This window comes from Abrus precatorius, unplaced genomic scaffold (genome assembly GCF_003935025.1).
Source record: "Abrus precatorius isolate BTA unplaced genomic scaffold, Abrus_2018 Scaffold7, whole genome shotgun sequence".
NCBI lineage: Eukaryota > Viridiplantae > Streptophyta > Magnoliopsida > Fabales > Fabaceae > Abrus > Abrus precatorius.
The window spans coordinates 16972231-17044319 of record NW_020874417.1 but is presented as its reverse complement, the minus strand read 5'-3'; the positions used below and the strand labels follow the sequence as shown (position 1 = coordinate 17044319).

Sequence of the window (72089 nt, the reverse complement as noted above, 5' to 3'; positions counted from 1 at the left end):
GAAAAATTGAAAACAATAAACGTATTTAAATTAAACATATAAACATAATTAAAAAGTATTAAAATGATAGGCAATATGTTGCATCAATTGAAATATATGCAATAACAACGGCAGCAGAAAATTTTTCAACGTGAATTTGAATTCATTCATTTAGAGGCGATAACAATTCTTAGAATCAACATTACAATTCAATATCTATTAACGACGCAAATAGGTAATAATTCAATAGATAAACAATTAAAACATAATTGAACACAAGCATCGTTGATATGTCAAACACAAATAGGTAATATATTAACAACGCAAATAATATTAAATATCGTTGATTGTGTGTGGACTTACATGGGATGCGATTCCTTTCTAGCGAGAAGCCAATAACTTCCTTTGCCTAGTATCTCAATTTTCAATCTAATTTCCAAGTTAAATTCAGTGGAGAATGAAGATTTGCTATTTTCTCCATTGGAATCAATTATTTCTTTGAGATTATCTAACCATTCACCATTAAAATCGGACTTCCTTACATTCTTTATCATTGCTATAACTTCATCCAAGCTGTGATCAATTATATCCAACAACATATTGTTTTGAACAAAGTTGAGTAAATCCACTAGAGAAGTGTATGTCGTTGATAACATGTCATTAGATAAATCATGGCGTTGTATGCAGCGGCTATGATCCTCTGACATGAATGCTAATATCATGTTAGCTTCTCTCGGTGGAATAAGCATATCTTCCTGGAGCTGGTGAGCAGTAGGCATGTTAGAGAAACTTAAGTTAGAAGAATTAGAACTTGCCATAGAAAGAAAGAGAAAAAAAACTTGACAAAGTTGTATAACAACCAACGATTTTGATAGAGTTGTATAGGGAAAAGCAAGACCAACGAGTTGTATGGAGAAAAGAAATGCCAATGAGTTTTATAGAGAAGAAGGAGAACATTCGTATGAGGCGCGGAGAAATGGTCAAAGATATTATCTACTGACTAACAGAATAAAGTGATATGAATGATTGTAACAGTCACACACACATTGTGATTTGAATTATATCACTTTTATTTTAGACGGGATGGGTCGTTAGGTTTTTATTTTATTTTTTTAGAAAAAATAAATAAAAAATAATATATAATAAGTAAGGAAAAATTAATTGAAAATATCATAATGTTTATCTCATAAATTAATCAAATCTTATAAATTTAAAATTGAATATACCTTACCCAAACAAAAATAAATAAACGTCGCATGCAATTAATAATTTTTTAAAAGTCACACTACATTTAAAAAAAATCACAAAACTCTTTTAAAAAGAGAAATCAAATATATCCTAACTTTTTTATTTTGTTTTGATTTGCTATGTGACTTTTGTTAAGAAGATCTTATTTTATATCTTATACTTATTTATTTGTTTATTTTTTCATATAAAACACAATAGTTAGATTATAGGTAAATATACAATAAAAAAACAAATTTAATATTAATTTGAAACTAATAAAAATATTAAAATAATAAGATCAAAATTTAAATATCAGATAATTAATTTAAAAAATAAACTGATATGTTTTTTTTTATAATTAGTTATTATATAAATATGAAGAATATGATAAGTCTATAGATAAAATTATGTTAGTAAAACCTCGATTTAATTTAAATTGATCTAACTTTTAAAATTGAATTTAAAAAGTAAGCAAATATAGTAAAAAAATTTAATTTCTTATGAAATTTTTGAAGATTTCATGAAATTAAGACATTTAATTGAATGGTCAATCCCTGTCTAGTGATGTATATGATATAATCGATCGAAAGGTTTGTTAGATGAAGGCGAGGACACGGTGGACTAATCTGAGTTCATAAAAGTAAGTATACATCAGTTTCTTAAATCTCTATCCCAAATTTTCTGCTCTTTTCAATGGCTGAAATCAAAGTTAATCATGCAAAAATAAAGGAAATCGATAAGACACCTAATTATTTGCATATATATAGATAGACAGATATTATTTTCAGCTATGGCTGCTCCAGCTTGCTACAGGTACTGGTGTCTACACAAATGAAAGAATGGCCTCAACGAATAAAGAAGGGAGATAAAGCAGCAAATTAAGAACTATATCTCTGGAAGCGTGTGCATTAGTTGTTTCAGATCCAGAAACGGGGTTGCATTAGATATTCTTCTTGGTTGGCCAGCCAAAATATTGAACCTGATTGGCTAATTTCTCACTAATCGACACGTCTTTGTGATCCTTGAATTTGTGGATTTCTTTCGAACTAGTGTGCATGAGGTCAACCGTTCAATATTTTGAAAAAAAAAAAAAAACCAAAAAGAACACAATTTTTATCTAATTTCATACTCCCATTGGCTTACATATAGTATACTAAAGTTTTAATTTTTGTCCCATAAAAACTAAAACCTAACTATTAAAACAAGACATTTATAATTAATTAATGCATATTTTGTTAAATTATTTATCTAGAAGAACTCATTCAAACAAGCACTTAGCATTCATTTTTTTTAAAGGCAAGCACTTGGTGTACATTACATAATCTTAATTTGTAGTATTTAAACAAATCCTAAACCGAACGCAAGAGCTACAATACAACCACCAAATTAAAGGAAGTAACTATAACAACATGTAGACTGGCATGACTACAGTGGAGTGCCACAAACAAGTTAGGTCATGGAGGCTGCTACGTTCCCCCATGCAACTACTAATCCCCACGTGCAACTGCGCCACCATTATAGAAAACCAAGATGAAATACAAAAGGAGTGCCTCCAAAACACCACTATGTGCTCATCACCCATTATAACAGGCACAATATTCGGGTACCAAAGAGGAAACGTGAGTTTCTACATTCAATCAAACGCCAACTCCTCCAACCCCTCCTAGAACTAGCAGTTCCGACAACCATCTTAGCAAAGGAAATGAGAGAAGGAACGCTTAGAATCGCGTTAGAGAGTAATAGTGGTTGTGGCAACACTCTTTTGTCCACGCCTTTGTGGACTATGTATTGCAATGGGAAGAGAGTGGGGTATGCTCTGAAGCGAAGGCCATCGAATACCGATTTTGAAGCGCTGAGGTTGATGGGTTCGGTTGTTGTGGGAACTGGTGTAATGAACTTGAAGGATTTCGTGAATAAATATGATCAACTTATGTACCTTAGAGCCCACTTTAAGAGGATTCGTGCCTCATCTAACTGTGAATCTTTCCATTTGATTGATCCAGATGTAGACAGAGATTATTATTTTTTTATTTGTTTCTTTTTTCATCACTTCCCTTAGCTTTCTGATCTGTGCTTAATCATTATGGTCAACCAGACCAGAGCTAGCATATTAGCTAGCATGGCTTTATCCTCCGAACTCTTTCGTTTTTGTTTTTTTATTTTTATTTTTCTCTCACAAAACTGCTTAGTAGGATCTCATGGACAGATTGTCATAATTTCCGAGGAGAACGTTAAGTTGGTAAGATTTTATTTTTCGGAGCCGTTCTCTGTTGAAATTATTAACTACTTTGTTATACTTTGGTTTATTTGGATCCGTTTTGCAGAATAAAATGAATGAACATAGTGTTTGATTGAAATGCGAACATATTGTTTGTTTGTTTATTCTTTTTAAATAGAATTTTTATTTTTAAAGTTTAAAAACAAAAAAACTTGTTTGTTAATATAAATTTTAAAAATAATTTTTTAAAAATAATTTTTATTTTTAATTTTTAAAATTAAAAAACAGAATTACTACAGAGTATGTTTGATTTCTCCTTTAAGAAGAGTTTTTTATTTTTTTTAAATGTAGTATGAATTTATACTATATTTAAAAAAATTCTTTTTAAAAAAGAAATCAAACATATTCATTTTTTATTTTTATTTTTCTATTTTTATTTCTAAAACAAACAAAAATTTAACTAAAAACAGTTTTAAAAATTAATTTATCAAACAAACTTTATTTTATCTTTTTTCTTAAATTTTTTTTATAAAATTATTTTAAAATATAATTTTTAAAAATTAAAAATTAAAACTAAATCAAAACAAACCCAATATTTTTTTTCTTGTTCTTTCAGTTATAAGCATCTCACGGGCATCATTTTGATATTTTGTTCGTCATATTGTACACTTAAGAACCTCCGTTGATGATATCTCGCCATAAAATCGACACAATAGTCACATTACGTTGTCTTATTATTATTATTGCATGTGAAAGAAGGACGCGCAATTATGAATAATTACTTTTTTTTGCTTGGTCAACTAGATTCGAATTAATAAACACACTTTTGTACATATATGAATTTATATTTTAAATTTAAGTTAATCACACTTTTTTATGCTAACAAGTAAAATACACTTTATATAGACGGACATTGAATGCATAGATTGTAAATCAAATTTGTTAGCAAATGGGGATGTAGTTCAGATGGTAGAGCGCTCGCTTAGCATGCGAGAGGTATGGGGATCGATGCCCCGCATCTCCATTTATTAAGGTTTTCTGTTTTTGGGTTGTGTCATTCAAGGGTATAATAATAGTCATCCACACCCACACTAAAAAGCAAACAAATTGATTGGTTATGATATTATTTTATAAGCGAGAGGATACACTGGTCTTCTATTATTTTTGGTAAAGTCATAGGTCGTTATAGGTAATAAATATTATATTCTATTTAAAAGTCAACACTTTATCTATACTTTTTTTTTTATAGGCAATATTTTTGGGCTAATGGATCCCATGACTTAGTCATGTATTAAATCTTTTTGTTTAGGTAATTAATTAATGATTATTTATCTTGACCTTGTTCAAATATCATTAATTTATTTTAGTCTGATATAGAAGGGGTATTTTTATATTTCTTATTTCATCATAATGACCGAGTAGTGTCTGTCATATCCAGTACACTACCCCTCAAGTCCGAGGAGGTATGACTTAAAGGCTTTAAATTTGTGAGACTTAGATCTTGTCACTTCACATAGGTCGAGGGGTATGAACTGATAAGGTACATGATTAAGCTTTGCTTTCGCCAGATTAAAGGGGTGTTCGGACAACTGAATACGTATGAAGGGTTGAATTAGTTATTGTAATTGATGAGGCTAGATTTTTTAGGGTTTACAAAGATTAGGGTATCTTCGTGATTCATGCTTTTGAAACAAAAGGGTGCACACTCTGAACTGTTAATCTGAAAGAGATCTGACGGTTAAGAAAGGAGTGACCTTTCATCTATCGAAGGCATGTGGCTTATAAATAGGTGGTGGTGGTCCAGGTATTATGTACACTTTCTTGTCTACAGTGAAGAGTATATCTTTGCTTATTTGCTTAAGTGTTCTCTCTCTTTTAGAGTTAAAGGTACACTTGCTTCTCTTTTGTCCTCTTCTTTTTGAATGGATTACTCAATGGAGTGGGAAGATTCTCTATCTGAGGGTTTAGGGCTGAGTAGTTCTAAGCATGCATTTAATCGTGCCGAGGTGACTGAAAGGATGGAGGAAACGTCGACACAGTTAGATATCGAAACATCCGGTGCATTCGACATTTCAAAGGACTTGGGTAATGAGGCGCAAGAACCAATTGCAAAAAATGCAGACCCCGACTCAGATGAACCTCTTCCTAATTCAAGTCCTATTAAGGAGAGACCCACCTTCCCTCTTTGTACAATTCCAGGATACGAGTGGGTAGATGGGGAGGTCTCGACCTATTTTTCTTGTTTTAGTTATAAGGAACGCCTCCAAAATTTTGTAGATTTATATAAGATAGGTTTGTGGGGGACGAGGACCCCTACCCTATTCACATTAAGGTTTGACAAAGAGATAGGTCGGGAAATCCAGAACTTGTATTTTTAGTGAAGATGTTGGGCTAGCCGGAACCTTCTTTGTATATGAATATTTGTTTAGAGAATTAGGTGTAGTTTTGCCCTTTGATGATTCAAATGGGAGTACTCCGCTTGTTAAAAGTGGCGTCGACTCAGTTGCACCCGAATGGGTGGGCGGCAATGTAAGCATTTCGTATATTATGTAGATTTCATTATATAGAACCTAATGTAGGTCTTTTCCTCCATTTCTTTTGTACCCGTCCTTCAGATAAGGCTAGGTGGGTTTCGTTAATAAGGCAAGCCGAATTGCCATTATTCAAACTTTATACTTCATCACTCAAGGGTTTCAAGACTGGATACTTCAAGGTAAAGGTAAACCCTCGTGTAGGAAAGAAATATTTTTATGACAATGAAGGTAAGTCCCTCTTCCCTTTCTATTAGACCCGAGTACCTCGTCGGTATGACGTATATCTTGAAGAGATGTTATCTGCCGAAGAGGTATTAGCCTTAAATTACTTAAAATTTTTGCCTCAAGAGCTTTCTGCTCGAGCTATTATACTCCTGCTTAAGTCTCCTCAGCCTCAGTTTGATATGAGGGTATGTTTCATTTCTGTGATAGTGATTTTATTGATCATGTTATATTGATTTGACTTCTTGTTCTCGATGAAGACATAATGGCGCAAAGGGAGCAGGCGTGACCTATCGACAAGCCCTTAAAGAGGTTATCCCAGAGGGTACAACGGTTAAGGATCATCGTCATCCTCAAGTGGACTGAGTCCCTGATCTTGATAGCGCTCACCCACTTCCTAGCATTCTCTCATTCCCTGAAGGTTCCAAAAAGAAGAGAAAAGACAAGGGCAAGGAAAAAGAAGTAGACCGAAAGAAGAAACAACTGCGCATCGAAAACCTTAAAAAAACTACTCCCATGCCAGTAGGTCTTCCAAATTTGTTGCTCCTCCATTGTCGATGACCAAAAATTTTTTTGGAAAGGGTGTTCGGCGAACATGGTTGGTCTCTCCTGATCTGCTATCAGAAGAATGTAGAGCCCTCCTTGATGGCCATGATAAGAGATCGAAGTGAGCATGATTTTGTGAGTACCAAACCTGAGCCATGGTTATGGCTCGAAATTTGGCTTTGGAGCCCATTGTTGATTTCGAGAAGACTCAACAGCAATTGGCCATCACCGAAAGGCTTTGGAGCAGAGTGGAGAAGTTCGATCTAAATTGACCGATACTAATCAAGCTTTGGAGCATGAGGTGGTCAATTGAAGGAGCATCTCAAAATCATGGATGATCGAGTCTGGGCTACCAAAGATTAGGTTCAGGTTGCGAAAGATCGTGCTCAATCCGCGGAGGATAGCGCTTGGAGTACTGAGAAGGCTACCAAGGCCAAAGGCTTAGAGTTGGCCAACGCCTTGGTAATGGAAAGGCGTAACAAAGAGAAGGTTGATGTGCACATGAAGGTTTTTGTAGCTGATGTCACCGTAACATTATTGCTGAGCATGAGGTCAATTTTCAACATGTTGTCTGGCAGTTGGTACAGTTTTGTCAATTGCCTCCTACCTTTCATTTTGATGTGACAAGGGATTTCTTTTAGGAAAATTTTCTTTGTTACGACGAAGTGGCCGACGATGTTAAGGCTAATGCTTTTGCCCCTTGCCAGAATCAGTCGGTTAGGGTAAGCGAACAAGGTAGAGTTGAAGAGGTTGCTGAGGACGTCACCACTCAAGATGCAGTCATAGGGGATCAATGATTTTTTCTTTTTTGTAATTGAAGGCCGATAGCGCCTTATTTGTAAATGTTTTTTGACCATTTTAGTGCCTTGTAAATATATATTTTTTTGCCTCTTAAATCATATTCGTCTTTATTTTATTGCTCATTAATTCATTTCCTTATAGTTGTTAAGTAAAAACCATGACGAGTGTATTCATCATATAATTAAGTTATATCCGAGTGGAACTCATAGCATATATGAAATAATGTCTTTAGCCGAGTGGGGTGCTTGGGAGATAATTTGAATCTTATAACCAAATGTTTAGGATGCATTTCATTTTAACTGAGGATGCTTGCAAGTTTGATTCATCCTTAACCGAGTATGAGGAACATATTTTTCAACTCTAACTGAGTAAGGGTACTTAGAAAGGAATGTTGATCATCCTTAACCGAGTAGGGGTACTTGGGAGGGAATGTTGTTCATTCTTTAACCAAGGAGGGGTACTCGGGAGGGAACATTATAAGTAGACAAACCATATGTAAGAATTGAAATTTAATTTTTGAGTGCCTCATTAAAAACTTTCTCAAAAAGACCTCTTTTCACGTTTTTTTCAAAGGATAAAACTTGAGCGAAGAAAAGAGTGCACAAAGTTTACACATGACACTAACTAAAATAATGCTTTAGATGCAACACATTCTAAGTTTTTGATATAGGCTTCCCTTCAAGTGTTTCGAGCTTGTATGATCCGTTGTCTAGGCAGGCTATTACCTAAAAGGGTCCATCCCAGTTAGTAGCGAGCTTTCCCTCCCGTTGGTCTCGTCGTGCTTCCCTCGTGACTCCCCATACTAAGTCCCCAACCTAAAATCTCCTTAGTTTAAGTTTTGAATTAAATTTTCTTGTCATTACCCTTCTGCTAGCTTCGGTCATGATTGCTGCCCGATCAAGTATTTTCTGTAATATATCTAAGTTAACAGCCAATGATTCAGCGTTAGATTGCTCATCAAAGCATTGCCTCCGAAAAGATGGTTCACTAACTTTAATTGGAATCATGGCGTCAATATCATAAGTTAACCAAAAATGTGTTTCTTTTGTGCTTGTTTGGGGAGTACATCGATACGCCCATAGGATCTTCAGTAGTTTCTCTACCCATTGTCCCTTTGCTAATCCTAGGCATCTCTTGAGTTCATGCAAAATGACCTTATTTGCTGCCTCTGCTTGCCCATTACTTTGATGATGCTCGACTGAAGTGACTTGATTCTTTATATGCAAACCTCCTAAAAACTCACTAAAGTGCCAATTTATAAACTATAATCCGTTGTCTGTAATTAAAGCAAGTGGTATCCCAAAGCATGTGATGATGTTTTTTCAAGTGAATTTTTGAATATTATTTGTTGTGATGGTAGCAACTGGTTCAGCTTCAATCCATTTGGTGAAATAATCCACAACGACTATCAGAAATTTGCATTGTCCTTAGCTAAAGGAAATGGTCTTAGCAAGTCCATTCCCCAAATTACGAAGGGCCAAGGTGAAGTGATCGGGTGAAGGTTGTCGACATGCGGGTGTATATTTCGATCATGCTGTTGACAAGGGATACATTTTTTGATGAAAAACTCATAATCTTTGGACAAGGTCAGCCAATAGTATCCGACTCTCAGTACTTTTGTTGCCATCGTTCGGTCCCCGAGTGGGTACCGCAAATACCTTCATGTATCTCCTCCATCACATAATTGGCCTAGTCTTCACCAAGGCATTTCAACATGGGGGTTGAAACCCCTCTCTTATATAGTTCATTGTCGAGGAGGGTATATTTGACTGCTTGCATTCTTATCTTTTTAACCTGGGTTAGGTCATCGAGAAGTTTACTGTTAGCGATATATTGATTGTTGCTGTCATCCAATATTGAGACATATCTTCAATTTCCATGCATTCTTGTCCTGAAATGCTCGAGTTATGTCCTCTGACTGGCCAACTTAGCGAGCCTATTAGCTTGTTCATTCTAGGCTCTCGGTGTATACCAAATACATATTTCGTCAAACTCGCCCTTTATCCGTTTAAATTCCTGATAGTATCGTAACATGATCGGGTCTTTTATTTGATATGTACCGTTAATTTGTTCTGTCATAACTTGGGAGTCACTCCAACATGTGATGCGTCTAACCCCAATTTCTTTTGCTAGTCTAAGGCCGACAAGCAACGCTTCATACTCAAACTAATTATTAGATGCCTTAAATTTGAACCGTATAGACTGTTCAAGTACTACTGCGTTCGACCCTTTTAGGATAACTCCAGCTCCACAACCATGAAGGTTTGATGACCCATCTACGTGTAACTTCCACATATTGGTAGTAGCTTGCACATGGTTGGTAAATTCGTTGACAAAGTTTACAAGTACATGAGCCTTAAAGGGTTTTCGGGTCTCAAAGCGGATGTCATACTGAGATAATTCGACCGTCCATACTATTAGTTGTCATACTAATTCTGGTTTTCGTAAAATTTTTGCAACTGGACAGTCAATACGTACCACCATCTTATGACTTTGAAAATAATGCTTTAACCCTCGTGCTGTGTGCATTAATGCCAATACTGCTTTCTCTTTTATTTGATATTGAGTTTCGGCATCTTGTAATGTTCAGCTAATAAAATACACCAGGACCTGTTCGGGTTGTTCATGTAATAAGAACAAACTGATTGCTTTGTCTGATCATTGTCTCGGCTTTGTTAAGATGGGATTGGGTTGCCAACATATTTTTGTACTAGATGAAGGCTGCTTCACACTTGTCCATCTAGGTGAATTTTTGGGATTTGTTGAGAAGATCAATGAAAGGCCAAATTTTTTTTGTCATTTCAGGCAAGAACCGAGATAATGCAGCTATTCAGCTAGCTAATTGTTATACCTCTTTTATATTATGAGGACTAGTCATATTAATGATAGCTTGGCATTTATCTCTGTTTGCCTCAATGCCTCTTTCTGACAGCATGAATCCTTAGAATTTTTCTCTGACTATCCCAAATGTACATTTTTAAGGATTAAACTGCAATCCATGTCATCTTGCTTCATTGAATACTTCACTTAAATGGGCGACATGACCATCAAAAGAGATAGATTTAACTATCATATCATCAACATATACTTCCATACACCTTATTTATTTTGCAAAGATTTTATCCATCAGCCTTTGATATGTCGCCTTTGCGTTTTTAAGGCCGAAGGGCATAACCTTATAACAAAAATTGGCCGAATCCATTATAAACGCTATCTTTTCCTCATTTGGAAGTACATCTAAATTTAATTATATCTCGAGTATACATCCAAGAAACTAAGCACTTTATGACCTGCTACCTCATTAACTAGGATGTCGATATTAGGGAGGGGATAAGCATCCTTGGGATATGCTTTATTTATATCAATAAAATCAGTGCACACTCTCTACTTCCCATTTTCCTTTTTTACCATCACCACATTGGCCAGCCAAGTGGAATAAAGCCGGCTTGTAATAGCTTGCAAGTCTCTTCTCGGACTGCTCATGCTCTATCACCTCATATCTTCTTCTTTTTTTTTTGGACTACCGGTTTAGCCCCTTTATAAATCGATAAACGATGACACAGGATATCAAGGTTTATTCCCGACATATCCAAGGCCGACCATGCAAACAAGTCAACATTGCTTAACAGTACTTCTTGGAGGACCTGTTGTTCGTCCGAGGACAGGCCAGTTCCGAGATATGTGACTTGTTTGGATGTTTTCCCTAGTTGAAAATATTTTTTGTCTTCATTGGGTTCAACCCGAAGTTCTTCATATATCCTTGGGTCTAGTTCTACATCCAACTCTACTTTTGACCGAAATGATACGATGTTGACATCTCGTCTATGCATGGAGAGAGATTTTAGGCCCAAGCTTGGAAAATAACATTCTCTGGCCATCTTTTGGTCTGCATGTACCATTACAACTCGACCTCTATCCGAGAAAAATTTCATAGCCAAGAGAGGAGTAGACACTATGGCATTCAACTTATTGAGGGATGGTTGATTGAGCAATATATTGTATGAGGTGCTTGCGTGTAGCACTAGGTAAGTTACCTTGATACATTTTCCTTCCTATTATGATCTGAACAGGGTGTATAAATCAATACTGCCTCGAGTTTTCAGTCGCTCTCTGGAAAAGCTGACAAGTGGTTCATTATACTCCTTCAATTCTTCTTCTGGTATCCCTAACTGTTTAAAAGTATTCTAGTAAAAGATGTCAACGAGCTTCCTTGATCGATTAGGCTCTTCCGGACTGTACAGTTAAGAATATCAACGCTTATGACCATGGGGTCATCTTCTATTAGGTCCACTCCTTGGAAGTCCTTGTCAGTAAACATGATCGAAGGAATTCAGATTCCGCTTCCTAATGATATATGATTCACTGACCGAACATGTCTCAGATGTCTTTTCCGAGCAGAGTTGATAGATCCTCCTCTAGCAAATCCTCCTGCTATAGTATTAATTATTTTGCAAGGATACTTCTCACGCTCATCATAACGCTTGACAGGTGGCTCTCTTGATCTACTACGTTGTTGTTCATTTCTCCTCTCTTCAAATCTTCTAGAAGGCTCAGATTGGTAATTCCTGCCCCTCTCAATTTGTATAAATCCCTGCAGATGGCCAGCTTTAATCAAATCCTCGATGCGGTCTTTAAGGGCTGTATATTCCTCGGTGGTATGGCCCCTATGTCCGAGGGGGTATTCGCATGCCTAGAAATGGCCAGTATCTTAGTTGCTAATGCATGTTTGAGTACTCTTGACCAATTAGTATTTAAAGTAGTGTAAGAGGTATACTTTGGTCCTCTTAGGGGTTGCTCAACTCTACCTCTTCTATCTTTGTTTTCCTGTCTATTTTTGAATAGTTCACTTCTGTCACCCTTTTTTTGGTTTGACCCCATTTCCATTCGGACTTGGCCTTGGTATTTGGCCAGTTCCTCCATCTACATGTACTTTGCTACCCGACTTCTCAGTTCATCTAAATCAACGGGTGATTTCTCGTATATGTTGTTGACAAAAGGTCCCGACTTTAAAGCCATTGTAAGGTGATGCATGACAACTACCAGCTCTAGGTTGTAGATTGAGAGGACTACTTTGCTGAAGCGTTCCATGAATGCTCTAAGTGTCTCTTTTTTCTCTTAACAGATATTAACTAACGCCAATGATGTCGATGGATGAGGACGACTTGTGGCAAACTAAAAATTGAAGCGTGTGCGGAGTGTCTCAAAGGAATCAATTGACGAGGGGATAATCTGATGAACCAGTTGAGAGCTGGTCCACAAAGTGATGTGGGGGAATATCTGACATAATAAAATATTGTTGTCTGTATATAGGCTGACCTGAGTTGAAAAGATATCTAAATGCTCTTCAGAGTTGGATGTTCCATCATACTTTTCCAATGTTATACCCCTTCAGTTTTTTGGTAATTGGCTTCAAAGATAGGCCGAGTAAAAGAGTTTTGACCTGTTGTCCTATCTCGTTCCATAAGAGAAGTAGTTTGTTAGTATGTTTTTTGACTTTTCCTACAAAGCCGAAAACTCACCTTGCTCCTGGACAAAAAGAATATTTTGAGAAGGAATGTAAGTTTTGATTTCATCCCTCAAACTGGTGTTATCCTTCTTTAAAGCCGACTACTCAAGAGCGTCTTTTTCTCTCAACCTTTGTATATCCATCATTTCAGCCCTCAACTGTTTTACTACCAAAAAGAGGTTTTCATCTCCTCCCCGTTGGCCAAAACTTCAAGTATCGGTGGGTTAGGTATAGTATCCTCCTACTGATGAGAGGCTCCCCATTACTGACTCTGTCCTTCATGCGAACTCTTTGTTAGTACCATGATTGATCTAAAATTGAGGCAAATTGAGTCCCACGGTATGCGTCAAAATGTTTCTGTATGAAAGGATACACTGGTCTTCTACTATACTTTTGACTTCCTGTAAGATAATATCCTTGCAAGTACCTTTGACTCTTCTCTATCTGATGACGTAGGGGGGTGTACCTACAAAAGACACTCCGATGGTAAAGTCAGACGTCGATATAAGCAATAAATATAATATTCTATTCCAAAGTCAACCATCTACCTATACCTCTTACTTTTCTTTATAGACAATATTTTTGGGCTAATGGGCCTCATGACTCAGCCTTGTATTAAGCCTTTTTGTTTAGGTAATTAATTAATGATTATTTATCTTGATCTTGTTCAAATATTCCTAATTTATTTTAGTCTAACATAGTGTTCTTCTTTATGCCGAAACGATATTCAAATTCCTTACACTTCTTACACATCCTAAATTTGTGTGAATTTATAAGACTCACTTGTCCTAATGGTCATGGCCTTCCCCAGAAAATCCAAAAAACATTCATTCTCATTACAGTGTAATTTGGATCTTTTGTTCCACTCTGAACTCTAGATTCCAATTAAAGCTTAAACAATGATGATAATCTCTATTGCTTATTGTTGTTGGTGATAAGCTTTATTAAAAATAAATTCTTATAATTTTTGCTACCAAATTTGGAGTCTTTTAAGTTTTATTTGTAATTTTGTATAAATGTATTTTGAAATGATACTTAAAAATTTATTCAATTGAAGTTATATAAAATTATAAAATTTCATGTAATTAAAAGTATCAATAACTATTATAATAAATTTTTAAACTCACAACATATTTCTTAAGATAAAATTTGTCATATTCAAATCTTAAATTTTATAATAAATGATAATTGTAAAGTAACATTTAAATTTTTTTAATAAATTACCCTCTTAAAGCATAATTTCTGATAAAAATAAGTTGTAAAGGAATTTATGTAATTACATAATTGTCAGTAATTACTAACAAAATTTAGTTAAACATATAAAATATTAACTTTAATTTTTTTCTATCATAAACTTTTGAATTAAAACTTACTTATGCAATTTATATGTATCATAAATTGGTTCATTTTTATTAAAAATAAAATAAAAATTAGTTATAATTCATAAAAAAGTATTAGATGATTTTAGCATTACAAAATAATAAAAAATAAAATAAAACAATAAATAGTGAAAATTAATTTTAAAAAATTCTCTCTAATTTTGTTGAAAAATTTATGATAGCTAGACTTTTACTCATTTATCATGCAAGAAGTGAATTTAGTCATTCAACCTATAAGTTACTTATTTAATATTAATATTTTTAAAGTAAAACATCAATTAATAACATTATTTTTAAAAGTATCTGTTTCTTCTCTTAATTATATATCTTTTGTCACCTTTCATATAAGATTTTGTTATTTAAACATTATGATTAATTGTTTAAACAGTAAAAAGTATTTCACATAAAAATCATTTAAAGAAAGTGATAATAAATATTTTAGAGTGGCATACGCATTTATTTTTTTCATTAATTCTAATAAATTAATTATTTATTTCTTATAAAATTATCGAGAGAGTGTTTTGAAAAGGGAGAAACATACAAGACCATTGATGAGAAATATAAAATTGACAATAGAGAAAAAACAAAAAAAGGAAAGGTGGAGTAAAAGGAGTTCAAAAAGCTTCAGTTCCACCCCCTAAATCAATTGTTACACTGTTTACATTTAATTTGTCACAAAACCACTCTTTGAGCTCTGGACTAAAAAAGTAATGAATTTAGACCAAACTGGGCCAACAACTATGATATAAGTATTGGGCCAGTTAGTGGTTGTTTGGGTAATCTAAATGCTTACAGCGCCTGCATGAAGGATCAAATCAAAATATAAAATATAGTTAAAGAACTGATTTTTCCTATTTAAGTTGAAAGAATGTAGTTTACTTTATTGTCCTTTAAAAAAAATTTGTGAGTTGTTTTTTTTTTTCTCACTAGATATCGAGTGTCTGAAAGCAAAGATTTTGTTCTGAGTGTTAGCTAAAAGCAAAGCCGATCGACATATAGATAGCTAAAAAAATTTGACAAGTTAACCTAGCAAAGAAGAAGAATCTAAGCTTTGCAACATTTATTTCATATTTGGGGCAGTATTTTACTAATTTAAGGTAAAGCAAAGAAGCAAAAGTTGCAGCATCATTCATTGAATTACTAACAGGGACAGTGAACTTTGTAAGCAGTGTACAACGACATTTTTTGCCTTTATTTTTCAAGTACAGGCTATATATATATCAGTAGTAGGTTTATCTTAATTTTGTAAATTACACTTGCAATTTGAATTGACATCGAAAATAAAAAATACCCATTACTCTCTTAGAGCTTAGGGACAACTAATTAAGGCTAACATAATTGTTTTGAATCATCCACTTGAGGCTCCAGTAGTTAGAGTCACATACGTACGCCCAATAAGCCCATCCAAATGTGGCACCAGAATATACATCCACTTGCACCTTCGCAAATTTTTGGTAATCTTCCTTTGATGCTTTCTGAACTTTCCAGTCACCACTCCACTCCCCTGCCAGAATAAATTTAAAGGAAGAAAGATAAACTTTATGCTACTTGATTTGCATCTTCTTATATTATTAAATACATGTTTAGATTTACATTTATTTTGATGTTACGGTTATAATTTTTGTGCTACACTCATACTTACAATTTTTTTAACACACTATACATAAGGAGTCATTATTCGACCACTATACGTGGAATTAGAAAGCTTACCAACAAATATGAGGGGTCCATTAGACGAGGTGAGAGAATTAAGATCAGAAGCTCTTTGTCTTTTAATATAATCGATGTTCTGCTGAACATTCATGTTGGAGAACTTATCCGAAAAGAGATTGTAGTAATGCACGTCAATGACTACTCCACTGAACGCTCCGGCAAAGGACAGAAGCACTTTTGAATCTCTATCAAGAGGGTTAGACATGATCACATAGGCGCTCGACGTGTGTTTCCGTACCGCATCATAACCTGCTTGATAGTAGCTTTTAAGGCTTTCTAGATTGACCCCTTGAGGCTCATTCATCAGCTCTATTGCAACTAGATTTTCTCTGTCAGCATATCTGGAAAGCAATTTTGGAGCTACGCATATGAGAGTTAAAGGGGTTCGAAGCACCCTTTAAAGGATAAATTATTCATGGTCTAGATCACTTAAATATGATTTTTCTTAATTAATTTTAATTCATTATATGTAATTAAAATGTATCTAAATTAATCTTAATTATAAATTTATGATAAAATATGTATTATATTGAAAATTATAAAATTAAAAATCTATCACTATAACAAACAGCCACGTATGATACACATAATGCATTTATAAATAGAAAACGACAAAGATGATAATGACACGTATTTTCAGAATATTAAAAGGTACGTTCATCACTCTAAATTAAATTCAAACCTTTTAGCTAGGAAGTCTATGGTTGCCACACTATCAGGTATGTATGAATCTCCCCATTCTCGATATCCATCTCTTGAGGCACTGTGAGGTCTTCCATTTTGTGAACCTGGAAGAGCATGCAGGTCCACAATTACCTTAATTCCATACTTCCTACAATGACATTAAAGGACATTTATTATGACCATTGATAGCAAAATTGTATGTTCAATTTTGATGGTAGTATATAATAAATAAAAATAGACAGGGTACCAGCCCTTAATTAGTCTTACTGTGCCCATGTGAAGGCATTGTCTAGTTTTTCTAATGACCCTCCAACAAATGGTTTTGGTGGTGTTGGGTCTTGAGCTATCCACCACCCAACCGGAATTCTGACAGCATTTAACCCATTTTCTGACATGAATTTGAAATCTTCTTCAGTGATATACGAATTCCAGTGTTCCTGCATGCCCAGTAACCAGCCATACCTTTATTAATCAATTAAAATCTGATACAAATTGTTTGTCCGTGTCGATCTCTTCAAAGAAGATATTTTTTACCCGCATGATTTTGGGAGCTCTATCGGGGCCATAACCATTTGTAATTTGGTATTCTCCTCTTAAAACATTGTCAGTCAAAACATTCATTTTGAAGACAGAAGGGTCACTATCCTCCCAACTTGACCCTTCATAATTTGCAAGCACTACAGTCTCCGATATGGCCTGATGAACAATATTAATAATATAGAAACATTATTTCTAGCTACACAATCTAGAACAATAATCACTGATTAAAATGGTCATCTATTGTTAGTTAAGAGTTGGCTAAACATTAGATTGTGAAGGTTTAGCCTCATCACCATCATGTGGTCAATAAGTACCTGTAGAAGCTGACCATTAGGTGCTCTGATACGAACCCTGTTTGGGCTGTCATCATTCCTCACTATCTGAAAAGTTTCCATGTCACTTGGTGAATCTGAATCAGCCACTAATTTATTTCCTCCATCTTGATTTAAGCTCACAAATTGCTTATTAGAAACTCTAAAATTGAAGGCCGTTTCATTGACCCTCCACAACTGCATGTTGATGGTCACAAAATAAATAAATATGTACCAAGTAAATTAAATAAACAAAACTCTTCAAAATATGTCATTCATTCTACATATTGAGGAACCAACCCTGAAAGTTTCCCAACCCGAAGCCTTGGTGCGGTTGGCAACAACAATACTTCCACCCCCATTTTCTGCACAGAGATACTTCTGCAACTTGGTAGACATGAACTGCACTTGAGTTCCATCCTGAAATGACAAATTAATGTCACAATCTAGGTACTAGAATGTTCAACTACAAACAAACAACCAAGTCCTGAACTAATAACATAATTTTCAATGGTAAGGAACAGACGGCATTGCCAAAAGATTAAAAAAATGATTAATTTATAACAAGGTGCGGATTGAGATCATCAACAAACCAAAAGATCTTTGTTGGGTATTCCATCAAAGAGAGAAGGTTTCATCCACCCTTCAATAACGAGCCAATTTCCAAGATTCACAGCTTTGAGTGGCAGACCGGAATTTTCAGTCTGAGCAACAGCAACATAGTGACATGAGAGATAGAAAGCGCATAGAAGGTTGGCGTAGAATAATTGGTTTCTCATCTTAGTACACTTTGGGTGAGTGGAGTGAGTGCTACTCATGAGGATGTGTCTATAAAATATATAGAGTTCACAGTCTACAAATATCAAATACGGTTCAAATTGAGCACTGAGTTATTATCTTCGCCTTGATTTTACTTAAACATTAAGTCCTTTCTATTCATCTAATTAAACATTAATGTTATGTTATGCATGTTGTCATGTTGATCGTCTTCTAGTAATATACTCTTGCGGGTGTTTTGAAAATTGCCCATCACCGTAAATCATTTTCTGTCTCCATCGGAAGAGACGACCCCGAAGGTTTGGATTTAACCACCCTGAAAATTAGGCAAAAAGTATATAGAAAAAAGGTTAATTCATATACCTTTAAAGATCACGTATGAGAAGTGTTATTATGTGTCACCAAAGTGTTTACATAAATTGACTCAGCAGTTGCGTATATAACAACTACGCTGACAAATATCATCTAATGTCATTCATGGTTATGAAGCATTTGTTATTTCTTTAATTAAAAATTGCCACTTTAATGAAAACTATTTTTAATGCTAATGATTTTGCTCTTAGTTTTTCTTGTTTTTTCGTTAAGGTATCGTTTTTTTATCAAAAATGAAAAACAGGCAATTTAATTCCGTTGTTCGTACAGCACTTTCGTAGGAATAAAATTACTTTCAATTTGTAGCTTTTAAAATGCTTGTTTATCACGAAAGGAATTTCATTTTTTTTTCTGAGTATCAAAGGAAACTGTATTGGTTTAAAAACATTGATTAGGGAAATAAATAAAAATAAAATAAAAATCATGATAGAATTATAATAATAAACAAAGTAAGAGTGTGTTGATCATATTTTAATGAAAAAATATATTGAATTTCTTAACGAATGTATTGATAACAATTTCGATTTTATTCCTTATCTTAGTTTTTTTAAGGTGATAATGCAGGTATGTTTGTTTATAGAAACACGTTGTTTAAGTTTAAAAAAGAAATTGGCCATAATATTTTTATTTATTTTAACGTATTAAAAATAATTTTATTCTAAAGTCACTATTAATACTTTAAAAAAAAAAATTGAGAGAGGGATCTAATTGAGTTTTGACTCTTGAATGAGATGTAACTCCGTATCTTAAAATATTGACAAAAGGTTATTTAACTGTACTAAGATGATAATAAAATATCAATAAATATTATTATTAATAAATTTTACCAATTAAAAATATGAATACAAATAAAGTGATTTATAAATATTTTATTATATTTAATGTTAATTAAAGTTAATTAGACACTAATAAACAATGTTTATACAAAAAGTTTATTTAAATTTAATAGATAAACTTTAAAATATTCACAAGATAAACGTCAGTGTGTGATAAAGAAAATACAGGAAATTGTTTTTTAGAATAAAATATGTAAAATGTATTCATGATATTTATAGAGGATAAAATACAACAATAATAATTGTTTAGCAAAAATTTAATAATTAGAATTGTGATAAAATATAAATTATAAAATCGTTAAAATAATAACCATCGATAATGAACTATTATTAATATGTATTTTATCTTTAAAAACATATTATGACATATTTTGAGTAAGTTCCTGCAAAAGTGCAAAAATACTTATAAAAAAATAAATAAGAAAATAAAATAAATAAACGCCTTTTCATAAGTTAAAATATTTTATATATAATATATTATAGAAAAATTAAACAAAAGAACTTTTAAAATAAAATAATATAAATTAATTTTAACTTGAAAAGTTTGATTTTATAAGTATTTATTGAGAAATTAATCTAAAATAAGTTGGAGTCAAATATTTGTATTTAATTTTTTTATTTAGGATATATTTAGCTAACACTTAGAAATTAATTCCTTCATGGAGTTTTGTCTCTTTTTCAATTTAAACACTTTTCATACATATTATCATGAATTAAACTCTAGTTAAACATGTTTAAAAGACCAACCTATGCATATCTTGAGACACCCCATAGTATTATTGTTTGTAATTGAAAAGGTGTGTGTTCCTTTTATTCTTGTAGGAAAAGTAGGGTATTTTGGAAGTGGGGGAAATGTGCAGTAGGTATTGGCAATTTATTACATATGAAAGTAAGGGCAGGACCAAAGAACAAAGAACAAAGAACAGAAACATTCAACCACTGCTTCCCTTGCAACTTGCAACCCTAAAAAGTAGGGCATTGATTCTAGAAACCACTTTTCTTTTTCAAGACAAAATTAAGTACCTCTCACCCTCTCCCACTTTATCCTTTCCCCATTTCAAGTGATGCATTATGAAGGTCTTGTTGGCTAAATTATCTGAAAAAACACAACATATATAATATTTATTTAATACAAAATTAAATTAACAATACAATATATTTAGTTTTTGTTCTAAAAAATATTTTTATTTAATAATACTTGTGCACGACAAACGAAAATTTCTAATTAATTTAATATTTATCAATGAGTGATTAATTCAAACAATACATGTTTAAAATTTTAGAATAAAATTTCCAATTTAAGTTTTTATAAGTGAAATGAAAAATCATTAACTCAAACAGAACCATCGATTATCAAGAGCCTACATAGCCTTTTAAAAAGAAGTCTATTATATAATTTCACTTGATTAAACCTTTGAAAGCTTAATATTTCTATTTCAGCAAGTCCCACTCTTTAATACATCTTTGTCACTTTCCCCTTCAATTATCCACTGCCTTTATTCTCACTCCTTTGTTACCAGTCAAAATAGATAACAACGAAGATATTTTTCTAAATCACAGCAAACAATATCTCACTTTTAACTGTGAGGTAAATAGGTAAAAGGATTTCACAACAATAATAATATTTATATTTACATAATTATTTTTTATTTTATCACTTATTCAAAAAGCTAAATACAATTATATTAAATATTTGGAAGAAAAATTATACTCTCTATAGTATTTAAATATAATCAACTCCTCTAAAAGATACCTATGATTTAACCAATAAAATTAGAATATTGTTTACTTTCCACGAACTACAATTGATGGACGGTCGTAATTTAATTTTCGTGAAAAGTAAAGGATGTTGAAGAAAGTGATAAATCTACCAAAGTTTTGATTGTATTACAAGCAGGGCCATATATAACGCTATTGCAGATCTAAGAATTAGTATTGATTAATTGCAATCTGCTGTGGAATCTATTATGCAACAAATTGTTAGGCGCGGATAACCACTGCTTACCGAAGTGGATATCATTTTCAATCTATCTCACCGACAATTTACGTCATACAAAGCTGTTAAAAGGTTGTGAAAGAGTCCACATGCTTGATGTACAATTTCAACAAATGAAAGTTACTAATCACTCTTTTATTTGAGTGACATGCTCGAGAGACACTAAAACTAAATAAAAGACATGTTATATAGATCCAGACCCTCATACAATAATTTACCATATCCATTAGGTGGAAGATCCGATACTAAGGAAGAGTGTGAGACAAATTAACTCACCAAATTTTCAATTTACTTGTCATACTACTTGTAAATTTTAGAGAATTTTTTTATATTTTTTTAAATTAATAATTATAATTTCTTTAATATTTTAAAATTAAAAATATTTATAATTTTCTAAATATATCACTAATCATCACTTTATATTATTTATATTTAATATAAAATCCATGATAATAATTATTTTATATGTAAGAGGACATAAAATATTCTCTTAATTTACAAAGTACCAAAAAAATTATAGTACATCAATTTTTTCTTGCTAGTTTATATTTAGACAGGAATGTATGGATTTTTTGCTTTTTTTTAGTTGCATATATAGATTTAAATTTTTGTAAGATAATAGTCATATCATATGTTAAAGATATAAAATTTTATTTAATTTTAACTCTTTTAGAATTTTTAAGTTCACCCTTACTTGAATAATTATTATTTTTACTTTACAATACATTTTTACTGAAAAATATTAAATAAATAACATAATAAATTAATGGTTTCAACTTAATAAAAAAATTGCATAAAAGTTATTGAATGTTCCTTCACGAATTTTTATTTTTTTTATGAACAATTGTCATTTGTATTTTGTTTTCTTGATTGAAACTATACACTATAAAAGGAGAAGAGAAAAAATAAATCTTATAAACTTTCTTGGTTGTGAAGACACTGAAGAAAGGGATGAAGCAGATTTTTTCTCTTATTGGGGTAATTTTTTAAAAAAATTATCGATATAAGATTTTTTTAAAACAAATTTCCTGTTTAAAGTGAGCAGCACTAAAGTCATCCAGAAAAGAAATGACACAGGTGATGACGTGGTATCTTATAAGAGTGTTGTCCTATTACTAGTCGAGAGTAACGACATGACTACGTGGTATCAAAGTCGTCTAAAAAAGAGACAGCACAGGTAATGACGTGACACACTATGAGAATGTCATCCCATTGCTGGTCAACACTAACAGGATGGTGACACGTGTCGAACTAGAAACTATTGTTGTCCATTTTAGGACAATTTTTGTAGCGTCCATGTCAGGGACAACATCAATGCCGTCTACTTCAGCCCGATTTTTATGTTACCGTTGGATAAACATTTGATACATCCTTTTGTCCAAATTTAGAGGCCTATAAATACCCAAATTCATCACAACAATCGTTCAGCTGGAAGAGAAAGCAATTATGAAGCTTAAGAGAAATTTTTCAATCAAGTTAGGTTTATTAAGCATTATGAATATATTTTAAATTTGTTAGTTATTAAGAATTTTTTATTTTAAAGTTTTTTTTATTCAAAAAATTAATAATATTTTTAGTGTTAATGTTGTAAATAATTTTGTTTTATTATGTTTGAAAATAATAAATATAAAATATAATGTTAAAAATTAATTATTTAAATATGTGTAATTGCAAATTAATTTTTAAATATAAATTTTTTATATTTAAAATTAATTATTTTGATGACCAATTATTTTGAATGCAAGATGAATGAAATTGTTGTTATATTATATTCAAATGGTAGAATATATGAAAGAAATGATAGTATAATTTTTGAAGGGGATAAAAAGATGATTAAGATAGAACGTGGGATTACACTTGAGATGTTTAAAAGAAAAATCAATATAAAATTGAAATTGTCTAATAGTCATATAATTTCTAGATTAATTTTACGAATTTTAGTTAAAACAAATGGTCGATGTCATACAACTTTGGATATATATGATGATGGAGACATAGATTGCATGATAAGTGCATGTCAACAATCACATCATAGGAATGTAGTTGAGATATATGTGGATGTTGTGGTCGGCCAAACATCTTCTTTTGTGACACATTCATTAGAAATAAATTTATCACTCTCACATGTTCATGTAAGCGATGACAATGATTATGTAATAAGAGAATGTAATATGATTTTAATAAATTTAAAGTTTTAACATTGATGTTACAAATACTATTAATAATATAAGCTTATAATGTAGGATCTACAGATGAAGATGATGAATATGAAGATGAAGGAGATATTTCATTAAATAGTTTTTCTGATACTGATTTAGATGATGAATTTGATTCCATGATCAATATTGACTGTGATGCAAGAGTTACCTCAACATAACAACAACATGAAGGTATGATTTTATATTGTTATTTAAAAAATAGATTTTCATATATGATATGCAATATATAAATTGTTACTGAGGGTGTAAATTTCATGGATGAATTATTGCAATACAGAAACTACATTGCCTTTTGGAATATAACCCCACATTACACTCATATTAATTAGGAATACCCCGATCAAGAATTAGATTTTCTTGAATTGAATGACTCACAATCATGGAAGGAAGGATATGCATTATATATTAGGCAACTATTTGACACTAAAGAAGATGTAAGAATGACTATAAAACATTATGCCATGAGGAAACATCAAACTTTTTTTGTAGTAGAGTCAAAAGCAACAACATATGTTGTGAATTGTGTCAATCACAATAGTGGATGCCCTTGGAAAGTAAGAGTATTGTTGTCAAAAAATGCAGACAAGTAGAAAATTACAAAGTGGAGAGGTGCTCATACTTGCGTACATGCTTCAATTTCTCAAGACCACCAAAAGTTAGATTCCAAATTTATTTGTTCATGTATTCTTAGTATGTCAAATTTTAAATTGAATATTATTATTTTGAAATAGGCAATAATATATTAAATTTTATCCTATTACATATAATACTTTCCTATTATTTGAAATACTCCTTTATGCAGGTATGGTGAAACAAGAACCATCAATGCCTATTTCATTAATTCAAGAAAAAATTAGTGGTCAATTTGGATATTCAATTTCGTACAAGAAGGCATGGAAAGCAAAACAAAAGGCAATAGTTAGTGTAGGTGATTGAGATGAATCTTATGCTGCATTGCCAAGATGGTTAGAGTATATGCAATTATATGCTCCTGGATCTATATACAAAATTGAAATCAATGATTATGTTCAAGGTCACGTTGTGGATAATAGATATCGAGTTTTTCATCGATTGTATTGGTCGTTCAAGCAATGTCATGAAGCTTTCAACTTTTGCAAGCCTATAATATAGGTAGATGGAACATTTTTATAAGGTAAGTATCGTCAAACTTTGCTAATTGCTACGACTCAATATGGAAACAACTGTGTGCTTCCCATTGTGTTTGCCATTATGAAAGAAGAAACCTTATCTGCATGGGAATGGTTCTTAGCCATGATTCATCTAAATGTGACAAATAAGGCAGGTCTTTATTTGATTTCTGATCAACATCAAAGTATAAAAGGTGCAATCTTTAACCCACATATTGGTTGGCAACCTCCAAATGCTTATCATGTTTACTGCATTCGTCACATTGTAAGTAATTTCAATCGACAATTCAAAAATACCATATTGAAGAAGAAACTAATTCAATTAGGTACATTTTTACACAATAAAACATTGTGTAGTTTTATTGAATTTTGAATATTTAACCTTTACATTCAACTTTTTTATGTTAAATATAGGATATACACCTTCCAGACAAATATTTGAAAATAAGCTTAATACGTTTCGATCACATTCACGAGAAGTTTAGACTTGGATAGATAATATAGCAAAGGAAAAGTGGACCTTGGCTTATGATGATGAAGGACATCGTTATGGGCACATGACTACTAATTTGTCTGAATCTGTAAATAAAGTTTTGAAAAGGGCAAGAAACCTCCCTATTACTGCATTGGTGAAATCTATATATGCAAGATTGGTGGAATATTTTGTGAAGCATGGTGAAACTGCAATAAATGAGTTTAACAATGGAGGAAGATATTGTCAAAAATTAATGGAAGCTATGGAAAAAAATCAACAAAAAGTATCTTCACATCAAGTTCGGCGATATGACATACAAAGAATAAGGTTTGAGGTTGAAGAGACTTTTAATCCAGTGACGCAAAGGGGTGATAATAAGTGGATAGTCATATTATCCACAAGTTATTGTGAGTATAAAAGTTTAAGGCATTCCGATATTCGTACTCACATGCAGGATTATTACGATTTAAAAATAGAAACATATCCCATGCCCACATCATAAGTAGTGGAGTTAATCCTCCAATACCAGAACGCCCAATATTTGTAGACATGCATAACTCTCGGTATAGGAAAACCAAAGCTGCAACTCCCCAACTATACTCCCCTGTCATAGTAAAATCCTCTAACAATGGAAGGTACCTAACTAGGACCCTGCTTAAGGAATGATCAGCCAACATGAACCCACCTATCAACCTCAGAATATAAATTCTAGCAAAGCGAGTAAGCTGAAGTTTGTTCTGGTTATGCATTGCAACATGTGTAAAGTGTTGATCCAACCAACTCAACTTCAAACTACTCCCACTAAATGCATCAGCAGGTGGTCTAATACCAAGCAAGTCCTCCACAATTTGTGCCCAATTCTCTCATGTAGCTGCAATCACTGTCTTTCCATCTATACGAAGTCCTATCTGAATAGCGATATCCTGAAGAGTTATAGTACACTCTTCAGGAGGCATGTGGAAGGTATGAGTCTCTGGCCTCCATCTTTCCGCCAAGGCTGTAATAAGATATCGATTAATAGGAAAACATACCAACTGAGCTACTCCAGCAAATCCAGCTACAGTAAGATGAGGAAGTATCTCCACTAGAACCCCCTCCATGCCAGCCGGTATAAAGTGACTCCTCCTTACTTTCAAAATTGGGTGGTCACGTCTATCCAAATGTACTCAAATACGTGAATAGGTTGATACCTCAATAAAGAACCATCCTCTGGGTCAGGATTTAAAACCTTACTCCGCAAAGAAAATGATGTCATCTGAAATGAAATTTGTCAAGTTAAACTAAAATTATATACATTAAAATTAATAGATTAAAAATTCTATTGAATATTATCATTTTATTATTCATTATTACCTAATTTTTATTACAATTATTTAACTATAACAATTTCAAATATTCAATTTAACTTAAATTTTTTTAAAATAACAATACAATTTTTTTTTATTTATTAAGAATTTAACAACTTTTAAACATAATTTTATTATGATAATACATAGCCAAAATTTAATTACTCTAATTTTAAAACAAAACATACTTTCATACACTAAATTAATTATTATATATCATACTATAATATGAAAATTTTAATAAAAATTTCAATTAATTAACGAAGACCTTTTTATATTTTTTTTCTAAAATTTACAATTACATTAAAATTAACAACTATTTTAAATAAATACATAATTTTATCACCCTTAATTTATTTATGTAATTCTTAATAGTAAATAATAAATTCATTATTTTTTTAATTTCATTATTCTTATTCAATAATAATTTTGTATCTTAAATTATAAAGTTTATTTTTAATATGTAATGTTTTAAATAAATTTAAAGAAAGAATTATTTTATTTTATAATTAATATTTTTATGAATATAATACTTTAAATTTGTTTATCATTATTATATTTTTTTTCATATTTTATCTATTCTATAATATAACTGTATATGTTATTTTTTAACAATAATTTTAATAAAAATATTCTATTTTTTTATAAACAAAATATTAGTTTTACTATATCTAATATATTTTTTTCACAAATACTTTTTTTTTCTTAATCTACCATCAACATATAAAATTTATATAAAATTTATTATTTATCTTACATTAATTATTTATTATTCTCACTGCATTTCATATATATTTTTCCATTTAATAATTTTCTTTCCTCTTATTTTATCAATTTATTACAATAATAATTTATCTTATTATTTAATAATTAATAAATATCATTTAATTACTATAATCTTAATTTAATATAATTTCAAACAAACTAATTATAAATAATGCAAATTATATATATTATATTATTATATTATATAAGTTCTAAAAATATTTATCTAAAATTTTAATTATTACAAATACATAGATTAATATAATTAATATTTAAAAATAAGTTAATTTGTGCACTTGCACAGCAGCCTGATTTCGTCTGGATTTAGACCTTCTTCTTCACGAACAAGCGCCTCATCCACTCAGCCCCAAATCTTTTACCTGCACTCCATTTCAAAGTCACATGCATGTCATTTAATATAAAAATGATATTTAAAAACAAAATATATTGACATTATTATAATTTTACCTTTTATAATGTATTTTCTCACACAAAATAGATTCTGTATGCCAACAAATTTAAAATGCTGCTATGTTATTTTGTTCGGTAATTCTGCAAATGATGTAGTATGGAAACATGAATGGAGCAAGGAAGAAGAAAGGATCTCCGCGTCATGTAAACAGTCAATTTAGTAAACCACGTGGACCAATCGTGTTATTATCGTTCCTGAGCCAGGCGACAACAGAGTCAGCATAGCTCCAGCGGACTCTTTACAAGTTTGCCACTTGTCTTATTTATTTCTTAGCCATCGATCAAATTTTATTTAATTTTTTTTTTTTGTTTTTAATGTCGTCCTGCTTTGGGACGACTCTGATGTCAGGTGGCATTCTCCACTCTAGACCAGAAATTTATTTCGTTACAACTCTATTTTGATAATTTTTTTTTAATTACCACAATATGTCAAAAAACCCGGATGAAGGGGGTCTTAGATTTTCTAATTATGCCTTAATAGTTAAACAATGACTCGTTCTTGTACGACCAATCCCAAAATAAATAAAAAAATTGGTGCCTACGGTTGTGCAAAGATAACTAGCAAGGGTGAGAGATAAATTGAATCAAACGGTTCAAATTGATTTTCTAAATGATTTTTCTGATAGAATTTTTATTTGTAAAATGTAATGCATCGATCAACATGTGGTCACCGTTTGTTTTTTCTCCCCTTTTTTCGTTTTTCATTGGTCCATTTCACTTCCACTTTTTGCTAATTGTTCCATTACGTTTGCTTAAAAAGCAAGTTGTTATTTGGGGCTTGAGTTGAGCCCCACTTATTCGCCCAAAAATACAAAAAATGTCGAATATAACGGCCGAACATAAACAAAAGAGCAGATAAAAGAAAGGCCCAACCAGAAATAAGCATTAACAAAGGAAGAAACAAAATCATAGACAACAGAAGAATACGATGGAGTAAACGCATTAATCGAGGAAGAAAGATCTACGTCGAGAAACTTGGGACTTTATCTTTAATTCATCTTAGTACAAAGAATCCACCTTGGAATCTTCTGAGTACACTTGATTTGTGTGTTTTATATAATAGAGTTGAATTACGCTTTAATTTACTCATTAACAAAATGTAACACTATTTTAAGACAAAATGTGTTTTCAAGCACGCAAAAACTGTTATGTTAATAAGCAAATTACGAAAACAAAATTATATATATATATATATATATATATATATATATATGCAGACACGAAGGGAGGGATTAAATTACACCATATATTAAGCTCAATAAAATGATATATTATCTTTAATAATGGTTAATTAAGGGTAAAATTTATCAACCTGACTATTAATTTGCATACAATTTTACAAAGATAACTTTTTTATGTAAACTTTAAATTTAATGATTGAATATGATATTTGATGGATTGTTAGAGGAAACACAAATGGGTAGTCCAGTGGGTAATTTATTGATATGACAAAGAAAAATGCATGGTTGATGAAGTGACGTGCTAACCACTGATGAATGTATGGTAGGCGCACTGTTAAAGAGCAAAGAGCTTTTCCTCTGTGGTGTTCCGTATGACTGGGAACCATCTTAGATTGTCATTGGAGAGCGACCTACCTATCTTCACCAACGTTCACTTCAGTGCTCAATTTTAGTGAATAACTGTTCACTCTGTCACCCTACCACGGATGTACATGTGCATGTTACTACCTATTATTAATTTAAGAATTTTAGCATCTGATATCAAGTTTTCAAATAAATTATCAACAAAACATTTTCCATAAAGGGACCAGGAGAAGGGCTGTTAAGGGAAATAAATGGTTGAGCTTTTTCTTTTATTTTTAGACATTGTAGGCTGATCATAAAGTTATCTTTTAAATTTTTTAGGTGATAAATTGATTCAAGATTTTCGTTATTTATTTTGCTTATCCAATAATTATTTTTAAAAGCAAACATATATAATTTTTTTCTTTTTAGGTAGATTAAGTTAACAATTTTTTATATGATAAAAAAATTAATGTTTTATCACTTTTTTATTTTTGACAAATGATATTATTATTATTATTATTATTATTATTATTATTATTATTATTATTATATTTAAACAAAACACTTAATTATTATAAAAATATAATGATATATGACATTTAAGTGATTATGTAATTATTAACAGGATTTTAATTTTAGTGACTTTTTTTATTATTTTTGTTCATAAACTCAAACATGGGTAACAGGGTGACACTACGTGACAAAGTTTTGGCATATGTCTACTTTATTGAGTTCAAATGCTCTCTTGATTTATGTTGGTAGATTCTAGCTATAAATTCCTTTACATCGTCGTAAATAATTTTATCGACAGCTAATTTAACGAACAATTATTGTATGGTTTTTGGCAACATTGTAAAGTACAGAGTACAAATCTCACTCCAATCCAGTTCCATTTCTACCCCATGTAACACTAAAACCTAAAAATAGTGTCTGAAGTAGCATATATAGGTATGTAAGTTTCTTAAAACCATCAAATAATAAGATTCGGATTCTCTTTAGATCACGCAAAAACTAGATGTTCAGTCATTTTTTTCGCTTAAGTGGGTTATTTTTGCTTAAAATTATGACAAAATGGCTTAAGCCAATTTTTATAAAACAAATGACTTAAGCGAAAAAAAAATAGCTTAAGCGAAAATAATAGGCTTAAGCAAAAAATTGACAGAGAGTTTTAATTTTTACTCAATTTTCTCTTCTTCTTTCCCCTAAACATAACATTCCCTCCTCAACAATATTCCGGTACTCTACTGGTTATTACTTGCAACAGAACCGGTATACTTGCCGTGTTTGAAGAAAAATAAACCAACACTCTTATACTTAACTCTTCTCTTTCCCCTCCTAACTCTCTTTTCCTTCAACCTCATACCTAACTCCTCTCCTCTTCTTCTCATTCTCACATCACCAAATATCTATCTCTCTCTTTTTTCTTTATACTCAACTCTTCAATTTCCTCTTCTTTCACCGTCACTACTATATCACCCGCTCTCCTTGTATACATTCATTCTTAATCCTCTCTCTTCTCTACACTCAGCCTTCATATCTTCAAACACACAAAATTTACTTAAGATAAAATAATTCACTTAAGCGAATACACAATTCACTTAAGCCAGAAAAATTAGCTTAAGCTAATTTTGCATAAAAAAAATTTGGCAGTGGAAGAAGAAGAAAGTGAAGAGTTGAGTGTAGAGAAAATAGAGGATTAAGAATGGACGTAGACAAAGAGAGCGGGTGATATAGTAGTAACTGTGGAAGAAGAGAAAATTGAAGAGTTGAGTATAGAGAAAAAAGGGAGAGATAGGTATTTGGTGATGTGAGAATGAGAAGAAGAGGAGAGGAGTTAGGTATGAGGTTGAAGGAAAAGAGAGTTAGGAAGAAAAGAGAAGAGTTAAGTATAAGAGTGTTGGTTTATTTTCCTTCAAACATGACAAGTATACCAGTTTTGTTGCAAGTAATAACCGGTAGAGTACCAGAATATTGTTGAGAAGGAAATGTTATGTTTAGGGGAAAGAGAAGAGAAAATTGAGTGAAAATTAAAACTCTCTGTCTATTTTTCGTTTAAGCCTATTATTTTCGCTTAAGCCATTTTTTTTATGAAAATTGGCTTAAGCCATTTTGTCATGATTTTAAGCGAAAACGACTGGACGTCCAATTCCCGCGTGAATTGGAGAGAATCTGGATCCCAGATAATGCAAGAAGATTTCACAAAACCTATGTCATGGCGATAATAGTGATCCTGCAAGTGATAAGGATACAATCATATATGATTAAACTGAAAAAGGTTAAAACAATGACCACTATATATAATCAACTTAACAAAATCGATAAATGTAGCAAACACGATTATCTTATATGCAATGATATTTATACATTCGATCAGAGATGATGCCTTTTGGCAAAACTTTAATTTTATTCTTTTGTTTAACTGACATTTCAAAACAATCCTTTTCTACCTGATTTGGATTTTTGGAAATGTATATAATATATATTACTATAGCACTCCGTGCTCTAATGTATTTGTGAATTACTAAATTTTTAACTTGGGAACAAAAATACAAACAAATCACATCTGATAACAAGAATGCACTGGTAATATAGTTCCTGAATAACAAGGATGGAGTAAATTTCACCTCATCGTAATATGGTTAGTCATTTATGATTAAGTCAATCTTGATAGTAAGCGATAGGTCTAGAACATGGATTACACGTAGTACTGAAATTAAAGACTAATTTTTTTTCATACAAAAACGAATATGTAGACAGGGATGGAAATAGGTCAGACCGCCTAATACGGGTATGTGGTCTGACCTAGTTTAGGCCTGACTTGACCTGACTTTTTTAATAAACAAATCAGGCTTGGACTATTTTTAAGTCTTGTTTAAGTAAATAAGTCAGGCTTAAGCTGTTTATAAAGTCTATTAAGCTTGACAGGCTAGCTTGTATAAATTTATAAATATATATTATATTTAAAAATAGAGCTGTCAAAATATATTTAAATAATTAAGTTATTTAATAATATATTTTTTATATTCTTAATTATGTTATTATTAAATTAATATATTATGTTATATTTTTATTTTTTATAATTATAATAAACAGAAATTATATTCTATTAAAAAATTTTATACATGATTTATATTACAAAAAAATATATTATTAAAAAAGTATATGTTTATAATTTATACATTATTTTTGTAATATAAAAACAAAAATATTTTTAAAAAAATATATATAAAAAAGTAGCAAATAATATAAATTATATAATAATATATTTTTTTATAATTTGTACATGTTTTAATTAAATTATTAGTTAATTTATCAATTTATATGTAATATATAAGTATGTGTTTTAATTTATTGTATTAGTAATATTTTCTATATTACATTAATGTTACAGTGTAGTTAATTTTGTATGTAATATATAAGTATGTGTTATATTTTCTATATTATATAAATATAAGGTAAATTATTATATTTGTTTGAATAAGCTGTAGAGCAGCAAAATTTTTGAATAAGATTAGAATGCAATCAAAATTAAAGAAACTAATATTTAAAAATAAAATAATATTATATTAATTTATTTTTTATATTCTTAATTTTATTATTATTAATATTTAATTATTATATTAATATATTATGTTATAATTTTTATTTATAATAAATAAAAATTATATTATATTCAAAATTAAAAATATTTATACACGATTACATGTGTTTAAAAAATAAATTTATTTAATTATAAATTATTATATTTGTTATATTTAAACAAGTTGAAGAAAAATACGACACGATTAAAATTAAACTAATTAAAATTTAAAAATAAAATATTAATATTTTTTTAATAAATTTTTCATATTTTTAATTTTATTATTATTAATATTCAATTATTATATTAATATATTATGTTATAATTTTTTATATTTATAATAAATAGAAATTACTTAAATATAAATTATATTTTATTTAAAAGGAAAAATTTATGAAAAAATGATAAGAAAATAAAATAAAAATTTATTATAATATATGTATATATATATAGACCATGTAGCAAATAATATAATTATAAATAAATTATATAATAATATATATTTTTGTAACTTGCACGTATTTTAATTAAATTATTAGTTAATTTATCAATTTATATGTAATATATAAGTATATATTTTAATTTATTGTATCAGTAATATTTTCTATATTACATTAATGTTATAATGTAGTTAATTTTATATTTATTTGTTAATTTAAAACAACAAATTAATGAAACAAATAAAATTAAATATTTTGTAATTATTTTTTTAATTTAATAGTTATTATTATTGTCATTATATGTATATATATATTGCATTAAGTTTAAATTTATTTATTTTTTAAAATATAATAATTTTCTTTTAATTGATTCAAGAAATTGTGTGAATATTTTTTTTTATCAATTTTATGTGTTTACTATATTTTTATTTGTTGAATAGAAAATATTTTTAAACAAACAAAATATATTTATAAAATAAAACGAAAATATTTACTATTTATATAATTTTAAAAATTAAATCAAGAAAAATATAAATATAAATTTATTAATATAAAATATTTACAATTAATACTTAAATAATATTTTAAAAATTATTTAGAAAATTATATAAATATTATTATAATTATTTAATAATTATTAATAACATAAACAAAAATTAGAAAGATATATAACTAATTTGATAATAAAATATTTATATTTTTATTAATATATTTTTTTTGTAACAAACTTTATTAATAGGCTTCAGATTAAGCCAATCATAAAATAAAGTCTCTAACAAGTAACAGGTAAAGTTTAAACCTAATAATTATATTACAGGTCAAACTTGTTTAGAATAAAGCGTAGTCTGACCTGTTTTCATTTCTATACGTAGAAGAGCGTATTAAGTATAAAAACTAATTAAATATTTAAACCAAAACAAAAATAGTTAAGTGATTTATAATCAATTAATATTGGGTTAAAGCCACGTTGAACAAGGTTATAATAAATTGAAAGTTGCTATGATGGGCAAATAATGAGAAAAGATGTGGGGCATGATCCGCAGGAGGCAAAGAGACAGAAAAGGGATAATGGTGTTGGGGTGTAGTTGAAAACTATTTATGCATCATTGCATCATCCATGGCCAAAGGAGCTTCCAAGATCCAACATGCAATGCAAAAATCAGTTCTATCCGAAGACCTCTTAAAGTTTCTGATTTGTTTTTCCCTTTTCGTGATCATCGAACAATGCACCCTGCAACCTCAGTTCGGATAAATGGGGTCCATCAACTGATCAACCGGACCCCATGCTCTGTGTGTAGTACGCACGTAACACAAAATGCTGTATTGTTTCACTCTTTTGCTATATTATATAATAAATTAAAATTTTAAATATATTTGTAGTCTTTTATATTTTTAATTCAGTATCTATTTTTTTATTTCGAATTTTATTAATAATAAACTGGTTAATTAAAATGTTATTATATATTAAGCTTTTACAAGACACATCAATCAATAGAAACAAACAAATTAATTTAGAAAAAACTAGACGTGAAAGTCAATTTTTAAAAGAATCTAAATAAAATGTTGCGCAAGTATATATAAGAAAAAGAGTGGATAATTTGTTCCAACAATACATTTTCAATTATCTTTAAAAAAAAACATTGAAAAAAAATTCACATCGAATTGTAAATGTTTTTAAACTACTCAAAAAAATTTGCTTCCCTAGTTCACCTACCAACCAAGGGTTGATTCAATGGTACGTGTTTTTCTTCTAATTACTAGAAGAGCTAAATTTGTAGTGATGTAATTATTTTAGATTTAAACAAAGTTACTTGTTATAATGATAGAGGTGACTTAGAATAAAAAAGTCCTTCTTCCCCTAGTTACTGCTCCAAATTTTTCTTTGAGTAATGATATATGTATAATCTTTTAAGGTAATACCAGTAATTGCGTCATATAGAAGAAAGAAATCCTCAACAGAAAGCAAACAAGAAAATGATAACTTGGGAAACCTGATAGAACATAGATTTTACATATACATATAGACTGCTTACTAATAATTCCAAAATCTAACATAACTTTAACTCTTTTTTTTTCATTAAAAAAATTTCAGACTAATTCCCTTTCAATCAGTTATGTATATATATTCTTATCCTTATGTTAAGGCATCAGTTAACAAATAAAAATATTTTTTATTAAAAAACAAAATAATTTATTTCGTAATGTTAATATATTTAATGTAATTTTAAATATTTTTTATCAATTTCTTAATCAACATCTTTATAAAGATATTTTCAATAAATTTAAATAAATATTAGAAGTCCCTTAGAGAAGAGGACAGTACTTATCCTAAGAAAGCAATGGCGTAACCACAGTAATAATAAAAATAGCGGTAGGCTAGTCAATGAACATGAAACCTGCAGACACTCATTCGTGTCTATTCCTTGGTCACCATGTAGCTGTGGTGTTTCAACTTTCTTGTTTCAAATCTAAGGTGAAGTGATCCTACTCTTACGAGAATCATTTTATGTTACCATTGATATATATAATCACATTAATTCCAAAAAAATGAAACTATATAAGTAAAACTTACAGATTACCGATGTAAACAAAGAAAGATCGAATAAAAAGGGAAATTATATATATGTTCACTTTAATTAAACTTTTTATAATTAGCAACACTAAACACCTTCCTTTTGGTTACGATTATACTAATTTCTTTTGCAGCGAAACTGGGAGATAGAGACAAAGAAGAATTGAAGTGGGAAAAAGGTAAAATGGCGTCAACGATGGGAAGTAAAATTGGCAAAAAGGTATCCGTACTGAGCAATCTCTGGCAATGGTCATTGTTGTCTCAAATCAGGAACAGAGGGATAGCAAAGTCAAATTAAATTCATTTATGGGACGCTGATTGAGACCACAGCGTTGAGGCTTTTTTCTACTAGCGTGTTACCTTTTGCTTTCACCCACTCCTTCTCCCATTGTGTCTTTCTAATTAACGGTACTTTTAAAAGCGAATCTTTTCTGCATTGATATGTACCATCCCCGTTTTACGCTTTTTTTAAGGTCTATGGACTATGAACTATAGACTGCCTCTCATCTCCTCCATGCATTGAAATATGTAAAATAACACTCTTCAATTCCAGAAAACACTTCTTTTTAATCCTAATTACATGCATTCTCGCTAACTACCAAGGTATAAATCAACAACATTATATAAATTATATTAATTAAGAACGTGAAAAGCTTTTTTTTTTAAAATATCTTTTCGTAATATTTGTAAGGAGCGTGAGAATATTAATTCTTAAAGTTAGTTTTAAATATTTAAAACAATGAAATTTTATTAAAATATATACATCTACTACATAAATTAAAAGAACTGTTATTATTTACTTTCAAAAATTATTATTAAACATTGTTACCAACTTTTGTCATTGAGTTTCTTATCCATGCAACATTAATTACACACTCTGAGTCTCTCTCTTTTTGCTGGTCCTTTCTCAATCAGTTTCATTCTCGTCTCGTGTGAGCATAATAAAGAGGTATTCTGTGGCCTACTGGGTGGCGGTGCTTTCCTTCCTCGTTCCTCAGCCACCGTTGTCAACACCAAGAAAAAAAGGTGAATTTTTGAACAAGTTTTGTTGAGCATGGACGTTGTTCGTTCAAATCAAAGAGGTAATAATAATAACAGAGAAACCAGCCCAGACCGTGCCAAACTATGCAGATTGAAGCAAAAGGTGAAGCCCTCCAGAAAAGTTCAAGTCGTTTATTATCTCTCACGAAACGGCCTATTGGAGCATCCTCATTTCATGGAAGTTACCCTTTTGCCCAATCAACCTCTCCGTTTAAAAGGTAAAATATATCTAATGAGTTTTTATATATAGCTACATTGTTATCAATTTTCTTCCACCATAACTTGATTCGTTTGTTTTTTAATTTACATTTAATTTGATAAAGATGTATTCGATCGGCTAATGGCTCTCAGAGGGAGTGGCATGCCTTTGCAATATTCATGGTCTAGTAAAAGGTATGGCTTCTTACAGTATTATTATTATAAATTTATTCATGTGCTACCCACACTCGATTTTGTTCAATTACTTTGGCAATTTCAGGAGCTATAAGAGCGGTTATGTGTGGTACGATTTGGGACTTAAGGATGTAATACATCCCGCAGAAGGAGGAGAATATGTACTCAAAGGATCCGAACTAGTGGAAGGATGCTCTGGTTAATTACTCTCTCTTCTCTTCAACAAGATTTATTGTTGCAATTATAATAATTAATACAAAAAATTAATTAACTAATTGGTGATTGTTGTTATTAAATTTAATTTATGCAGAAAGATTTCAGCAAGTGAACGTGAGCAACAAACAAGCGGTATATCAACAAGCGGAAACAAATTACAATTACAATTCAAAAAGTAAAGCATTGAGTGGGTGCAGGCAACAGAAAGAACCTGAAGAATACGAAGAATACGAGGAACAAGAGAAAGAGTACGAGGATGGAGAGAAAACAAGCTACACGAGTTCCACCACGACACCCCACTCGCGTTGCTCCCGAGGTGTGTCCACGGAGGAACTGGTTGACGAGGAAGAGCACGATGGTCAAACTCAAAACAACGCTACAAAGGTAGTTATTACCAGAACCAATAACCATTCGCCACGTGGTAACGCTATTGCTCCTCCTTCGAACCCAACGAGTCACAATGTGAAACGAGTTGGGGATGGAAGTGAGTCAGGAGCGAGTCGTTACTCTGTTTTGTTGCAGCTGATAGCGTGTGGCGGTGAGTATAAGATGAAGGGGAAACAGGAAGCGAGGCTTAGCAATGTGGGGACGAAGCAGAGAGAGAGAGAGAGAGAGAGAGAGTTTGTGTGTGAGAATGAGATGATGATGAATCCGAGGTTGTTGGGAACAGAGGAGAAGGAATACTTCAGTGGTAGCTTGGTCGATTCCATCAAAACGGACCGGATTCCCCATCCACTGCTTAAGAGGTCAAATTCCTATGACGAACAAAGGTAGATAATTTTAACTTATTAAAGCTTGATGTTTGTATTTTCTTATTTTAAAGTAAAATGAGTGAAAGTGTGGTTGATTTTGAAGTTTCTAGCTATGCTTGATTTTGATGCATAAGTATATTTGTTTAAAATATTGATGTAGGAGAAGCAAGTTAGGGATGGAGGTAAAGGAAGAAGAGGGGGAGATGAAGGGAGGGATGAAAGAGAAATGCATCCCTCTTAAGAAATCTCCGAAAGAGAGTAGGAAATGATGGGGACATCTGCATCATATGCGCAGGAATTTATGGGATTTGTAATTAATACGCTAGTAATTTGGGTTGTTGCCTGCGTTATTAATTTCTTTTCACTTTTAGATTCTCTCATTAATACTGCTGCTGTGTTTCTAACTCATGCATATCATTAACCTCACATCAAAAAATGGCTAGAATTTCACTAACACGTTCTTTTCTTTTAGGGTTAATACTTTTTAGTTTTCTCCAGCCATTATAACAATTTATATATAATTACATTTTTAACGTCTATTTAAGAGCATACAGTAAATTTTTAATAATAAATTTTAATTAAAAATTATAAAATATCAGAAAATTTAATGTATTAATAATATTAAAAGCTATATATTTTTTAAAAATATTATTTATTAATTTTCATTATGTGTTCTTTGATATATGTTAGGAAATAGATACATCATATTACGTTTTAAAAAAATTATAAAATTTAATGTATTGAAAAATATATTATAGTACTTAATATTATTTTTAATAATTTTTTACTAATTAGAAAATTCGTAATTTTTTTACTCTTTTACTTGGTACTCCCCCACTCATTAACTTTTATGCTTTAGCTGGAAAAGGATAAATATTAAAAAATTAAAAATAAAGAGAAATTTGATAAAAGGAATGTTATTTGATTTTATTGAAAAAGAAAATAAGAAGAAAAAGATAATCTTGTTTAATGGCATTGTATAATTATAATATAAAAAATTGATTGGAAAAGGATGGATTTCTTTTTTAATATTAATCTTCTTTCTTATGTTTTACGGCAAGAATGATATGAATCTTTTCTGCGTGCGGGGCTGATGCGGACTTTTTCATATATTCAAGCTTATGTTTTATTTGGAAGATAGAAAAAAGAAAAAAAATACGAATGATATACCTTTTTGGGTTAATTGAAGAAAAAAAAATTGACTTTTAAAAAACAAAAATCCATACTTTTTCTTCTGTTTATTTTTTCTTTATTTTAAATTTTAAATTTTTTTTCTTCCCCTCGCTTTCCTTTCACCCTTCCAAATGGATGGTTAATGTGGGAGTGTAAAGCATCAAGCCGAGGAGGTACTAAAAAATTTTCCTATATATATATATATTTTTTTTTTTTAATTTTTTTTTTTGAATGTGTATAAAAAAATTAAATGAGATAAAAATGATATATAAAATTAAACAATGTCAGTTTATTTTATTTTAAAATGAAATAATTATTTCTTAAGAAATACTAATATAAAAATAACTGAAAGAGTAAGTAATTATATCTTCAAAACACGGATCGAAACACACCAAATAAATGTCAATTAAATTCTAGAAAAAAGTAAAACCTTAAAAATTTAATAAATCGCAAATGACAGGAATAATTGGTTCTCCGAAAAAAAATCATGAGGCCGTTTTCCCCACGCGTTTACGATTTTAAGAAACTAAGATGCCGCGTTTAAATGCCTTTCTCCAGGGTCATAAAAGGTGTCAAGAAATGAATGATCATTTAGGTGCTAAGCAGTGCAAACGACTAAATGTAAGCATGTGTAAGGAAGAAATAAAATTTCAATGAGCACATATATATATATATATATATATATATATATATATCAGAAACAAAATTGATACAAAATTCTGCTACCAATACATTCGCATGGCAATGAAAAACTAAATCATGCTGGCAAGTATGGCATTTGACTCCAAGCCTAGCATCAATTGCCCCAACAATATGTGCTCCAGTATCCAACCAAAAATTTTATAGTATATGCACTGAAGCAGGTCAAAACACATCGACTCATACTTGACTCAGTCATCACTGGTACAAAAAAAAAAAGCTCATCAGTGTTCAGTGGCATGCTTTATATTTCAAGACTGACAATTGCAGGTAAGCATTATTATGGTCATCATTGAAGTACTTTTATTTCATTTTTATTCCCTCATCAAATTAATTCTCACATGAGTCGCACATATTGCAGTTCGAGTTAATTTCATTACTCCCACTGGCTATTCAAACTAAAAACACATACCACACTACCATATATGTGAAAGCACCGCAACAGAATACTGGCTTATACAAAAGTTGGGGATGGAATATAAATGATTGAGGGATATCATACATAATGGCGAATTTGTGTGATGTTTGCATTTTAAATTAGTATAATTACAGATATCTCTAACATTCAGCAGCATGATTACTAACCTTTCAATGCCACTGCATTAGATGATAAACAAAATAATTCAATGATGAAGATCACAGAAGATGGAAATTCCCAGACCTATAGGATAGATACTTGAAAAATTAAAAAGATAGATTGCATTCAAAAACACATCATAGACAGGTACAGGAAGCGCTAAACAATAAAACTAAAAAAACCAACTTAGATTTCTTCATTGCAGACATTACCGTCATGGCAATAAGAAAAATCTTGAAGTAACCTGAAATCATGAGTACAAGCAGAAGGTCATTGCACCTGCACAGACAATTACATCTAAGCTTAAGTGATCTTGAAGATCTAGAAACACTAAACTAAAACTGATATGGATACAGGATTGTAATTAATCAAAAACAACTAATTAATGCTTCCACAAAGTTAAAACTGGCAGAAATAGTTCCATATTCTATCATGCCTTGTCTTTTTCTATCCCTTTAATTAAAATGTTTTAAAGCACTTTGAAAGCATGAAAATACCATGAACCTTTTGGTGCAAATTACTGCACCATCTTTTCTATGCCATATTTTCACCATTTGATCAGATTGAAATTCTTTCTCAACCATGGCTACAAACAAGTGAATTCACTACTTCATAAATAATGTTTACATAGCTCATATATTTGTGATACGATTATATTCATCATATCAAGTTCAATACGAAAACAGCAAAAAAAAAAAAAAAAAGTTTAATTCAATTCTGATAGATTCATGAGAACACTTAATGGATAATTTTGTACTTAATCTTTCTTCAAAATGCTAAAAGAAAATGTTCCTTTTTATTGATAATTAAATCAAAAGTATGTTAACTAATTGTCACATTCTTCATTACAAGTATGGTATGACAAATAAATTAGCATATACCTGGAGATGCTGATTGATGTATGGAGAAATATCTTGACTGTAAAGAAGAAAGTTAAAAGCAACATAAAATTCCCAAATAAGACATCCATCAGCATCTGCCAATGAAGACCATGTAACATTCATCATGATTGACATAAAAATCAGACCAAGTGATTCATGTAACAGGGTGATTTTATTATTATCTGCACCTTACAGCATATTGATACTAATGAAGAGAAGCTCATTGATGAACCCAATTTGCCTTTGCTGCTTTCCAAGATCATACACTTGTCTTTAAAAAGCTGTAAGGGCCTCATATATGGTTTTGTAAACCAAAAACTATAATTAAAAATTTTATGCTCCTAAAGCTTTAAAAGGAATAAGATCCACATAATAATGGATACAAGCATCAAAAAGAAGAAAAATAACAGCCAGTTTCCAGAGTAGTCCCTGCAAAGTTATAAAAAAGTATGATCAGCATGTTTAGTGTTGGAAAAAGTAGATTAATCGGATCTCATTATTTTGAGTACATGTGCCTTACATTAAAATGAATTTTATTAGCAAGTAATTGATTATTAAATTCATTTTTTGTGAATACTTGATCAGAAAATGAACTCTCACAAAGAACCATCCATGTTATCCGAGAATGTTCTAATAGATTATAAGACCAAAATAAAATACCTTATGCACATTGATAGGGCTGAAAAGCAAGTATCTACTGCAGTATATCAATTTTCTTATTTAAAGATCCAAAGTCTATTGATGAGATATTTTTCGTATAAAGTTTAGGTTTCTACAAAAGTAACTACTGCAGCATATCAAAATGCTTCATGCTGGTTATTGTAGTCAACAAAATAACAACCACTCATTGTCATCAAATAACACTTCTGTCAGTAAAGATGCTAACTGAAATTAACAAGAGATTGCCATTTTTTTTAAAATGTGATAATTGCAATAATTAAAATTGTAAAAACTGAAAACAAGTTGACATTTGCTTAAAATACATAAAAACAAGAAGTAAAGAACAGAGTAATTATACAGTATGGTACTACAGGAGAAATCATAGAGGAACTGATATATACCTGAAATTTCAAGTTTTCTTGATTGATGACATTGTAGAGGAGATGTCTATAGGCCTTGGGTTTGTGTAGTATTATATCTATTACAAGAATCTGAAACAGAAAGGGAGAAAACAAGGGAATTTCATGACAAAAAAACCAAAAGGTTTCAACTTTTAAGCCAGTGGCATAAGGGGGTACTAAGCACCATGATTTCACATTCTATGTATTCGTCTGCAACAGCCTTGCAATTCTCCTGTGACACAAACAGGATAAAATAAACAATTCACTAGTTAGGAAATTATGGACAAAAAATAATGATCTTGAGTTTTATTTTACTTTTTGAAAAAAAGGCATACACATTTCATCAAGCGAATGTTGCCTGGAGAATACTGAACATAAAGTGTTTTGATGGGACACCCGCATTGAATGCATCTGTAACCCATTGGTGGTGAAATTACAATATGGATTCAGTCAAAATGGAAGCTTCATAATTTTTGGCAGCATTTCATGAATCTGGAGCTTCAACTGCAACAAACAGACAAATGCACCTCAATTGCAAAACTCAACAAGAAAATTGAGACAAAATTTTTTGGAAGTAAGGATAAATTATGTATTAGGAACAGAGTTGAGGTACAGAAACATAAACTCTGTTTAATATGAAGATTATTGCAGAAAAATCACAAGCAAATTGCATAATTAAAGCGCCACTTTTTCTTTTTTTTTTCTTAAACCATGTTTTTCATGGCCATTTTTTTTTGTCAAAGATAAAGGTAAAAAAAAGAAAAGAGTCCTCACTAATATTTTATTGGGTGCGAAGAATGACTGACAGTTTATTTTCTTAAAAAAATGAACTTTGAAATTAAGGAAGGTCCAGGAGTTAATTATACATAAGATTAAGACAAGATGGAATTTGAATCCAAATTCTTAAAGTATACCTAATACACAAATCTAATATGCACCTGTAGTTAGTGCTAAACTCCTATAGCTATAGCTATTGCATAATTACATAGCTTGAAAATATACATCTTATCCCCTCAGTAAAATGATGGAAACAAAACAATTTCAGGCAGCACATGCTTTAAGTGCAATTGAATATTCACAAAATAACTGCGGATGTGTTTGGTTTTTTTTTTTTGCGCGCAGGGGGGTGGGGGTGTTGGAAAACAAACATCTTCACACATTTAAGCATACTGACATTTTCTAAAGTATGTGTGGGGTTAACCTGACTGACATAAAAGGAAAGAGAGCCAACTAATTAAAAAATGCACTTAAAATCATAATCTTTTCTATTTTCTTAATTAAAAAGGCATGCAACATCAACAACTCACATTGAGCATGGCAAAGCAAGAAAAAAAAAAAAAAACCAAAACCTCATTTCAATCTCCACCATTTATGCATCAAAACCCATCCTATTTTGGAAATATAAATTCCAATTCATCCTTTATTAATATGAGCCATCATTGGGCAGCTATTCTATGGTCATTTCAGACGGCATGGCATTCCAATAAATAGCAATCTTGTATCTCAGGTCACAGCCACAGTGAAAAAATTATCATCAACAATAAATAGAACCAGATCCCAGATTCTATGAATTTTTTTTTAAAAAAAAAAAAATCCATCTTCATGAGGTGCAGAAAATATTTAACGCCTCAGGCGTGAGATGTCTAATAGTCAAACAAGAAGGTTAACCAACTTGCAAATTAACACCAGTACAATTGAAATTTCTCCACCTTGATAACAGATTCAAACTACGGTTTAGTTAACCCCAGAGTAAAGAAACAAACTATGGTTCCTTAGGTAAAAATAACTCAACACAATACATATTAGTCCGAAATAGAGACTCACTTCAGCAACCAAAATCACTGTCACTAAACACTAAACAGAAAACAAACTAATTCTTCATTTGTTTAAGAAATATGCTTTCCTCAAGTTAAGGTTACAAGAAGCTCCTAACAAAACCAAGCATGCACCAATCAAACTAGTATCAGATATACATCAAAACTAGAAAACAAATGCGAGACCAAAATCGTGTGACGAAAGTGCAAGCATACACAAACCAATCAAGCTATCAACAACATTCATCGTGAAACAGAGACAATCATTAGCACATTGAACTCAAATTCATGAAAAGGTGAACCTACCAGATAGCCATAGCCAACCCAAACCGTTGGAGGAGTCACCGTTGCCGTGGATTTGAGGGAATGGAATTATGGAAGAGCCGGAGATTGTGAAATTTGGGTTCACAAAAATTGGGTCATTGGGCTTGTTGATGGGCTCCCCTCCGAATGCCACAGCCCATTCACGAGTCAGTGGGCTAGAAGACGTTCAAATAATATTTTTTAATATTATTTTCGGTAAATCTCTAAATTGGATATTTAGGGATTAACCTGTTTATATATATATATATATATATATATATATATATATATATATATACCCATAATTGTTGTAATAATATCATTTAAATTGATGTTTATTTTTATAAAATTTCAGTTTTAAAAATATTAAAGATATTATTATTTTAAATTTCACAATGTCATAAATATATCTTGATTTAAAGCGATCTGGTATTTTTAGTGAAGTCAAGGAGAATAGGACCAATGAAGTCCAGAGAATAACTTGAGATTGATGATGGTGAAGGGTTGATGTATCTGTAGTGATGAGACTTCATACTTAAAATAAGTGTTTATAATAAGAGTAAGAATAGATAAATATTCACACATAAAGTGGAGATACATAAGTTATGATATAGGAGTGAGTCTGCATTATATGCTACTGTAATGTAATCATCGAAGATTTTGGATATCATGATCATAAGCGTGTATAAGTGCTAAATGGATAGGCTAGCTGCCCCAAGATCAACAGAATTCTAAATAATTAAAAAAAGGTTGTTGCAAAATTTGTTCTTTAGCATGATTTACCTCGTTTTCAATCAACATATATTAGCGATTCAATGATACGGAAGATCTTAGTCTGTATCTGATCGAAACTCATTGTTTGGAAAATATTTTAATATCACTGTTCAATTTGATTTCGTCTACAAATACATGTGTTCTTAGCATCTTTCATTCAAGAAGTATGCTTTAAGAATTTGAATAAATGAATCAATTGAAATATACACAAGTGAATTTTTTGGCCGTTACTCGGTTTCTTTCTTGAGCTTTAGAATCTTAAACATTCTCGGAATCGTCCTAGTAAAACATGCTGGCATCTTGTGCATGCACATCTTCCTTTCAATCTGCCACCTCAACAAAACATGAGGCCTTCTTCTGAACGGAAAATCCAACTTGGCAATTCTTCACCTTAGCAATGAATGAGAATGTTTGAGTAGTTGTTGGAGAGGTGGTTGCCCTTGTGCTTTACACAACAACCCCTTCACTCTTTCGGTTACCTACGTATAAAGGAGTTCCATTATCATTCCCGTAAGATGAATATGCTGATTAACATAAAAAACTTGAAAGAAAAATTAACTAATATTATGCCAATAAGTAAAAACCTTTCCCAAACTTCCCCTAGCATAAGGGACTGTCCTCTGATATCCCAATGAAGTTGGGGGAGATTTTCTATTAGTCTCGTCTTTGCTGGGCGATTTCCCATTAGTTTTGCTTCGCGTCATAATGCTGGAAGAAGATCCATACCAATTGCCATGCAACGTGTTTGGTAGAGTAGATTCCTAACATTACCCATAAGCCATAAAAATCGTGTGAGAATCATGTTGCTAGCTGGAATATTTGTTTTCAAAGTCAAGCAATAAGCAGATTAATTAAACTAGGAGATAAAAATTACACACCAGAAACAACACCGTTGCACAGTGTTTAAGGACCTCCAAGTTCATGCGAACGTCATCTAAGCTCCTGCTTCGAATTAAAATAGTCATGAATATATATCATTCAATTTTACAAAAGCCATTATATATAGTACTCAAATTATGGATAGTTTTTCAAATATTATTTACGGGAGAAGAAAATAAGAAGCTAAAATAAATTATCTTCGTAAATTAATTTGCATAAATTAAAAAATTTATGCACATCAGCTTTTAAAAGTTAGAGAAAAAAAATTCTAAAGAAGTTAATATCTATATATTGATTTTAACTTATTAAAAAATTAATTTAATTTATCTTTTTATTTTTTATAAGTATTTATTGAAAAAAATGATTGAAATTAAGTTATTATTATTACAAGCACTAGAGTTAGAAATGCATCGCATGCATACCTATGCTTTTGCTGGCCAAGGCCAAAATAAGAAGCCAGTGTTGCCATCTGCCCATGAATAATAGTGACTGAGAATTTGAAATTATGAGGATTTTTTCACGTGAAGAATTAACATTTGTTGCTGCTATTTCTTACGTACCTTCATGTTACCAGCTCTGCGTCCAAACTTCTCAGTTAGGACCCCCAGAGAGTCAATGATTCCAACTGGTACAGGTGCTGCCCTATTGACATCTTCAAAGGCCTCTTTGATTCGAACACAGTCAAATCTCTGAATGTTATGCCCAGCCCACACCCTTCCATTCAAAATACTGAATATTCTATCTGCAACATCCTCAAAACATGGTGCATTCTCAACAGTTTCACGAGTTATTCCATCGCATCTGTTGGACTTCACTGAGACTACAGAAAGGTCTTTGGGTCTTATCAACGTGGTATAGCTCTCGATCTCGTTGAGTTTGTGGGCACTAACTACAATAGCACCAAATTCTAGGACCCAGAACCGTTGTCCACCCTTTCTGGGCACTGTGGTTTCCAAATCAAAGAAAACAATCTCAGGTGCATGCTCACTGCATGAATAAGAGGCCTCCATCATGATCACAAGGATTGCTTTTTTTCCTCCCTCAAACTTGGTTTTGGTTTCATTTGTTTACTATATATAGATGAAGTTTAGGTAGGAACGTGGTCTATTTGAACAGAAAAGTGCATGCAGAGGAAACCCAATTCTTGTTTGTGAAGGTTGATTGTCTCCAAGTTGAAGTCGCTATGCAAGGTTGCATGAAGGGGAGGGATTGATGAACTTGGGGGGTAGATGGGAATATTTAAGATGGAGAATTAAGATTGCCTTTCCTTCCTTCCCACGCTCTCATTTTCCCTTTGTTACATTGCCTTTCCAACAGGAAACTTCTAATGAAACCTTAACCTTTTGGCTATTGGAAAACTTGTCGTTGTGGGACATGTCAAGCAGTCTCCTACCTGGGAATTGATTCTACGCCAAAATAAGCATATAATATGAAACATTTTATATTAATTAATTCATTAATCCATGTATGTATCCCCTACGGATTAATTAACATTTGTTTTTCCAAATATATTTTAATTTGGGCCTATGGTTCCAAGCTTAACTGTTCGCTCTCCATTAGACAACAAAATCGTACGGCTCAGGTATCATGAGCTCTCCAAAATAGAGATTGGGCTTCATGTACGCCACCCTTGGGCTTATAGCAGCATTGGGTCCGCATGTAATTATGAAATTTAGTGGTATTCATATAAATTTGTAAGAAAAATAAGTAAATAATAAATTTTTATTAGAAATGTATTAACCTGGTTGGGTTTAGCAAAATTAATACAAACCTTACCCATATTGAGCCAATACATTTTGATTGACTTTGCTAAAACAGAAACAAATGGTCTTCGTATATCAAATTTGGATTAGTGAGAATATATCCTAAATTATCGATTCCCAGTTTCACAAGGCATGTTTGCTTTTAACAATTTATAACGCACTGGCAAACAGCTGATCACGTTGCTGTAGCTACTGATAATTCATCAGAGCTAAACAAGCAAACATAAATTTCCAACCCCTCTTAAAAATCTGAAATCAAGATTATAGCGCATGGACATAACTTTTCTAATACACACAAATATTTGTTGCTTCAGAGCTGTGTATAATAATTAAGAAAATTAATAATTCTTAAAATCTAGAAAGAAAATTAATCATAGGACTAAATTATTCTTCTTTTAGAATTAATCATTTTAATACAAATATCAATACTAAATGCTTTGGAGAAACTGTAGAGAAAGTATAAAATTGGAAAGAACAAATATTTTCTCGATATTAAAAAGTAACAAAAAAAAAAGATTGGCTGAAGTCATTATTTCGAAATTGTGTATGTAAACAAGCATAGTAGCTTTCAATCCAGGAGCAATATTTTCTACGAGCAGCTAGTTAAAATGTTATTTTGGTAGTGGCAATCTAAAATGTTGCATAAAATGTTGTGAAACCTATTTATGATTTTGACCTGACTCACCAAAATTAAGAAGACAAATGGTGTCGACCGTCCCATGCCTCTCCTGGGAACCTTATGGTAACTAAGGGAGGGGGGATTTTGTTATTATAATTAAAAATCATTAATAAGCGAGTTGTATCACTTTATTTGTGGATAAAATAGCCAAAGCCTATTATTTTTCAAAATAGACATATTACACATTGCCAACATTAAAATACACCCAATACAACAACAAATCATAATCAAACAACCGCGGCAGACCTTAGAGGGATAAGTGCTTTCTTAATTCTTTCTACTGCTGCCTGTAGGGTAGTAAGGGATTCTGCATAAGAGATGCGGATGCAAGTATCATCTCCAAATGCACTCCCTGGCACCAGGGCTACCTGTAACCAAAAATGGCAACACACTATGTTATAACTAATTAATTAACCAGTAAGAGCTCCACAACTTGGCTGCTATGTTAAGATGTTTCTTCTCTTTCAACTTTGTATATATAGATGATTTAAGCTTTACTGTAATGACTATACCTGGCCCTTATCCAGAAGATATCTACACAGGGACTCAGAATCCTCAATTTTTCCAAATCCTTCAGCTTCTCTTCCATAGTAGGAGCTGAAGTCAATGAATAGATAAAATGCTCCCTGGAAAATATTAGGTTTGAGCAGAAAAGCAGACAGGAAAAGGAAGAGACAAAATAAACAAATTAAATGAATTTGCACCTGGGGTTCAGATATTTTAACACCATCCATTTCTCCAAAACTCTTTACCAAGAAATCCCTTCGCTCCCTAAATGCTTTCACCATGGTAGAAACAGCCTCCCCACCAGCATACCCTAATCCTAATGCAGCAACTGCAGCTTTCTGAGCTATACTACTGGCCCCTGAAGTGAACTAAATTCAATAAGATGCATCAGCCAGTTTATACTGAAAATTATATTAAATAGAAACAGCAGTCCAAATTATTCCAAATGAATGCTAGAAAATCTCTTAAAGTTTCCCCTCAAACACTGAATCTGATTAAACCTAAGAATCTGTTAGATGTCATGTAGCAAAAGGAAATCAACACAAGTACGTTGTGAAGGATAAGGCAGATGAAAGTAGCAAATATAAAATGTAGCATACCTGACTTTGGATCTTTCCACATGCTGCAACAAAATGTTTTGGACCAGCAAGATACCCAAGCCGCCAACCAGTCATTGCAAAGGCCTACAGGAAACAATTTAAACATCAGGATACAATTTGAAGGCCTTCCATGTCAGGTTATAATTTACAACACCACCATGAAACAGCATAAGAACAAGGAATCCAAAATACATCATGAGCACCAAAAACATACCCAAAAAAAATCATAGTTACAAGTATCCTAGTTTTTCGGATGCAATTCTGAAAAAGAGAATGTGACATACGGACTAACCTTAGAAAATCCATTCACAGTTAAAGTTCTCTCCCACATTCCCGGTAAAGATGCAAAGCTTGTGTGAGTTGCTGGTGCATAAATTATGTGTTCATAAATTTCATCAGAAAGAACCTGCATAAAACAGCCATTAAGATCTTGAAAGGAACTATCATCTAGGCTGAACCCATTGAAGCATTGGTGATCTCACAAATGATGTTTGACTATACCAGAAGTCTTGGGTGCTTTGCTACAATCTGGGCTATCTCTTCAAGTAATTTCTTGGGGTAGACGGATCCTGTTGGGTTAGATGGAGAACAAAGAATCAGCAGTCTCGATTTTTCAGTAATTTTGGATTCAAGGAGTTTGGAATCCAAAAGGAAATTATCAGATATCGATGTTGGAAGAATCACAGGTGTTGCATCAGCCAACCTTGCCATTTCTGGGTAACTGACCCAGAATGGAGCTGGAATAATGACCTGAAATATGGGAACCATTAATGAAGCCCATTACAAGAAAAAGGAAAGATAGTATACATTAATAAGTTTGTCCTAAAGCAAATTAAACACATTTGCTACGGAGCGGCTTCTTAATTTGCTTGACCTTTGCCACAGAAGCATAAGGCTACAGGACCAATAAATACAAGATAAATTGATTAAAAAAAGGTGAGTAAAACAATTGGGAATCTTTTGAACAAAGGCCAGTCAATAATTTCAGACAGGTTGCAGAATGATACTACAAGTCTACAAGCACATACAAAGCACAAGATATTTCAAATGCATCAAAGATGTTCTTGTGTTTTCACGAAGCGAAAGACAGAAAGAGGATGAATAATTCCAATAACTTCGTTCAAACTATTCACTCATACCTAACCAAATGATCCTGCAACATAAGTAACTCTTCTAGTGCTTATACCTTCAAAGTATCAACTAAAATTCGAAAACCCTTTACAAACCTCATCACCAGGGGAGCAAACTGCAAGCACAGCCTGAGCAAGACTCTGTTTGGCTCCATTACTAACCACAATCTGATCAGGAGTATAAGTAACCCCATTCTCCTCTGCAACACCAATTCCATCACAAAGTCAGAAAAAACCCCATTTCGTACAATCAAAAAACACCATCCAAACCAAACACACAACACAATCAAACCAACCCTTTAGCTTATGACAAATCGCTTGGCGGAGCTCCAACGTTCCAGCATTGGGAGTGTACCTAGTGTAGCCCTCACGAATTGCATTAATCCCAGCCTACACAAACAACACAACCTATTACACCATATATATATTTTAAAAAAAAAAATCAGCTTTTTGAACGAAAATGGGAATGTAGAAAGATTAAACCTCAGCTATGACAGAGGGTGTGTCAAAATCCGGTTCTCCAGCTGCCAAACGAATAACGGGCACACCAGCTTGTACGAGAGCGGTGGCGTGGTCGCTTATGGCCACAGTTTTGGAAGGCTTCACGGCATTGACACGTGGGCTTAGAGAAATGTCAACGCCCGTTTCATCAAAATCAGATTTTGCCTTCACCACGATTCTTTTATGTTCTTTTGCCGCGTCCATCGCCAGGGTTCTACAAAGGCGTCATGAGAAAATAGTAAAAAAGAAAGAAGACGACGATGAAGAGTGTGAAATTGAGAGATAAGGACTGACTTGAGAGGGAGCGTGGAAAGGCTTGAGCGAAAAGAGAGGGATGAGGAAACGTGGCGAGAAGCGGGGAGCGACTGGTGACAGCAAGGGAATGGGCGCGTGGCCGCGTGGTGTTGTAGCGCGTTGGCCATGTACACTGGAACTTGGAGAAAGAGAGAGGGGAGAAAGGTAGGTTAGTGAATGAGAAAGTGGGTGTGAACTTGGGATTGTTTAACAAAGGCAGCGCAACTGAGTGAGGTGAAGAGATCGAACCATGGTAGGTGGAGGAGGTTTGGTAGGGGAGAGTTGGTAAGGCTCTTCACCTTCACGTTCAATTCAATCATTTTTTCTATTAGTCCATTTTTTTAATAATATATATATATATATATAATAAATTATTGTATATAGTTTTTTTATCTTGCAAAGACCAGTTAATTTTTTTCAATTTAAAAATGACAATAAAAATATTAAAATAGTTCTTTTTTAACATGTTTCTGAAAATATATAATAAAAATTTACTCGTTCTATTTTTTATTAGAAATTATATTTGATTCAATGTATTAATAATATTAAAATATTATAATTTTTAATAAAAATTACTATTTATTAATTTTTATCATATACTCTTAGACACATAATAAACAATTTATTAAAATATTTTAGAAGAATAATCATTAAAATATATTCTATGATACATTTTTTATAAATAATTATTTTTAAAAAAATAAATTTTACACAATAAATACTTTTAACTTTTTAAAAAATTATGAAAGCATGTTTGAAACAATGTATTGCTAATCTTTTTTAATTTTCTTAAATAATATATTAATTGTTTAAAAATTTATATTGTTTTATTTAATTTTTGAAAATTTATTATTTTTTATTTAATATTTTTGTCAATATATGTTAACTTGCCTTATTTATTTACACAATATTTGAGTTAGTTTATACCCTCTGAATGAGACGTGGTATGGATAAGACATGTTATTGATATTATTTTTAAATAAAATTTTAAGTTATATGATTAAAAAGTTTTAAATAAAAATTTGAAAATACAAAGTAAATAAAAGTATAAATATCATGTTATTATCTATATTAATTTAACTTTATATTATATGACTTAAGTTATATGTGAAAAAACGAAAAAAAACACTAATGAATTATTATGAAAATGAAAATGAGTTTGAAAGATATTTATTGAAGAAAGAAAATATAAGACTAAAAAATATAAAATTTTTAGCAACTAACAACATATTTAATTATTCCACATGATTCAGTTTTTTTTTTTTATCAAACAATTATAATTTAAAAATGTTAAATATCACTTATAAATACAATATGTTAAATAAGACACGTGCACGGCAAATGGATTAAAAAAAAAAAAAACTACACACTCATATCTAATAATGGTAAGACAGGTCCAGGACTTTCTGTGTGTCCAGCACATGAATAAATAAATAAAAGCACAACCACAAAAAGGCACAATCACAGTGTAAAGTTGTATATAAAAAATTAAGAGTATATTTATTTCTATTTTTAAAATAGTTCTTTTTTAAAAATAAAAAAATTTATTTTTAAAAATGAAACAAACATGTTATAAATATTTTTTCGTCAAGACATTTTTATGAATTTTATATTTTAGTTACTAGTGTTTTCTTTTAAATCAATACTGTCAATTTTTAATGAATACTAGAAAATGACATAATTAACTAAAAATTTGTAACATATTAATTGTTTGTGTGATCACATTGATGAGATAAACTAAAATATTTAAATTACACAAATACGAAGATAAAAAAATTTAAATCAAAACCTCATAAAAAATAAAATTATAATATATTTAAGCATAAAACTAGTAAAGTGGCTAACTGAAAAACAAATTTAAAAGAAATAAAAAAAGGTAAGTTTGATAAATAAACTAATTAATAGTTATTAAATTTCCCCCTTGTCCTCGAGTTTGTTTAACTCATAGTTTCTCCTGTTTTTGGACAAACCTACAGATAGAAATTAATCTTTTCAAAAATATAAAAACCATTAAATGAGATTTACTTTTTTTTAACATATATATATATAACATATTTTGATTGACATGTTTAAGAAAAAAGATTATTAACTGTCCCTTTAGTAATTGACGATTTTTTGTTGTTGTAACAGTGTACATTCACATGAAAACAACACTCACCTAATGTTATTAAACAGTAGAAATTATTCCATTTTAACAATGGTGATTATCAAGACGAAAGACAAACACTTTTATTACAATAATTTTTAAATATAATTTCTTAATTATTTTACTATTATTTTTAATTAATATTAATTTTTATTTGATAATTTACGATAATCTTAAATATTAAATTTCATCATTTTAAAGGTATTATATCATTTAAATCAATTGTGTAAAATTAAAATTTTAAATGTTAATCTATAAAAATAACAATTGTCAATTAATTTAGTCATTATTATTTTAAGCAACAGAGTGATAATTTATTATACTAAATAATAATAGAAGAACATAAAATAACATTATTTTAAAATTTTTAAAAATAGTTTATTTTTTTATTTAATTTTTAAGTAACAACGTCTATTCCTCTTCTTCTTGTTTATATTTTTCATAATATCTTTTTTGAGCATTACAACAACAATGTTCATGTTCTAATAATTATGTTGAATTAAATATTTGAAAATGAAGAAAGGAGAAAGTTAATAATATTTTGACCAAATAACAAGAATATTAGTGTACTGGATAGGGAACTGCTCGATCCTACATATAGAAAAAGGAAATCGATTCCCTATTCAGCCCAGCTTGATCAGATACCTTAGTATCAAGATTAAGAAGTAATTAAATTCGATTAAGGATAATAATTAGAACATTATCTACTTTAAGTAAAGGGTCAAAATCAAGGCTGACTCATCAAATCCATTAATCCATAATAAAACTTATAAAAGGAAGGTAGGAAGTACATATAAAAGGTAAACTTTTTATTATTAAATACCATTTATTACTCAGAACCGAATCCTGACTTCAGTATCGGAGTGCCTTTTGCAGGTACCTTCTCCACGTCAGCAATAGTCAGAAGGACGTCATTGTTTCAGAGTAGAGACTTGAAGATTAGTATTTCTCTAGCAGAAACAAATAGTAATAAAATAGTGATTTATGATAATTGGAAGTAAATGAGTCAGTAATAAATAATGTCGACAATGATAAAGTGAGTATTGATATAAGACTTGGGGATAAAGGATGAAGAAAATTGATATTGATTTAGGCAAATGATAATGACATCTACGATAGGAAAAATTATTTATGGTAATTGAAAATGAGAAAAATAATAAAAATAACGTTGATAATAAAGTGACATGTGGTGCAAGATTTAGGAACAAGAAGGAAGATGATATTGATGTTTTGATCAAATTATAATAATATTAACAATAGAAAAGTGATTTGTGGTATAAGAAATACCGAGAAGAAAAAACATTATAAAAGAAGATGAATAAAAGAAAAGAAAAAAAAAGAATATTATTGTTTAGTTAAGTAAAAAAAGAAGGATTCTCTTAAATTATCAAGTAACATGTTATAATTATAATTATACTTAAGAAAAAAAATATTTTTACAAGTTTTAATAAATTAAAGTAAATATTTATTTGATAAAATTTGTTTTATTCTTCCTTCATTATAACTAAATGTACTATATTTTTTTTATTAATACATAATCTAAATTAAAAAAGAATTGAAAAAAAGGAAGATCTTTTATAAGGAAGGAAAAAAAATACTAAACATTAATTAAAAAGTAAATAAAGAAAAGGGAGCGCCAAAAGTAACAATTTATATTTAATTTTTTTAAAAATAGTTTTTTGTTTTTTGTTTTTTAAATTAGTGTTTTAAAATTCAGACTTTTATCTGTGAACATGGTGTTAAAGATGTTTTTCTAAAATAAATCTCTTTAAACTTGCGAACACTCATATTGTTAACTTTGTAACTGCACTCAAAATATTAATTTCGAACTTAATAATAGAGTTTTAAATAGTTATTGTTGTGAACATGAGAGACAAAAATAATACTAAGAGAATTTTTTTATGCTCAAATATTAAAAGTTTCATTATAAATATTAAATAGACTAAAAATACAAAAACAAGGTAAAATTTAAACTCGTGACCTTTCGAACATGAGATTTTTTTATATTATTATTAATTTTGGTTATTGGTCTTATTTTGTTTTACTTAACTAACTCTTAAGGAATAACATTTTTCATTATAATACCATTATCTTTTAAATTTTGAATTCGTATTGGTTTTAGATGATCTAAAGGATTGATGCGGAAGTTTGTGAAGATTACCGGTAATTAAACAAATATCATAATTTAGGCAATTGATGACCTGTTTCAGTCGGTCAATCCCGCGTATGCTGACTGTGGATACGGAGTTGTGAACTACACAAGTAAGTTATTTGAAAATTAAGAATGTTCTTGAAGACATCAATAACGAAAAAAAAATAAAAAATCCAAATGAGTTATACATGAAATTTTGTTTAATTTTGATCTTTTAATTATTTATTAATTATATACTTCATAATTTTTAACATTGTAAGCTGAATTTTATTAAGGTATTGCCTTAAAGATACAGATTAAAAAATATTATTAGTTTTATTTATTAAAAGTCACATTAGAAGTGCATTAAAATCATAAAAAATATAATATAATATTTTTTTATAATAAATTGCTTCTTTAAAAATTTATATTTAATTAATTATATTATTTATTATTTTAAAATGACATTTGATAAAATATTTTTTATAAAAAATTATTATATCAAATATTAATAAAAATAATTATATATAATAATTTTTACTATATTCTAGATTGGTTAAATTGATAATTTATTTATAAAAATAAAGAGTGAATTTTTCATCAATATAAATTTCAAGCAAATAAGAATATAATCTTTCGAACAAATAATACATTAAAAATGTATATTTATTTTATATAATTAAAAATTTGATAACTATTTATTATAAAAGGATTGAATAATATATATATATATATATATTGTATAATCATTAAATAATAATTAAGATTTTTTAAAAAATTAAGATTTTTAAAGAGCTATATTAATAAAAAAAAATTTAAAGACAAAAAATATTGTGAGATATTTATAAAGATTAAAATTATGTTTTATTTTTAAAAAAAGATTTGTTTATTATGAAGTATGTATTTTGATAAATAGAAAATGTTTAAAAGATCTCAATTGAGGTGTTCGTGTTTAAAGAAAAAGAAAAAGAAAATGCATATATATGATAAATAATGTAACATAATTAAATATTAATGGGGGCTTGCTTAAGTATTACGTTGGTTATTACTACGAGACAAAGTTGATGGTTACTTTCACTCTAGGTAGCGTAAAACTCGTGACATCAATTGAGTATAAAAATTATGATTATTTATGAAATTTATAATTCATGAGCGTTGAAATTTAACGAGGACCAATAACTAATGGATGAAAAATTATTTAAATTTAATTTATGGTCTTAGGTTAAAACTAATATTTCACTCGTGCTATCCATGAAATTTTGATGAAAAAATAATAATTATTAATGAAAAAAAAACTTATTATTATTTTTTACTTATATATCATTAATTTGTATCAACTAACTAAACATTACAAAGTTTATTTAAATTTTTTTTGTAAATAATATTTATAGTTGTATTTGAAACAATATTTTTTTTATTGCGTATTAGAATTTGAGATAGTCACGTATAATTATGCATCCCAAAAAATAGGTGTTAAAGCATGTACTTCCTCTCTCAGGAAGCAAACAACTACCACGAACACACACTTTATTCGTCTTCCTATCTAATAAGCATGTGCTTCCCGCCCATTAACTGAAATACAAAGCTTGGCTCGAATTAAAATTAACGAGATTTGAGTCATTGCCTCAAATCAACCCTCAACATCCTCTCATCTTTCTTAGAAATTCTTCCAAAGGAGGATTTGAACCTATGACTAGTCAGGCAACTGCTCTACCGTCGAGCTCTTGTGGTGGGCTTAAGACATTGCTTCTATCATGAAAAAAAAAAAATAACCAAAAACTAAGAATGCAATAGCTGGATATGATATGTGGTGTCCCCCAATTTAAGGTTATAGACGTAGCTTCGTTCACATAGTTTGTTGAGATCTGTCCTACAGGAATTTATCGGGATCCTATATCATCTTATGTGAAAGAAGCCCTCATACCCACTCTTCTTTCTCTTGGGGGGCCTCCTTTTTTTGCTAAGATTACTTTTTCCTAGTGTCAGAGAAATTGACTTGGAGGACAATGGAAGAATGAAGACCTTCTCGAAAGGATTCAACAATAGCACTAAAGAAACACATAGTAAGTTGAAGGACAGATGCGCACTAGATGCGGTGGACCATGGACAGAGAAAAGAAGATATCGACAATTAGAAAGATTTTGAACTAAACTAATAAATAAGATGACGATGTAGCAAAAAAAAAAGGTCGAAAGCACATTCCCATAAACAATTATTAAATCCACACTCCACAAGGTTCGAATAGACATCAGAGAGATAAGAGGGGTCGAAGATCTCCTCTTGCCCAAGTACCAACTGTGTAAAGGTTTCGATGGACTAGGTGAATGGCAAGTCTGGCCCCATTTCTTCGATTTGACCTTTAAAGAAGAGACAAACATTCCAAAATTCCTGACTCATCTTATTCATATTAAAATCTAGTAGGGAAACTTGACGTGTCAGAATTGGAACTATTGTAGATCGGAGGGCCTTATAGAACTACTTCTTTCAGATGGAGAGAATTCTCAAACGAAAATCTCCAACCAATCATTGGGTGAATAATGATCAGGACCAGTCGCATCTAGCATTGAGCCATACTGGTAAAAAGTCAGTTTTCTTTTCATAATCTACTACTATATGTCCTTCTGAGAAAGCAAACCGCTTGCCTGAACGGTTTATTTCTTATGATGATGAATTCTTTCTAAATAGTTGTGCTTGGTTGTTGACCAAAGAAAGGCATGGGAGCAAACGAAAACTAGAAACAACAAATTTTTTAGGCGTTATATTATCGAGACCCTACAAAGATACTTGATTGATCGTACTGTACTAGATAGACTAAAATCCTTTCATATGCAATTTTTTATCCAATCTTGCACTTGACACGCTAAGCAATAAACAACGATCTATCAAAACAGAGAAAGAGAAGGATCTGAAGAGAAAGCAGCTTGGAAGTGTCTTCCTTTTTCTATTCCACTACTACACTCGTAAGAGAAGGAGCGAAGAAGCGAGAGCTTGCTTGACCTACGAGAAAGTTTTATTAGTAACTCAAATGATAAGGAGAAGAGTGAAGCTTACTTACAGTTAGACCCTCACGGCACACTTTTGACTTAAACCCTTATATAGATTTCTCTATCAATTCCATTACCTTATCCTTACCCCTGAGGTTCCAACATTTGATCCTTAATTTACCTAAGAGTTGTTCTCGGGCATCCTAAAAAAAAGGTTATTATAAATCCCAACTTTATCCCTTGGAAAGAAAAAGGTAGCACTGAAGAAAGGAAAGAGCGAGATGGTTGTTTTTGTTGTTCCCATGAAGCGAAGATCATTCGCCAAGGGAATGAAGTGGGTCAACCTCTTTTTTTGACCAAACACTTTTTCTTACTGGTCGAGCTTTCTATATAAAAAGCGATGCAAGAACGTATTCTCTTATCTAAGCTTCTTCCCTGCGCATTTGCTTCCCCTATCATAGATGGTTCAGTCACGCCTGGTGCCCACGAAATGATTGAGAACTATGACGGGGTTGAAATGCATTTGGTTCTTTCTATTCAATAAGTATTGCATGAACGAATAATTCAAGAAGGGGCGCACTGAAGGGAGGGTCCTTTTAAATAGATGACTCTTCAAGCCATTGTAGGGTAGTAATGCAAGTGCGCAGTAAACGTAGGAGCCCCCTCGGGCATGCTCTTTGTACAACCAAGCGACGAGCTAGTGAGGGTCGAAAATCTCGTATGTAGTGTAGAATCGGATCTTACTTTACTAGGATTGGAACAAGCGAGGAACGAATGACCACAAGCTCCACTTAAGCACTTGACATTTAGCTTAAAACATGTTCATCATGTGGCCGAGCGAAGCGCACCTGTGTGAAGCAACCTAGCATCACTTTAGATAGGAGCAGAATGAATGACTTACAACTAAAAGTTTTTTGGATCCATATATCGTACAACGTAATGGAGATCTTGGTCTAGGTCTAGTAGTTTGCATAATTCGAGATCTAACGATGTTTGATTCGTCACATGAACGGGAGTGGACGATTCCCTCATCTCTCCCTTTTTCGGGGAATGACTGCAATCAAGAGCAAGTGATTCAATGAGTGGGGGCTTCGAAAGCACATGCTGGATAAGCAAGTATTTCAGGAGACGATTTAACAAGAAAAGAGAACTCTTAACAATCTGGAACTAATCAAGATCAATAGGAAGAGGAGTTACCTATAAATTTTTTTTTTGACAAAGTTCATGTCATGACAATTTATATGGAAGGGCTATTTTGTTGATGCATTCTTGTTGAAGTTGAAAAAGAGACAAACACTTATGTTTCAACTCTCGAATCTGCTTGGATTATCATATAATAAAAGGAGCTGTCTTAGGAAATGACTGAACTTAAAAGACAGATGCCACCACTGCGAGGCAATAACTTGTCTGATCTTGCAGTGCACTCACTCCCGTTACGATAATGAAATGATGCCCCAGCTCAACTCGAGACCAAGACTTCTTACAACTTGCACCAATAGCGGCATTGAGGGGCTGGAGATTAATTGAAAAGGCAGCCGCCCCTCCCCCCGTCTACCTACTCATGTTCATAACTCGATTGGAGGTTTAAAGAGTGTGGTCTGATGGACAAACAGAAGTCGTCCATATCAAGTGATACGTCAATTGCTCAGTAGTACTTCGCCACTACCGTAGTAGGCAAAAATAGCTTAATGGTAGAGCATAGCCTTGCCAAGGTTAAGGTTGAGGGTTCAAGTCCTTTCTTTCGCTCTTGGCTTCATCGTCTAGTGGTAACGAGCAGAGTAGGCATCGCCTCTTGATCCAATCCGTCTTTTCCTAGCCTCCTCACCACACTCTTGATATGAAATAAAACTCCCACAATAGAATAGAGAAGAAAGAGATATAAAGTCTGGATCCCCTGATCATCCTTCTGTTGAACTTGAACTAGTTGAGAGAAATGAACCTGCACCACACTTTATAACCTTCAAATTGAAACCCCCAACTAGAGATGGAATTCCAGAACCTAAATAACTCAATTGAGAGCTCCTTGACCGGTTCAATTCAAGGGAGGGTTCATGATAGACGCTGACGAGTCGCTATCAAAATAATTAAATTTTTTTAAAGATTTTGTAGTATAGAGCCAAACCTAAGTCGATTCATAGAGGCACATTCTTTGTCAAATTCAATTTTGGTTTTTTTTTTTTTAAAATACAAATAAGGTTTTTAGGGTTTTAAAAATTGTAAATTAATCGAATTGAATTACAAACAGAATAAAATTGAGTAAATATGAATTGAAAAACTTCAATCCATAGAATACCAAATGCGTGTAACTTCGGCTATCACAATATCTAAAGTTTTAAATTCGCGTTTGAACAATCACTTAATTTAATTATTAATTCAATCGAATAACATAATTGAACAGAGTTACGAATTAAATTAAATAATCATTTAACCTAATCCGTATTAATTATCAAATTAGAGCATCAATCAAGTCCTAATTTGAATTCTAACAATAGAAAAGTTAATCACAATCGCAATACATAATTCTGAGATTAGAGAGAAAAAGAGAACAAACTCGGAGCAATTTAGCGCATGACTCAAGTCAGAATTACGTTTGGATTCCGCGAATTGAACTAGAGGTTTAGCCTTTGATAATTGCTTGATTTGCATAAAAATTTATCGCCAATCCTCATCAAAATATGCAAAAAAATTGATGTAGTCTAAGATGCAAGCTTAGGTTGTCTCCAATGACATTAGTTGAGAACATACATCAAACATGTTAAAAACATTAACTAAGAAAACAAATAATTAAGGGATGGTTTATGTGATTCAAAGTTCAATACAAAGAGTAAGAAGTAAAATTATAAAATTTAATCAATAAAGTACAATAACCTCTAGTTCATTCATATAGATTCTATCCCCATTCTTTTTAAGATTTAATAATCTTTCTCTTCTCTAGAATTAGATTAATTTAACACGTAGAAATCAACTTTATTCAATTCAAGAGATTAGGAAGAAGAAATTCTAGATAGAAAAGGATTTGTATTAACATTTAAAATCCAAAAATTTAAGAATCTTTATGAACTCACTAGGGATTACAAGAAGTTTAGTCCTTCATGAGGATGAGTCTCACAATTACAAGTGAAAGTGAAGAGAAATGAATAACACCAATATAAAAATCAAAGAGAAGTAAGAGAAAAATGAAAATCAAATCCTAGGTTGGGTTCTTGGCTGTCACCTAAGGCTAACCTAAGCTCTGCAAAGTGTCTTAATTTGGTAAGAAATCTAAAGTGGCAAAAGATCCTAACCCTAATTTTTAAAAATATATTTATAGTGAAGTTGACGTCCTTGATAGTAACTACTATCATACTACTCCGGTTCTTTTTATAAGAAACAAAAGACTAAATCATTAGGACCAAGAAAAGTAATTAAGTCTGTTATGTTTTTCATGAATATAAATTTTATTCCAAAAATACTCATGATATTAAATGATATAGTTTATAATTTGTATATTTAATGATACTAATAAAAGAATGGTATAAAAGAAATTTAGCAATTAATGCATCTTGATTCTATCATTTGTTTCTTATAATAAGGACCAAGAAAATGCTTCATTTTGTTTCTTATAAAAGGGACTGAAGATAGTAAATTATAGTAGCCATGCGCAGCTCCTCATGCCTTTGCATTTTTTCTGTAGTAGGTCCTATTACAAATGATATTGGCTACGCGCAACGATAGTAGCTATGCGCACCTTTGTGTTATTTTGAAGTCGTTGTAGCATCTACTATCATTTGTGATAGTAGACATGCGCAAGCCCGTAGCATTTTGGGTTCCTTGAAGTGTCCACTATTCTGAAAGTAGTCACTTTGGTTTGCCCTTTGGAATTAGCTTGCTGTAGTGGTCACTATCACTTCTGAAAGTGGTCACTTTCACCTTAAATTTTCTCAAAAGTCAAAAATTCATAGAATAAGTCTGGAAATTCCTGCACAATTATTCAAATGATCAAAATTGTAAAATATATCTATACAAATCAATGTAAATTAAACAAAAATTAAGAAACCTATGATATTTGATCTAAATAGAATTTTCATCTTATTTACACTTTCTAAGTATTTTTTCTATTAAAGGACAATAAAAAGGTAAGCAAAAATTCAATAAAAAGTGGATTTATCAGCCTTCCATCGAAGCATTTAACCCACGCAAGAATGAGAAAAGAACAAGAGAGTTCAAGAGAAAGTAAAAACAAAGATTCTTATTTTGGCCAAGTCTCAAAATCTCAAAGTGTTTTATCACATCCTTTAAATCAGAAACTTATTAGTCTATTTATAAGCTCTGATTATGGTAAATTAAGTGGCTAAAATTTGAGACTTAATTATAACTACAAGTCCAAATGCAATCGCACAATAATATTCAGCAAATTTGCCTCAACTTCAAAAAATCATAAAAAAATCAAAATCAACTCCAAATCTAGTGATCCATTTATGCATTTTTAAGCCTTAGATGTGTAGAATCTAATGCAACTTAAATAAGCCAAAAATGATATCTGTAAAAAAAAGGTTATGGCTGAAAGAGTAGTAAGAGGTCATAATTATAAAAAAATATGAAATTAAAGCATTTATTTGTAATAGGCCCAATTTATTCCAATAAGTAAAAAATGGTAAAACTCTAAAAATAAAGCATATTAAAAGTATTTATAAATCAAAATAAAACTATAAATATAAACCTAAAATATGTCACATCAATTCTTTTATAGATAGGAAAGGCTTTTGATCGAAGCTCTCACTAAGCTAGCTTAACTCGTCGAACTACTTGAACTATAGGAAGGCTAAGATAATTTATAATATAATAAATAATAGGCTTACTACAAAAGATTAGAAGAGAAAAAGAAAATAAAAAGTTCAAGTGGGATAATATGCTATTGCTGTTATAGAATCCTTTGCTCTTTATGCTAGATTTACTCTTACTAGTGCTTTATGGTTATATCCTTCTTCTCTCTCCTCTGCATGAGATGTTTTTTTTTTCCGGAGGATTTGCTTTGAAAGAAAGGATTGTCTTTATTCATATATATAGAAAGTTACTTGAAAAGTTACCGATTACTGGATATCGATGAGGGAGAGGAGTCGTGATCCTCCGTGTTCAACCAACACTTCAAACTTGTGTTCTTGCAAGGGACATAACTTGGCTTCAGTGATGAAAGTTCTTGTCATAAATACCAATTATTGATAGCATGTTATTGAAAAATAGGCGGCTTTGAGGAAATCTTTCACGTTGAAAGATTTATAGCGTAGTAAAACAGAACTCGGTTGAACAAAGGAACAATTTTGTTTATTAGTAAGCCTTTCTCCCACGATAGAAGTTAGCAGAATCTATTCCAGTAAAGAGATCTGTAAATGGACTCGCTAAGCATCATTGGCTTGGTGAACTACTATTGATGCAATTCTCACTCAATGATGGATCTATTTCTATATTCTCCTGGATACATAGGCCAACTACTGGCTCTATACTCCTAGTTTATGGGACAGACTAGATTACCTTTCCACTACTGAGACTAAATGACCTATTTGCGAGGATAGCTAGCCCCTTTATCAATACAAGAGGGCGTCGAAATTGGGGCAAGTTATAAATCTTACAAAAAAAGTATGGTTATTGGTAAAGTTTCGAAAGATAGGAAATAGGCCATTGTAAAGCATATCTTAGGAATGAAGGAGACGTTAGTCTTACTCGGATGTCCTATTCAAATAGGGGGTGCAAACATATGCAAGGGCAGGTGTAGCATCTCCCTCTAATTGAAAGAATTAGAGCTAGTGGGTTACAAGGCATTTATCCTTCCTTGACTTGTTGAAGCATCCAACTTGGAAAATTAGTAATTTATTTCTTACTCATATTTTGGATGCTTTCATTTCCATTTAAGGGAAATGTTCATCATATATATGAGTTGTCTGGCGATTCGAAAAAGAGTTGGTGGCTGGAGATGAAGTTTTCTACCCACTGGAAGAAGAGGGTGTTGGCATCAGGCGTATGGAAGAAATCAGCGTCAGACAAAGCTTTTGGTCCAGGGAGCGGAGTTGGCAAGTAGCCCAAGCCTATGTTTTCTGAGATTGACATACGTACTGGCTAGCTAGCCAAGCTTCCCTTTCTTCTTTACTTATATGTGGCTTGAGGGGTACTTTTCTGCCTCAACCATTCTTTACTTCAGTCTAATAGGCTCCTCAAGGTCATAGCACATGTCCTTTGCTTCTTTGTAATTGGATTGTACTTTCTCTTTCTTATCTCACTATCAGTGACGATTCTTTCCAGCGTAGAAAAAGACTTCCAAGCTACCCTATGAAAGATGAGGAAAAAAAAACCTTCTATTGAGAGGACAAATGTCACTCTATTAAGGTCCTCTACTTGAGAAGGTTGTTGTAATGCAAGAAGTGGCATCTATACTGAGAGTTAAAGTAATTCCCTCAGCCCCAGTTTAGAGATTTCAACAACAGGGTCATGCTCTTTGATGTAACATATTTTAACTTTACATTTATAGTTTTATTTTGATTAATAAACACTTTTCATATGCTTTATTTTTAGATTTTTTTATCATTTTTTTAGTTATTTAAATATATTGAGATTGTTACAAATAAATGCTTTAATTTTGTATTTTTGATTATTCTGACCTCTAACTACTCTTTTGGCCATAACTTTGTCTATAGATATCATTTTTGGCTAATTCTAGTTGCATTGTATTCTACACATCCAGCGCTTCAAAATGCATATATAGATTGCTGGATTTGGAGTTGTTTTTAATTTTTTATAATTTTTTAAAGTTGAGACAGATTTGTTATATATTGTTGTGGGATTGCATTTAGACGCTTGCTATTTAATAGTTGTATTTGAGCTTTTAGATATTATTGAGACGCAAATTTTGGCTACTTAATTTACCCTAATATGAACCTATAAATAGACTAATAAGGTTCTAAATTATAGGTGGTAATTAGACACTTTAAGTTTTTGAGATTTGACCAAAATAAGAATCCTTATTTTTACTTTATCTCAAATTCTCTTGTTCTCTTCTCATTCTCATATGGGTTAAGTATTTCGATAGAAGGCTAAACCTCCCATTCAATCTACGAAATCTAAACATTGTACATCTAGTTGGAGTTCTGCACCAAATTGCTCCGAGTTTGTTCCTTTTTTCTCTAATTTTAGATTTGTATATTACAATTGTGATTAACTTTTTTGTGGTTAGAATTTGAATTAGGATTCAATTGATATTCTAACTTGATAATTAATTTTGGTTAGGTTAAATAATAATTTTATTTAATCCGTGATCTAGTTCAATTAGGTTATTCAATTGAATTAATAATTGAATTAAGTAAACATTCAAACTCAGATTAAAATCCTTAGATACTGTGATAATAAGAGTTACACGCATTTGGTATTTTATAGATTGATATTTCTTAATTTATTTTTACTCAATTTTAATTTGTTTCTAATTTAATTTAATAAATTCACAGTTTTCAAACCCCCAAAATTTACTTGCATTATTTTTAAATAACTAAAAATTGAATTCAACTGAAAATGTGTATCTGTGAGTCGACCTAGGTTGAGCTCTATACTGCAAAATTCTTAGTAAAACTTAGTTATTTTGATAGCGACTCGACATCGTCTATCACTATTTGAGATTGCGTTAACCATAAATCCCTTAGCTTTTGACTTTGGGATTCAGAGAGGTCTATGAACATGTGCTTTGGCTTTCACTGGTGGGCTTTTGTCATCCATCATTGTGTGGGCTGGGTCGTCATTGTAAAGACGCACATCTATACATACAATATGCCTAGACTCCTTAAAAAAAATGAAAAAAGGGCTTCTTCTTGACAAATACCCAGTTTCGCCCTTCTCATCAACGTATTTGAAGCATTGATGAAGAGTGGAAGGTATCACGCTGTGGATCCAAGCAGGAAGCTTAGGAGGTGTCATCATCAATCACCTAAAAAGTGACCTCAGTCTTCAGATCCTATGTTTGGCACACACAAGAGACAAATCTTGTCAATGGCTCTTCGCGAGTTAGCTTTGTACCCCAGAATAGTCACCTTGGTCTGACTTAGCCAGCTTGTAAGAACGAGATCCAAGATCGGCTAGGGTTGTTGTGGCATCATGTTGATGAAGGCCCCAGGATCAACCTCTACCCCCAGTAGCCTTCTTTCTTTCACCGATGTCACTGGTGAGAAAAAAAGGTGCTTATGTATGCTTTTTCCTATCCAGCAAGATGTCTTCTGTCGAGAAGGTTATATCTGCACTTTGGACTTTCTTCATTGGTGCTTCCATGTACTCATCTTTGATGCTTTGAACTTCCACCCTATTGACATGTAGGACATACTTTTGTTTGCTTCCTTCCTACTACTAAGCTGCTTTATAGGCTAAAGCCTCCTATCTACCGTAGCTGACACAGTAAGACCCATATACATATCTTTTTCAACCTCTTTCATTGGGCCAAAGCAAAGAGGGAGGACTTTCAGAATAAGGCTTCATCCATTGATGATCTTGAGGTTGGAAGGCAAGTCAGGGGGAGAACTATAAACTTATATAATATATTAAGTGACTTTCTTCCTCCAGAAATGCTATTATTCCATTCTTTTTAGGAGGGAATGCCGCATAAGGGGAATCCATCAAGGTTTTTGGCTCATAATAAAACTAGGCCCCGGATCGAGCAACTAGAAATCCTATATTATCCACCTCTCTAGTCAAAACAATGACATTCAAATTGGAGCTGCTTAATCTTCTCTCCTTTGCAGGCGTGTCAATTCAACAAAAGCAGTCAGACCTTGATCAAAAAGACAATATCAAATAGATAAAGATCTAATTTTGGGCAATTTCTTGGTGAACATATTCTTCTTTTTGCCATAATCTCTTCGATCCACACCAATCCAATCTCGATAAGTAAAAGAATGAAACTCGATCAATTCATGAACTAGAAACTTATTTCTATACCACTTACTTATTTGAGATAAATAAATAACAAAGAATATAAGTATAAAATTCACTTGTTATTCAAAATAAACAAAATTTCTTATGACAAATATCCAACAGAACAATATAATATTACATTTAGTTCATAATAAAATTTTTTTTACTACATCATTCTTTCTATATGAGGTTTCAAAATATAAGGAAAAATGACTTTAATGCAAAATTACTTGACTCCAACTTCTAACATTTCTCCACTGGTCCCTCATCCTCTGAAGTAGAGGCAACACCTGTTATATCTGCTCACATACTACCGTACGATCATCGCAGTACACATGCACACAATAACATAGCAGAAATGTAAGGGTCAGCTTACAAAAATAAAATAAAATAATATATATAGTGCAAAATATTACTCACAGCAACAATCTCATGTATTCCCATCTCATCTAATGCACAGCATGAAAATAATTTCTAACTAGTTTTACAGCCTAAGTAATCTAGAAAGAATCAAGATGGTTTGAGAGTGACCCATTTCGGTATCTGGATCCAGACACCACGACATAACACAACACAACTTAGCATGTTACACATCTACCCATCTAAATGTGTAACTCGGCTCTATAATGATGCAAAACATATATCTCAGCATGATACAATATAGATAAAATCATTTCAACAACTCAGCTAAGAGAAGTTTATAATAAATCAGCCAAATCTCAGTGTTATTAAATCAATTATCATTGGTTATAACATAGAAAAATAACTTTCAAGTATTAAATCATTTATACCTCAACTTTTATCAAAGAGATTTAACAAAACCAATTCAAACCTTTCTTTAATAGCATATCAAACTATTCAAAACATAATTCATAGGTTAAAGTAAGCTCTTCTTACCTTAAAACAGTGATTCACATTAGATCTAGCGAATATTACTTATTTTAACTCAGGATTCATCGAAGATTTGGCTTTAGAACGAAGTCTCTCCTAAAAACACCATAAACTTCTATGAGAAAGAGAAAGAGAAGATATACGAATGGTGAATCTAACATCAAACTTAGAAAAACTTACTTCAAATTCCTTAGAACAGATGCAAAATCACATATCTGAAGAGAAATTTAAGTTTAGAAAGGTTTAGTATGAGAGAAAATGGTGATATATGGCCTTGAGTTTCTCTAGAACCTTTAAGAAGTGTGAAGAAGTGAAAATTTCATGCAAGGACCCCTATTTATAGCTGGAGTTACTGTTCACACCGCCTTACTGGTCATGCCGAAATGACTGTTTGCCAACACTATTCACGCGTACTGTTCACTGACATTGTTCACTTTTTTTTAAACTCCATCTAAATCTATTCCAATACCAAATAATCCTTCAATTAACATTTAGTGAATACAAAATATTACAGATTTTCTCAATAATATATTACAAGCCTGACACTGTAAGGGAAGCTTTTTATAGCAGACGAGTCATAAGTCCAGCTGGTGAAGGCAGGAGAATCGAGTGTTAGAGATTTCCTTTTGACATGGTTCCGATAAAGAAAAGACTGGGTTTATGTTTCGTTTGAATTTGGGGGGTCAGGGAAGATTTTGTTCGAATGGTGTGATGGGCGCAAAGCCGTGTTTCCTATGATCTATGGATCCGCATACTGCTTATTAAATCACACGCGCTTATGATCTCTATTAAATCTATCAAGATCGCCTTTAAAGCATTCAAACCAATTTGAGGATGCATTCTGTAATGCCCTAAATTTTTTTAATAATATTTTGATATATTAATATAAGTGTATATGTGATTTTCATGTGTTTGATTTACATATATATATATAATGATGTGGATATGTGTGTGATGACGTGGATGTGTATGAATATGTGAGTATGAGTATGAATGTGAATACTAGTTATAATTTGAGATTGGATATGCTGGGTTGAACGAAAAAGGCCCTGGGCGAGAAGCATGATTCTGTTGCGTTCTCGCTGTAGTGAGAGGCTTCTTGCTGCAACGAGAGGGTCTCACTGTAGCGAGATTTTGTAGAAACAAGAGTGAAGTTTTTCTTAGATTTTCGCTGTAGTGAGAGGAGGTGTTGCTGTGACAAGAGAACCTCACTGCAGTGAGAGATGGCTCGCTGAAGCGAGAGTGTTGTGACCAGAAGGGTATTTGAGAGGTTTAGGGTTTGAAAAATCCATTTCCCACATTTTTCTTTGAAATCTCTCTTTGTTCTCTCGATTCTAAACCCATTCTTACTGTTTAAATTGCCTCCAAAGCCATTTGGGAGTTAAATTGAAGGTTGGAATTACGTTTGGAGCATTTTGGAGGTAAGCTTTGATTGCTAGGGTTTCGATTTTCGTCCCTTTTTCTTATTCTTTTGATTTCTCATAGAGTTTTTCATGTGTTTGGGACGAAATTTATTTGGGGAGCACGCTTATTGTTGATTTTGTATTTGGGTCTGCATTTTGAGGTAAGGGGGACTCTACCCTATCTTGTTGTGCCTTTAATCCGTTTATATTGATAGATAATGTAATGTGGTTGAGCTAGAATGTAGGGATAACGTGTTTTGATAGAAGATTCTTAATTGAGCATGATGAAATGAATATTGGACATGTGTGTAATGAAATGGCTTGACTATGGTAGGATTTCTCCAAAAATTAGATATTTGAGTGTGATGTAATTGAATGTGAGCCTATGTGCCATGTGTGAAAGTGAATATTGTGATGTGATTGAGAACGTGGGTGAAATTACGTGTTAGCATGCCATTGATTGATGTTGAATAATGTGAATGGTTGGAAATATGTGTGAATGACATGTTGAGTGTGATTGTGATGATGTTTGGAATGTTAGAAAACTATGAATGGTTCAGCGATACACTGGGGGTATGGAAGATGGGGCGATAAAAATACCTTGGGGAAGAGAGGGTGGTGGTGACACTAATAGTGAGCGTGGGTGCACCACAGGCCACACACTCTCCTCCTGACTCGACCTCTGACTAACATATTTGTCAAGGGACTCATGATCGCACACGTTGTATCAGTGAAGCAAGGGTTATCTGCCAACCACCCACGGTGTGAAAATGAGTAAGTCCCAGAGGTTGAGGACATAAGAAATCTGTAATCATAGTGCCACATTGAGCGTGACTAACGTGCAGTAAGCACGCCTGTGTATAAATGAGAATGGAATATTGAAATTATTGTTTTTGTTTGTTGATAAATGATTTGAATAATGTTGGAAATGTGTGGAGGCATGTATGGTGAGTTTCTATGCTTGTGTGTATTTGATAATGTAGATTATTCACCCATACATTTATTTTCAGATGACCAATACGATCAGCACCGAGCTCAGTGAAGGGATGGATGACACTGTTATAGGACTTAAAATATTTATTTTGAAACTAAATTGTATTAAATAAGTCCTATTATAATTATTTGATTCAAATTGTAATCCAGCCTTATTTTAAAATATTTTATTGAACTAGGCATTGGGAACCATTTGAATGAAATATTTTTTTATTCTCATTTTTGTGAAATTTATTTATTTTAGAAATTAAATTTTAAGGTGTTACACATTCAATAGGAAGTGGCTTGTTTGCTTTTCTCCACCTAGACGTAAAAAGATAAAGAAAGGTAGCCAGTAAGAAGCAGAAGGAAGTCTCTCGAGTTGGGTAGTGAAGGGAGTTGAGCCTTTATATAAGATACAACA

General features: G+C 31.4%; 5 protein-coding genes across 7 annotated transcripts; 1 reads left to right on the top strand and 4 right to left on the bottom strand.

Moving 5' to 3' along the window:
* Window positions 1-15491: 15491 nt before the first annotated feature.
* On the bottom strand, window positions 15492-18504 carry LOC113872582 (probable glucan 1,3-beta-glucosidase A). The gene is made up of 8 exons (XM_027510246.1): window positions 18254-18504; window positions 17961-18080; window positions 17664-17858; window positions 17344-17505; window positions 17077-17246; window positions 16808-16957; window positions 16123-16466; window positions 15492-15916 (listed from the first exon to the last, which is right to left on the bottom strand). The coding sequence occupies exons 1-8, from the start codon at window positions 18476-18478 to the stop codon at window positions 15732-15734; spliced, it is 1551 nt and encodes a 516-aa protein (XP_027366047.1). The 5' UTR covers window positions 18479-18504; the 3' UTR covers window positions 15492-15731.
* Window positions 18505-37237: 18733 nt separating this feature from the next.
* Window positions 37238-38854, top strand: LOC113871562 (protein UPSTREAM OF FLC). Its single transcript, XM_027508653.1, has 5 exons — window positions 37238-37442; window positions 37548-37617; window positions 37703-37815; window positions 37928-38603; window positions 38746-38854. The coding sequence occupies exons 1-5, from the start codon at window positions 37238-37240 to the stop codon at window positions 38852-38854; spliced, it is 1173 nt and encodes a 390-aa protein (XP_027364454.1).
* A 1677-nt stretch (window positions 38855-40531) lies between these two features.
* Window positions 40532-45165, bottom strand: LOC113872555 (protein arv1 homolog). Of its 2 annotated transcripts, XM_027510190.1 has the most exons (10): window positions 45097-45165; window positions 43312-43480; window positions 43161-43208; window positions 42977-43066; window positions 42299-42344; window positions 42104-42186; window positions 41916-42010; window positions 41247-41313; window positions 41043-41118; window positions 40532-40658 (listed from the first exon to the last, which is right to left on the bottom strand). In XM_027510190.1, the coding sequence occupies exons 2-10, from the start codon at window positions 43396-43398 to the stop codon at window positions 40555-40557; spliced, it is 696 nt and encodes a 231-aa protein (XP_027365991.1). In that variant the 5' UTR covers window positions 43399-43480; window positions 45097-45165; the 3' UTR covers window positions 40532-40554. The 2 variants fall into 2 exon arrangements, with proteins under 2 accessions (XP_027365991.1, XP_027365992.1); XM_027510191.1 differs by lacking the exon at window positions 42977-43066.
* A 930-nt stretch (window positions 45166-46095) lies between these two features.
* Window positions 46096-47759, bottom strand: LOC113873578 (protein NEN4). The gene is made up of 5 exons (XM_027511750.1): window positions 47307-47759; window positions 47169-47215; window positions 46746-46809; window positions 46452-46628; window positions 46096-46346 (listed from the first exon to the last, which is right to left on the bottom strand). The coding sequence occupies exons 1-5, from the start codon at window positions 47757-47759 to the stop codon at window positions 46254-46256; spliced, it is 834 nt and encodes a 277-aa protein (XP_027367551.1). The 3' UTR covers window positions 46096-46253.
* Window positions 47760-49069: 1310 nt separating this feature from the next.
* Window positions 49070-52538, bottom strand: LOC113872548 (bifunctional aspartate aminotransferase and glutamate/aspartate-prephenate aminotransferase-like). Of its 2 annotated transcripts, none has more exons than XM_027510179.1 (10): window positions 52185-52538; window positions 51908-52113; window positions 51721-51814; window positions 51521-51624; window positions 50796-51044; window positions 50587-50700; window positions 50295-50378; window positions 49893-50063; window positions 49701-49814; window positions 49070-49556 (listed from the first exon to the last, which is right to left on the bottom strand). In XM_027510179.1, exons 1-10 carry the CDS (start codon window positions 52345-52347, stop codon window positions 49416-49418), a joined length of 1440 nt encoding a protein of 479 aa, XP_027365980.1. In that variant the 5' UTR covers window positions 52348-52538; the 3' UTR covers window positions 49070-49415. The 2 variants fall into 2 exon arrangements, with proteins under 2 accessions (XP_027365980.1, XP_027365979.1); XM_027510178.1 differs by having other exon boundaries at window positions 49078-49556; window positions 51908-52139; window positions 52220-52538.
* Between the last annotated feature and the right edge of the window lie 19551 nt (window positions 52539-72089).

Excerpts from the sequence above, each read along its gene's own strand:
- LOC113871562 (XM_027508653.1), top strand. The coding sequence starts at position 37,238 with ATGGACGTTGTTCGTTCAAATCAAAGAGGTAATAATAATAACAGAGAA. Across the intron at positions 37,443-37,547 it reads TCAACCTCTCCGTTTAAAAG|ATGTATTCGATCGGCTAATG; the intron begins GTAAAATATATC and ends AATTTGATAAAG. Across the intron at positions 37,618-37,702 it reads TATTCATGGTCTAGTAAAAG|GAGCTATAAGAGCGGTTATG; the intron begins GTATGGCTTCTT and ends TGGCAATTTCAG.
- LOC113873578 (XM_027511750.1), bottom strand. The coding sequence starts at position 47,759 with ATGATGGAGGCCTCTTATTCATGCAGTGAGCATGCACCTGAGATTGTT. Across the intron at positions 47,216-47,306 it reads GCAGAGCTGGTAACATGAAG|ATGGCAACACTGGCTTCTTA; the intron begins GTACGTAAGAAA and ends ATTCATGGGCAG. Across the intron at positions 46,629-46,745 it reads GTGCAACGGTGTTGTTTCTG|GAATCTACTCTACCAAACAC; the intron begins GTGTGTAATTTT and ends GGGTAATGTTAG.
- LOC113872582 (XM_027510246.1), bottom strand. The coding sequence starts at position 18,478 with ATGAGTAGCACTCACTCCACTCACCCAAAGTGTACTAAGATGAGAAAC. Across the intron at positions 18,081-18,253 it reads TACCCAACAAAGATCTTTTG|GATGGAACTCAAGTGCAGTT; the intron begins GTTTGTTGATGA and ends TTGTCATTTCAG. Across the intron at positions 17,506-17,663 it reads CTAATGGTCAGCTTCTACAG|GCCATATCGGAGACTGTAGT; the intron begins GTACTTATTGAC and ends ATTGTTCATCAG.
- LOC113872555 (XM_027510190.1), bottom strand. The coding sequence starts at position 43,398 with ATGGGTTACAGATGCATTCAATGCGGGTGTCCCATCAAAACACTTTAT. Across the intron at positions 43,067-43,160 it reads ACATAGAATGTGAAATCATG|ATTCTTGTAATAGATATAAT; the intron begins GTGCTTAGTACC and ends TTTCTGTTTCAG. Across the intron at positions 42,011-42,103 it reads TAGTATCAATATGCTGTAAG|ATGCTGATGGATGTCTTATT; the intron begins GTGCAGATAATA and ends CTTCATTGGCAG.
- LOC113872548 (XM_027510179.1), bottom strand. The coding sequence starts at position 52,347 with ATGGCCAACGCGCTACAACACCACGCGGCCACGCGCCCATTCCCTTGC. Across the intron at positions 51,815-51,907 it reads CACCCTCTGTCATAGCTGAG|GCTGGGATTAATGCAATTCG; the intron begins GTTTAATCTTTC and ends TTGTTTGTGTAG. Across the intron at positions 51,045-51,520 it reads TTTGCTCCCCTGGTGATGAG|GTCATTATTCCAGCTCCATT; the intron begins GTTTGTAAAGGG and ends CCCATATTTCAG.